Genomic DNA, 65,554 nt, shown 5'->3' on the forward strand with positions numbered 1-65,554 from the left:
ACAACAGCTTGTAAAAGCTCTGCAGGGGATTCTAATGCACATTCAGGTTTGGGAGCCACGGATTGAGTTGTTAAAGGTGTTTAGAAAGTTTTCTTGGAATGTTAATTCCTTAAGTCTCACATTTCACAAGGAACTGGACTCAGTAAACAGTTCATGTACTTCTAGATACTGACAAACTTTTGCATAATGTTTCTTCCTTGCGGTGGTTATTAGAATTCATCAGTTAAAAATATATGAAGGCAATAGAGTGTATTTGTTTATTGAGAAGATGTGTGATGGTCAAATCAGCGAGAAAGAAACAGGAAGGTTTTTTCAAAACCTTTGGGCTCACTGCTGTTTCCCCTTTTCTTAGTGCTAAGAGGTAAGAATGGACAGAGAAAAAGGCAGAAAGCAGGTAACAAATTACATCATAACACTTGCTCTACAAAAGGAGTAGTTTTCCTCTGTGTTTCTCTCACTCTAATACTACCTGTATGTAAGAGATGCATATAAATATTCACATCTGTTATGGATCCTCACATTCATACTGATATATACACACTTCCGTTATATATTACTGATTACATACTTTTTAATTCCTTCCTCTGGTGACTTAAAAACATTGCCAAGCAAACCTTTATGAAATTGGTACTATTTATTATTTGTCATCAGGACAAGTTTTCTCTTCCCCAAGATGATTTACAAAGTTCTTGTTATAGTCTCATATAGTATTCATTTTGAGATGGAACTTATTTGCTGTATTACTGGGTATAAATAAAATAATAGTCTTTATCGCCACAAAATAGCAGATATACTGAGCACTGTTTGCATTTCAGCTTCCCTTAGTCTCTGTAGACATTCCCCATACATAGCTGGCTAGTTTGGTGAAGGGAAAATAAGACAGTGTTAGCTTGAGAGGTTGAATGGTTAGTGGGTTGACACAGGACAGTAAAAAGTAAATATATTTAGCTTTTTGAATATTTCAGAAATGTAAATCACCTCTTCCTTCTTTAGAACGTTCTGGTAGAAATTGTTAACCTTCATGAGAAAACGATTTATTTGTGCTTATTTGTAAGGATCCGTAAATTTGCCATTCACATTGCCTACTCTGTGCCAGGTGTTAGGTAGACAGTGACAAGTAAAATAACAAGCATATTTTCTTTACTCAAGAAGCAAATAATGTGATATATCAGGTTGTAAATCACATTAGATGTGTATGTTTCACATATTTATTGTGAGACAAATTTCCTAAGAAGGTTGTCAACAGGATTTTCAGCTTTTTAAGTGGTATACTTTTTGCCACTGAGTGGACCTCTTGGTTCTTCAACGCCCATTTATTTTTGTCTCATGTTCTTTGTTCAATTTCTTTTTATATTATGTTCTTCTGTTCACCCTTTCTAACTAGATGCTCTTAGCTGGTTGGAAATAACTTGGGAAGCTCTGGGACACTTGGATGCATGAGCCTAGCTGCTGGAGGTAGGAAAAGTGTCTGAGATTATTGTGAACCAAAGGAATTTGGTTCAGAGTATGTACTTAGGTCAGATTCTTGGTTAAATATAGTTACACACACAGTATGCCATAAACATAAAATAACAGAAGTTGGATTTTTCTGAACCATAGATTTAACCATAAAATACCAGTTTGATTTTTCACTGGAAATATTTCATATGTATAAATTATAAGTTTTTACCTTAGCTGATATCTGGTAAAAAAAAGTAAAACATTGTATAAAACTATTAACAATTTTTTTTTTTTTTTTTTGAGTTGGAGTCTCCCTCTGTCACCCAGACTGGAGTGCAGTGGCCGCTCCCGGCCACTGCAGCCTCAAGCTGCTGGGCTCTGGCAGTCCTTTGCCTCAGCCTTCCAAGTAGCCGGAATTACAGGCATTGCGCTACCATGCCCGGCTGATTTTTTTGATTTATTGTAGAGATGAGGTCTCACTGCCCAGGTGTGTCTCGAACCCACGGGCTCAGGCAATCCACTCACCTCAGCCTCCCAAAGGTGCGGGATTACAGGCTGAGCCACCGAGCCTGGCAACTATTAACAATTTAAAAGTGAAAATGCCTATTAGCATCCTAGTACTTTTTGTAAGAATGCTAACTTAAGACATTAATAAGTTAATAACCTTTATGAATAATGTTTATTTTTTATTGGTTAGGTCTTTGGACCAACATAGTTGCATTCTGAACATTTAATGTATGTTAATCAATTTTCTTAAACAATTCTTTGAGAGAGGTATTGTTATTATCTCCCATCTTTACAGGTGAGGAGAACAAAAAACAGTTAAAATAAGTTACCCAAAGCTACACAGCTACTAAGCAGATTAACCAGGATTCTAACATAGGCAGACTGACTCTAAAGAGAACCTATATTTTTATCAACGCAACCATCAAAAATTCATTAAAATTTGAAAACATATTATCTTTTTTTCTTGAAGCATAACCATTTGAGTGCCTATTTTGTGCTCTAAAGAGGGATCGTTAATGAACAGACTACTAAGCCCAATCATAAAAGCCTAGTTTCCTACGTAAGCTCAAATCTCATAGCTCATAAGCTGCTGACCAGGGCAGTGTGGGCTGACAAGTACCTTACAGAACCATAATAATACTTTCAGTAGCTGCCACTTATTACTCGATATATTTACTATGTCATTGCTTACAATATGCTCAGCCCCACGCTTTACATATTTATGTATATTGTCCCACTTAAGAGAGACTAAAAACTTGTTAAAAGTCAAAACAAATAGAGCTAGAAATCAAACCAAGTCTTTCTACTATCTGTGCATCCCACTGAAGCTAACTGATACTTATTTATCTGGTGGCATGGAACTAGATTGGGTAGGCCTGGCCTATAGTTGTCCCAAGACCTAAATTGACTCAGGGTTAAAATATGAAAGGAAATATGAAGAGCAAATTATATACTAGATACTGTATTCCTGGAGTTAACTTGCCTCAAAGGCCATGCCCCATTCCCCTTTGTTGATATTAGTGTGGGACTTTAGGGTGCATGATGACTCAGCTCTCTGATTATGTCAAATGCCATAGTGAAGAAATTGAGGGGTTAGGTACTTTGGATGAGAAGGTGAACTTCTGATACACAGGTGTAAACTTATACTGAGGCAGAATTTTCAATGAATTTTATTGCTAAAGCCTTCTATTGTCTAAGGAAGGATGAAAAAAATCTGCTAATTTGTATGTTGAAGGCTCTTTCCCTTCTTAACAGCCTTTACCTTTAGTTCCTGTACCAAATTCTTAAAAAATTTTAACTGAAGAGACTTTTAAAAAACTTTACCACAACATATTGGTTTTCAAGTATGTTTGCAGGACAGTTAATAGTCAACAGAAATTTACTGTGATAACTGTGTACTTGGTACTGAGAGAGAAGTCTTAAGGAGCTCAATTCAGGAAATAGTGTATATAAAATAGCTCAATATTAGGCCATAAACAAGTGGAAATGTGCCCCCCTCCTACCCTTCTATTTTGAGTGGAAATATGCCCCTCCCACCCCCCCACCCTTCTATTTTGTATCAATAAAATGTTGAAGGACTTTCTGTGGTGTGATCAAGTGAAGTTTCACTGAGGGGGAGGAATTTGTGTTGAGTTTTGAGGACCAGGTAGCATAAGGTTGCTTGGCAAAGAGTGGGAGAGCATTTGTAGCAAGAGAGATATCTAAATGAAGTCCACTGACAGTAAGATCTTAAAGAATTTGACCACTCACTCTTCTAACACCAAGAGTAGAGAATATAAATGAGAGCATTATTTGAGAGGGAAAAAGAGAATGTTTGGCAGATTCTAGGGAATTCTGGTTAGTCATTAATTCAATTCAGTTCTCATCAAGTGTCAAAAAAAAAAGCCAGCTAAGCAACAATTTCAGAAGATTAAGACAATAGAAAGTGCTAAAGTTGTCACTGCTCCACTCACCAAATGGCAGTGAGGCTGTTCTTCTATAGATGGAAGCTATTCAGCAAAGGTCAGATTGTCACCCCACAGGAAAACACCTCCCTTCTCCCAACACACAGTGGTCCAATAAACATTGAACATTTAGCTGTTAGGAAAAAGTGTGACAATTTGCATATGAAAGAAGGTTTATAACAAGTAAATGAAGTGGATGAAACTGGAGAAGGTTATATGCCAGATTTGAAAGGGATTCTTATAAAATTTGCTTTTAGAGTTGTGCATTTTGTGTGCCCCACTGCATTTGCTCTATTAAATATCTATTAAAGCTAGAATTTTTAGATTCTAGAATTTTTAAATGGGGACAAGTGAAGGATGGAGTGGGTGGGCTTCGTAAAGAGTGGGGAGAAATTGTCCCTTCCTCTGAGAGAGAAACTAAGTATATGTGTAGTTCCTTGCAGTGCTCCTCAGAGATCTGAAATAGCTTTCCTGGCTCAGGAACAATTGCATTTTTATATTTAATTTGATTTTTTAATAAATGTATTTTTATGATTAATTTAAACAAACTTTTTTCAGGTTTACTGATTTATCAAATTTACTGTTTTTACTGATAGATGAAATTTACTATTAAGTGTTGAAATTTCAAAATAAATGTAGCTATAAATGTTTTACTAGTTGATTATTATTGGCTAAAACCTGAAACCATTACTGACATTTTAGTAAAAAATTATGTGGGAAGCCTTCAGACTGTATTATGAAGTTCAGCTTATTTGTTTTTTCTTTTGTCCCATGTGCTTTTGGTGTCAGCTCTAAGAAACCATATCCTGATCCGAGGCCTTGAAGATTTACTCTTACGTTTTACTTCAGGAGTTTTATAGTGTTAACTGTTACACTTAGATATATGATCTGAGTTAATTTTTGTATATGGTGTATGGTTGAGGTCCCAATGCATTCTTTGCACATGTGTTGTCTCAGTACCATTTGTCGAACAGACGATTCTTCACCCATTGAATGATTTTGGCACTGTTGTCAGTAAACAATTGGCCACAAAATGTAAGGGCTTATTTCTGGGCTCTCTGTTTTATTCCATTGATCTGTGCTTTCCTTATGCCAGTACCACACTGTCTTGATTACTGTAACTTTGTTAAGTGAGTTTGAAATTAGGAAGTGTGAATCCTCCATGCAGTGATTCTTAACCTTTTCTTTGGGTTACAGAAACTTTTTTGTATCTTATAAGAAACTACAGACCAAGGGATTTGTACATAAATATATATAACATTTTGTATAGCGTTTATTTTGTTGGATTGGAAATTTGTAGTCTTTTCAGTTAAAAAAGTATCTTTTAAACAATTAGCATATTCATATTTTGCTTTCTGGAAAAATGAAGTAAATTCAAATTGGACAAATAGTTAAAAAGTAAATTTCAGTTCTACTCAAAAGCAACTTGTAATTACTTATTTAGTTACATGAATTCAATATTCAAACGATAATATGTTGTTTTTTGACATCTCGTTAGTTTTGACTTTTTGAGTTTACAGTAAGAGCCCTACTCAGACTCTCAAAGACCTTATGGTAGTAAATGTATTAGAGTTCTCCCAAGTGAGAGTAGGCTTGTTTTGGGGGTAACCAGAACTTTCTGGTTTATTGCTTTTGATATCCTGTTGTAATTATTAGATTAATACATTTTAAGATTTTTTTGTTTGCTTAATTTTTACATAGTTGTAGATAGAATTTTACCCTTTGAAGTATTTTTATTGTGGAATAACAATCGGAAAAAGTGTCTTAACTACAAATCTACAGTTTAATGAATAATTATAAAATATTCACCCATGTAATAGCAATCACAGCCAGGCTCAATCTGGTGCTTTGGGAGGTTGAGATGAGTGGATTGCCTGAGCCCGCGGGTTCGAGACCCGCCTGGGCAACTTAGCGAGACCTCATCTCTACAATAAATCAAAAAATTAGCCGGGCATGGTAGCGCGCCTGTTGTTCCAGCTACTTGGAAGACTGAGGCGGAAAGATCACTGGGGCCCAGCAGGTCGAGGCTACAGTGGCTGGGTGACCGAGAGACACTCAAAAAAAAAAAAAAAAATTAGCAATCATCCAGGCTCCAAGGACATTCCTCCAGGTCACAACTCCCAAGGGGAAACCAGTCTCCTATTGTTATGATCCATCTATTTCTCGCTTCTCTTTATAGTTTTATTATCTCTAAACACTATAATTCAGCTTCCCCTGTTTTTGAATTTTATGCATAAGTAAAATATACTATATGTGTTTGTTTTTGGCTTTTAAAAAAAATTCATTGTTTAGAATTGGCGTGTTTGCATGTGGCTATAGTTCTTTTATTTTCATTGCCATATAGAATTCTTGAGGATGTACTGTAATTTATTCATTTTACTGTTTATAGACTTTCCAAATAATGAGTTCATAAGCATTTCTGAATAGGTAAGTATCCTGGTGTACATGTGCATGAGTTTCTTTAAGGTGTGTTTACCTACAAGAGAAATTACTTGGTCATAGAATATATGATTCTTCAGTTTTGATGCAAAATTGTTTTACAAAATGACTGTATAAAATTATACTTCAGTCAGCAGCATTTTAAAGTCCCTGTTCCTTTTGCTCCACATCTTCTCCAACGTTTGGTATCATCTAACTTTTTGGTTTTAGCTGGTCTGGTGAGTATGTTGCTATACTTTACTATGCTTTTAGTTTCTATTTCCTCCAGTTATTTGTGAGGTTGCACACCTTTTCATGTGTTTCATGTATGTGTCAGCCACTTGCATTTCCTTTTATGATATACCTATTCAAGTCTTTCGTTCATTTTTCTATTAGGTTCTCTTTTTTCTTATTGATTTGTGGAAGTCCATTATATTTTGGGTATGATTCCTTTAGTAATTATCTGTATTGTGATGCCTTCTGCTAGACTGAACTATCATTTCACTCTTTACAGTTTAATGAAGAAGTTATTTTAATATGGCTGAAGTTGCCAGTTTTTTCCCTTATGGATGGTACTTTTTATGTTTGATTAAGACAACCTTTTCTGCCACAAAGACATAGAAATATTTTTCATGTTACGTTATACAACCTTTGTACTATGTCCTTTTGTGTGTGTTTAAGTTTATGGTCTAGTTTGGAATACATTTTTATGTTGTGAGATAGGTGTCTAATTTCATTTTGTTTCCCTTACAGATATATAAAAAGTGTCCTGAACCTTGTATTGAAAAATCTATTCCTTTTGGGTGCTCTTCAGTGCCTTCTGTGTTGTACATAAGTGTCCACATATGTCCACATATACAGGGATCTGTTTTGGGGCACTGGCATCTGTTCCATATTGCCTTGATTCCTATAACTTGAAAATAAGTTTTGATAGCTGGTGGAGGTTGGTGGGGCGAGCAGTTTGTTGTTTGTTTTTTCTAAGAATACCTTGCATATTCTTGACCCTTTAGGTTTATGTATTGATTTTAGAATCAGCTTGTCACATCTCGATTGGGATTAAATTGAATCTCTATATAAATCACTTTGAGGACAATTACTATCTTTACATTATTGAACTTAAAATATGTGATCATGGTGTGTCCCTCCCTTTATTTATTTATTTAAGTCTTCTTTAAAGTTTCTCAATAATGTTTTATACTTTTTCTTAAAGACTTGCATAGTTTTTGTTAGATTTATTCCACTGTGGTCAACATTTTTATGCGGTTGTACATAGTGTTTTATTTTACTTTTTAGCTTTATATTGTTGGTAAATGAAATATGATTACATTTTATCTATTACTATCATATCTAGTAATCTTTTTATTGATTCTTAAAATTTATCTATAGATTATTTTGCATTTTCTGCATGTATAACTGTAGCATTTGCAAATGACAGCCTTGTCCTTCTTTCCCAATCCTTATACTTTCTTTCTTTTTTCTTTTTTTTTTTTAGAGTCAGGGTCTCACTGTTGCCTGTGGTGGAGTACAGTGCCACGATCACAGTTCACTGCAGCCTTGACCTCCAGGGTTCAGGCGATCCTTCCACCTCAGCCTTCCAAGTAGCACAGGTGTATGCCACTACATCTGGCTAATTTTTAAAAAATTATTTGTAGAGACAAAGTTTCGCTTTATTTCCTGGCGGTCTTGAATTCCTGGCCTTAAGCCATCCTCCTGCCTCAGTCTCTGAAAGTGCTGGAATTACAGCGTGAGCCACCACGCATAGCCCCAATCCCTATACCTTTTAATTCTTTTTCTTATTTTACTCTACCAAACTCAATCCTGAACACCACAGTGTTCACCAGGAGTCATACTGTCTGGCATTCTTGCCTTGTTCTTAATTCTTTTTCTTTTCTTTTCTTTTCTTTTTTTGACTTGGAGTCTCACTCGGTCACCCAGACCGGAGTGCAGTGGCCGATCCCGGCCACTGCAGCCTCACCTGCTGGGCTCCGGCGATCCTTTTGCCTCAGGCTTCCAAGGAGCTGGAACTACAGGCTCGCGCTACCACACCTGGCTAATTTTTTATTTATTGTAGAGATGAGGTCTCGCCAAGTTGCCCAGGCAGGTCTCGAACCCGCGGGCTCAGGCAATCCACTCACCTCAGCCTCCCAAAACGCTGGGATTACAGGCTGAACCACCGAGCCTGGCCTGTTCTTAATTCTTAATCTCAAAGTAACTGCTTTCATGTTATTTACATAGGATTTTTTTGAAGTACCATTTTCCAGATTATGGAAGTATCTTTTAAGTTTGCTAAGATGCTTTGTTTTTTTAATCCATAAGTAAATGTTAAATTGTATCAAATACTTGTCCAGTATCTTTTTAAATGGTCATAAGATATTTTTCTTTAAATTTATTAATGTGTAATGAGCTTCAATGATTAAGACTCTCAGCATTAAAAACCATCTTGTACTCCTGGTATAGACCCAACTTGATATTTACATGTTTACTCATAAGTGAGAGTTGACCTATAGTTATCCTTACCAAGTTTTGGCACCAAGGTTTTGCTGTCACAAATTAAAGAGCTAGTAAGTTCATTTTATCATGCTTTCTAGAGCAAATTTGATGTGAATATTAAATAATTACTTATTCCTTGAATATTTGATATAACTTACTTGTGAGTTCATCTGGGTTTGGAGTTTTCTCTAATTTTTTAAAAATTACTTGCTTGAGACAGAGGGAGAAAAAACAGACAAATAATACTAAGTGATATTTACAGGATATCCAAATAGTCTATTTCTTCATGACTTAGGTTTGTTCATATTTAAAATTTTAAATCCGTTAGCACAAAATTGTTCATAATATTCTCTTTTGCATTTAATGTCTGTGGAATCTATTGTTTTGCCTTTTTTTCATTCCTAATATTGGTTATTTATGTCTTTTCTGTTTTATCTTGATCTTGCTAGAGGTTTGCCTTTTTGTAAATCTTTTCAAAGAATCAAATAGAACAGTGCTCTGTTAAATGTTTGTTTTCTGTGTCATCAGTTTCTGTTCTTGCCTTTATTTCTCCTCCTGTCTGTTTTTAAGCTTTATTTTGCCATTCTTTTTGTAACTTCTTGAGATAGATGCTTAACTCATTTTAGCCCCCTTTTTCTAACACATTCATTTAAACCTTTTCTGTTCACAAGTTCTTTATCCCACACATTTGGTTATGTCGTATTTTCATTGTTGTTCACATTTTCACTTATCTTTCAACTCATATCTTACTGACATTCATTCCATAACAGGTGGTATTTACGTAACGATTAAGGGTTTTATGGTTTCTAATTGCATTATTGCTGATGTCTCCACTGCTGCTAAGAGTGAATCACTTCACATACATTTGGATATATTCTCCCCCACAATCATTTAGCAAGTTTGTGCAGAAGAAAAAATTTTATCCTTATATGTGTTTGTGCTCTACAAAATGTGGTGTTGTGCATTTCTCAGCTAAGTTCCAGTGATTGTATTATAGTTAGTAAAGGTTGTCAATTTATTTACATATTGACTTGTTTTCTTTGTCTTAGCTGTGTTGGAGTAGAAGAACATCATGCTGTTGACATTGACCTGTACCACTGTCCCAACTGTGCAGTTTTACATGGTTCCTCCTTGAGTAAGTACCAGATGCTTAAGTAGAAATTGATGTGTCAAACTTAACATGCATGTGATAATTCTTTAATGATACTTTCACTAGTTATATTATACTTACTAAGAACTATAGGGCAAGACTTTACTGAAGATATTTGGAATGTAGTTTTTGTCTGAGTTATTAAGTAAGTCAAAAGATAAAGGGGAAGAAAATGCTGTCAGTCTTTATTGCTAATGCAGAGCCCTCAGTCTCAAGTACATAGTTTTGTAGTTTTCAATTTGAGAAGTGTGGTAAAGTCAGAATTTTCTGATTCTGGAGACTGATTTCAACTGTTTTAATCTCTTCACAAAGATAAAGGTCTTTCGGTAGTATTTTGGGACAGTGTGCAGAATAAGACTTTAATGCACACAAATGCCTTATATTTTAAGGAGAATATTAGGTCATTGATAAGCTAAATGTAACTTGTGTTTTCTGAATTTGGTTGTTGTACTGAATATGAACTGGAGTCCTGCTCAGCCATCCTGTCTGCCTGAAATCCCTTCCTGAGGTGTGAGGACTTCGCCAGACCAAGTCTCTGACCATACTCTTCTTACTCAGAAAGAGGGACAAAGGCAGGGAAGGCTCAGGCATTGTCTGGAGTGTATCAGCATTACACAGAAAATGATGTTTATTTTCAGCCTTTTGAAGATGCTTCAGAACCTTTTACAGATTCTTCAGAAGAACTACTTGAAACATTAATTGTTACTATGCATATGTGAGAGAAAATATTTAAAAGACTTTGTATATAATGGTTTCTTTTAAAATTTTAGGCTACAAACTAGCATTTTGTATTCATAAAATAAAAGAGTAAACTGTAGATTTTGTCATTTTAAAACGGTAGGGAAGCTTTGCCTAAACATACCTTGATATACACTTGAGTTGGGTGTAGGTCATCTATATGACCCCTTTATTTTGAATGCAGATTTTTTCCATAGTACTTACAAAAAAATAGTCCAGAAATTTTGTTCTGATGTTATACACAAAAAAATTTTTGAAAAGAGACTAGTAACTGACTGCCACAATATTTCTGTTAGAAAAATTAAGAATTTTCCTAATTTCTTGCAAGAGACTTAGACATTTAAGCTATATGAATATGTTAACATATGTCTTTATAAAATACAGGTTATATATTTTGTTAGTAACCCAGTATAAAAGGTTAGCAAATTGGCAGAATTGTTATATGTGTAATTGACTAACTTATTGTCATAAACATTTTTAAAAGCACTTACTCTAGGTAGTACTGAAATATGTGGTATATAATTTGACATACTTATTGACAGAGTAATTTTCGGAGGAAGTAAATAATACAATGTTGTTATCGCAAGGAAAATATAACTAAAACTTGAATAGTTTTAGTTTAGAATTTAAGTATGTAGTTCCAAAATAAAATAATTTGAATTTAACTTCTATGAAACATTGAGTTACTATGAGACAGAATAATGTACTACTGCATGTGATACACTCTATTTTCTGTTTTTCCTATATGATCTAATTTTTTTTTAAATGTATATAGAAACTTACATAGGATATATATTTACATATATACAGAAATAATACTAAACTCCGAATAGAAGTAATGCTCACTAGATTGATTACACAATCCATAATGGATCACAACCTGCACTTTGAATAGTGATGCTTCAGAGAAAAACTTGCCTATCATATGGCCCTTCATCTGCTTCTCATCCTGGAAGAACATTGGCTATCTTCTGGGCAAAGGTCCAACTCTGAGTTAGAGAAAGTGCCCAAGGTCCAATAATCTGTTTTATCTTGATTTGTAAGGCTTACCTTCCCCACCCCTCAACCTCAAACCCCAACTTGGGTAATCCCTTTTGATCCTTTTCCCTTCTGCTATGAAGATTTTCTTGTTTGCTACCCAGGGTTTCCTGTTCCTTTCAGAGTTCCCCAGGAGTCTTATTAGATATCATTTAGACAGTATAATTCCTCCTTTTTTTTTTTTTTTAAAGTTGGAGTCTTACTCTGTTACCCAGGCTTGAGTACAGTGGTATACTCACAGCCACCCCAATGTCGACCTGCTGGGCTCTGGCGATCCTTCCGCCTCAACCTTCCAACTAGCAGGAACTATAGGCATGCGCTATCATACCTGGCTAATTTTTTTGGTTTATAGTAGAGAAGAGGTCTCGCCAAGTTGCCCGGGGTGGTCTCAAACCCGTGGGCTCAGGCAGTCCACTTGCCTTGGCCTCCTAAAGTGCTAGGATTACAGAGTGAGCTACCGAGCCTGTCCTGTAATTCCTTAATGTGGTAAATTTCAACTGTACCCCTTTAATGGGAATTAAGAGTTCTGTCTGAAGGAAGGCAACAAAAAACAGCCCAACACTTAAATCTATGTTCTCTGTCTTCTTCATTCACATGCAATCCAAACAAAATTTTCTCTCTCTTCTCTATAAACACTACTAACATATTCTTTCATTGGCCTCTTTGCTGTAAGAAATTCAGTCAGCTGTTACAGTGGCTGATTTAAGAATGTTGGTCCAACAGGACAATTATATCCTTCTGTTAACCTCCTACAGTCAGCAGCACACTTAAAAGGAAATGATGATGACTGGCAGCTTATTACATGCCAGGCACTATAGTAGGTAAGTAAGTACTTGACCCATGCTCTCCTTTTGATGTTTATAACAACTCTATGAGAGAAATGAGAAAAATTATCTAACTAGCTCTTTTATGTAGTTATTTGGCAGAGCTGCAGTTTGAATTCAGTGCTGTCAAATCCCAAAGTTGTTGTGCTTCACTGCTTAATCTGCTCCTCAAAAATGAAAATTAAAGCAATTGCAGTGTCATAGTTCACCTATCAGTTGGGCAGCTTTTGTTTTATTTTTCCCCATTGAGAGGCAAGAGAATGAATTTTTGTTTATTTTGTAGTGATGATGCTCATTGTCAACCCAGAGCCTTGAAATAGGCTGCTTATATAATACTGATAGGAATGTAAGTTACTAGTACAACTTTTCTTGAGGCAGTGTTGCAGTATGTAGCAAGAATCTTAAAAATGTTGATTTTTCTTCTAATTTCTAGGAATTTATCCTGAGGAATTAATGAGGGAAACATTAATATGTATATGATATTTATATATCTCAACTTTGAAGAAAGATTCAGAATGGATTAAGTACTTAGGAACCAAAAAATGATTATGCAGTGCATGTGTATCTTAACCCTTTGCACTCAGATGTCTCCTCTCAGGGGACATAAAGAAATTACTGGTGATTATACAGGATAAACTTATGCCAGTGCAAATTTTTCAAAAATGTATGTTTCCTTGAGGTTTTCTATTCAAATTGCATGAAAAAGCAAATAAAGAGATAGACTATATATACTGAGATATGATTGATGAGTTGAGAAGTGATTTTCAGGAATCACAGGTGCATCCTTCCACATTGTCTTCGAACAACAGACCAGACAATAAGTTACATATTACTAATGTGGGAGGAAGAAGACAAGACTGCATTGTCTATTCAAATAGAAAACCACCAGGTGGAAGACGTTGAACAAATTTCTTTTGCACAACATGTTATCAGTGAACCTGCAATGCATGCTGGTGACTTTTTACAAGTTACCACATGTTAGAAAAGTGTAAGATATAAATTTTGATTTTTTTGTCATAAATAAGTTCCTCTATGTCCAAAATTCCATTATAAGCCAAATATCATTGCAATAAAATAATTGGTTCCAACGCTGTATTATTTAATATGAAGTGATTTGTTTTTCACTATTTCATAAAAAGTACAGCCAAGTTGCTGGTAGGTGCTCTGAGAGATGTCTCCGAGTGCAAAGGGTTAAAATTCTGGACTGCCTTTAACTTGCTTTAGAATATTTATTTATTTATTTTGTCTTTATTGTTTTTGTTGTTGTTGAGAAAGTACGATTTATTAAGAGGACACAAGGGCAACCCCTTTGGGTCCCCTCCTGCTGTGGGAGCTTTTCTGTCCTCTCAATAAATCCTGCTTTAAAAAACAAAAAAAGAAGACAGAAAAGCTCCCACAATGGGAGGGGACCTGAAAGAGGTTGCCTGCTTCTTTTTCTTTTTTTTTTTTTGAGTTGGAGTCTCACTCTGTCGCCCAGACTGGAGTGCAGTGGCCGCTCCCGGCCACCACAGCCTCGACCTGCTGGGCTCCGGCGATCCTTCCGCCTCAGCCTTCCGAGTAGACGGAATTACAGGCATGCGCTACCACGCCCGGCTGATTTTTTGATTTATTGTAGAGATGAGGTCTCGCTGCTTAGGCGGGTCTCGAAATTGCGGGCTCAGGCAATCCACTCACCTCAGCCTCCCAAAGGCGCGGGATTACAGGCTGAGCCACCGAGCCCGGCTGCCTGCTTCTTTTTCTAATATTTTTTTTTATTTTAAAGATGTGGGGTACAATTCAGCGTTTGGTATACAGATGTTCATTATGCAGGTACCCTTGTTGATGAAGTGTGTCCCCCCACCCTTGGCAGTTTTCCTCAACTGCCAATCCTATCCCTCCCTCCCCTGGCAGTTTCCCACTACTGACAATCCCTTTCTTATAGTTTTATGTTCATTGTTCAAGGTCCACTTATGAGTGAAAACATATGGTACTCTGTTCTTTGTTTCTATGATTGATCAATGGGTATGATAGATTCTAAATCCACCCAAGTTGCTGCGAAGTCCATGTTTGTCCTTCTTTATGACTGCATAATATTCCATTATGTATATGTACCACATTTTAAAAATCCAGTCCAGTTTTGATGGGCAGCATGGTTGATTCCATGTTTTTTCTATTGTGAATAGTGCTGCAATAAATATGTATTTGCAGGTATCTTTTTTGTAGAATGATTTGAATTCCTCTGGGTATATTCCCAGTAGGGGGATTGCTGGGTCGTATGGAAGGTCGGTGTCTAGTTCTTTTAGAAATTGCCACACTGTTTTTCAAAGAGTTTGCACTAGTTTTCTAGAATATTTAATAAGGAGAAAATGCTCATAACATAGCAAGAAAGGTAATCAGAATAAACATTATGATGCCAGCTGAAAATAAAATGGAGTTATGTATCCACATACAGTAGAAAAAACTCTGAAATGGAATTTTCTAGGGAGGTTGCTTTGTGGTTCTAAATTTTTCTTTTCCTCTTTTTTTTTTTTTTTTTTTTTTTGAATTGGAGTCTTACTCTGTCACCAAGGCTGGAGTGCTGTGGCACATTCACAGCCAGCTCTCCAAGTAGCTAGGACTACAGGTGAGCACTATCATGCTCAACTAATTTTTTGACATAATTGTTGAGATGAGGTCTCGCCATGTTGCTCAGGCTGGTCTTGAACTCCTGGGCTCAGGTAATCCTCTTGCTTTGGCCTCCCAAAGTGCAGGGATTACAGACATGAGCCACCGCACCCAGCTGGTTTTCTTCCATGTTGAAGATTTGGCTGCTGTAAGTTACTTGAGAATCTTGTTTTACATTCTTAAATATGAATCAACCTAATTTTCAACTGTATTAATTATTTAGTGTGACTTTTTATCCATATGAGGACTTAACATTATTGAATTATTATGATCTTTATAAGGAGAAGGTTTAAGATAACTTGGAATCATGAAGTTTTTTCTCCAATAGCATTTTGTTATAAAAATGTTCATACATATTGGAAGAGTTGCAAGAATTTTACGGCAAGTACCTATAAACGTTTACCAGCTAGATTCTACAATTAATATTTAACATTACTTGCTTTACCATACATTTATCCATGTAACTATCCCAGTGTCTTCCCACTTTATATTTTGGATGTATTTCTAAGTAACTTGAAGGTATCAGTATATTTTTCGTAATTATGGAGGTTTTAGACTTGTGATTTTTTCAGCTTATAAAGAAAGATTTAAAATTGAGATCTTACATTGATACATAAAAGAGCTGTAAGTGGTGCCACTTTGGTGGAAAGAGGAATGAGGTCCAGAGATCCTCCCTTCGTTTGTTCTCCCTCATCGCCCCCTTGGCTAAGGGTTCCTCCACACAGTTAGAAAAATCACATCCAGCACTTTTACCCCCCCTTTACTTCCACCTTGAGGAATCTGGGTCCAGAGGTTTTACGTGACTTGTCAGGGCTACAGAGGAGCTTAATGACTGAACTAGGAATTAAATTCAAGTCTCCCAATTTTGATTGCTGTGACTACTGAAGATTGTAGCCTCCCAGAGCTGTACAATCCCAGGATCTTAGCTTTAAAATGAATGAAAAAGTTATTTTGTCATCCACCTGTCTTCCTTTAATTACGACTCAGTCACCTGGTCTTCTTTGTGTCAGTGTAACCATGCTTATTTTGGAAGTAAGTCTTCACATACAAGAGAATTACGCTGTTAGAATAGATTTCTGATGTAGGATAAAAGGCCCTATCCTGAGAGGATGATTTGGATGATTCGGATAATATTATGTCTGTTAAGTCACAATTCCAGCCGGGCCTCCAAAATGTGAGGTCAGACTTGCTAGGGTGAGGTTGTGTGATCTGGTGCCACGAGAAAGATGCAAAGAACTGCACAGAAGGTAGATTGGAAAATATAGTTTATATAGGAAGTAAATGAGAGAGAGAGAGGGAGGGAGGGAGGGAAGGAGGGAGGGAGGTAAGGTAAGAAAAATGTTATTGACTACATATTGTGTTCTTTCAATGACCTAATGTCCTGGTGAAAATCATAATTTTAAATAATTTGGAAATCTTAGTATGTGTAGATGTAGATATTATAAAGGCTTCATCTGCTGATTTGAATTCCTTGATTTAATTTTTAAATATTTTGAAATAAAAAGAGGAGGTTTTAAAAATCCACAGTTAATTGCCTGTAATTGCAGCGTTAGATTAAGCAAAATGTACTTTTGCAGCCTGGAAATGCATTTAAAAGAAGCTTGAGTGTTCTTATTGTATTTACAATTGTTATTTCTGATTATGTAGATTATTACCAGGCATCATTTTCTTTTTTCTTTTTTTTAATTTTTAAAAAATCCAGTGAAAAAGAGGAGGAACTGGCACAGGCATGACTACACAGAAATTGATGATGGTTCCAAACCAGTGCAAGCTGGAACTAGAACTTTTGTTAAAGAATTACGCTCTCGAGTCTTCCCAAGGTATGAAAACTTGTTTTGATCAAAGAGAATGTAAGAATGTTAGCTGATATAGTGACATTATCTAAAGTAATGTTTCCAAACTTTAGGCTGCAGCCCCATTATTGTCCTCAACCAGCTTTTCACTTTTTTTTTTAATTAATGAAATAGAATAGAAGAATATCAGTATATTCCAAGTAACAGGAGGAGTAAGCATAGTTTCATGGAACTTTTGTTATACCTATATGCACACGGGGTCACCATGTAAAAATAACTTCTTTACTGTGGGTCACAGTTCACAAAGTTTGAAATACATGATCCAAGGCAGTTGTTCCCAGACTTGGCTCCTTATAATATGCAGCTACTGCTTCTCACCTCACCTTCTCCTGTTTTCTAACTCTGGTTTTTTTCTCACGTTGCCGTTTCATCCACCTCTGCTCTTGGTCTACCAGGAGCACACACAACCATTGCTTAGCCTCTGGTGGCAGTGGAACTGGGCTTTTTATTTTTTTAAAAAATAATGGAATATATTTGAGATGTCTGTGACTCAAAGAAAGTCAAAAGCATTATAAAGCATTTAATCATGCTAATTTCGATCATTTCCTACTCACTGCCTGACATCTATTTAAAGTGATAATGCTTAATAGGCTTTTACACAAGATCATAGCCAGGCTGTTCAAGACAGGAAGCACAATTTAAATTTAAATCACAGTATCACATGCAGCCTATTGCAGAATTATTTCAGATACTAAAACGCTAAAACGTTTGCGATTTCTCGTCAAGTTTTAGGATTCCTCTCTGTTTTATAGGATTCCTCTACTGTTGGCTTCCTTGAATCTGCTGAGATAAAGAAAACATATATGAAACATAGTGTTTCCACAGTACTTTTATTAGGTTAAAAGGCCCTATTCTCAAATGTTCTCCTTTATCGGTTTCAAAGTTGTAGTAGAAATATTTGCTTTTCCTTTTTATTGGATAATGCTTGATTGGTTTGGAACCTAGGCCCAGAGTTTTCAGCCTGGGTCTACTAGTGGACCTCATTGAAGTTTGTGAGCTTCCTAAAATTCTTTATACCATTTAGTGTCAATGTGTGTGTGTTCATTTTTCAGAGAGAAGAGCCATAGCTTTCCTTTAAAAAAAAAAAAATTTTTTTGACCCAAAAAGTAGTGTTAAAAACACTGGCCTAGTAATTCATGTGACCTTTCTGCCAAAATGAAGAGAAATGAAGAACTTATAGAGATGATCACAAACGTCCAAACTATAATTACCGTTAATTAAGGGTTTTTGGTTTTATTTTGTTTAACCTCATAAACCTTTACACCACTTAAAACCATAATAGAGTAATAATAATTAATAAATTACACATACATACATTACACATACATACATGATGTGATTAACACAGAAGTATATAAAATAAAGTGAATATGTTATAATTCTGTCTTCTATTTTAAGGCTTAGTGTAAGTTTTTTGAGACCCTTTTCCACATGAATAACATTTAAAACTTTTATGTATACAGATGCATGGATGCGTATAATTTTCTAAAAATAAAATGGGGTTATGTTATACAAAATGTTGTGCAACTTGTCTTTTTTACTATTATATGTTGTACATATCCTTCCGTGTGTATGTATACATTTATCTGACTCCACTGTTGTATCATATGCAAGTGTTTAGATCCCACAGTTTGCTTAATTATCCTCACAACATATGTTTAGTTTGTCTCCAGTTTTTTCCTCTACCAAAGCACTTGGTAGTAAAATACCAAACATTTGTTATCAGGGAGTCCAAGTGACTTAAAATTCTCCTTTAGATTAGAGTTTAAGGAATTATTTAGCCCTCAGAGGTTGGAGGAAGGAGGGACAATTATGGATACTTATGGGATTTACTAAAAGGTAGTATAGAACTCAGGTTCAGTAGATGAGTCAGAAAAGACTACCTAGGAAAAATCTGTCTCAATTTTCTTAGGCAAACTGTCTTTGCCTTGTTGCCTTGCCTTGTTGAGAGCCCAGTAATCCAGAGAATGAGCATCTCCTTTTTTACCTGTCTGCTCCTTGCCTCCTAGGCTGCAGGTAACATCAAACAGTTAAGATTTGATTGCATAAATGGAAACTTGTGTTTTGACCTTAAAGGCAAGTGTTGCACTTAAATTTGAATGTACAGCAGCTGTATCCTAAGAGTAATTGGGAGATAAAATCTAAAATGCCCCAGGGAAAGTGATTTGGAGGAAAATGACAAAGGGACAAACAACACTTAGGTGTAATGTCTTTAATTGTTTATCATCAGAGAGGGCAGCTTTAGGTCCACCCCATTTTGGTTGCTTAAAGTTACTACCTGGTATTAAAATTTACTAAATGCTGATTATAATAGATGATTTAAGTTAGATAGATGTCAGTGTTTTGACACCTAAGTGGTTGGGGACCAGGGATGCAGTCATCCTTCAGTATAGAACAACAATTAATTGTTCTGTGTCCCATTAAACTTTGAAATGTCTAATAAATATTTGTGTAGAATTTCATAGTTAGATAAAATCTACCCTGATTTTAATGATCTGAACACTAGTTTTTATTCTAACATACACCCTCCCTTTTGCTCTCCCAGTTTTCTATACAGCTTATATTGAATGTCTTCTGACCTTTTCACTTCTCTTAAATCTGATCATTCATTATACCTAGTTTTAAGCATTTTGTTATTTTTATTACATCTCCTGGTGTAGAATGCATGAATATTTACATGTTGAAATACAGGTGGGGAATTCCTCATTTGAAATGCTTTGGACCAGAAGTCTTTCAGATTTTTTTGGGATTTTGGAATATTTACATTATTTTTTACTAGTTGAGCAACCCTAACTGAAAATCTTCAGTGCTCTGGTGGGCATTTCCTTTGAGCATTGTGTTGATGCTCAAAATGTTTTGGATTTTGGGGCATTGTGGATTTGGGAATTTTGGATTAGCACTATTCAACTTGTACATATTTTGCTATAGACTATTTTTTTTTTCTTTTTTCAGTTAGAGCAGTTTATACATTTTTCCAATTATATGTACTGAGTAAAGTAGATAATATTTGCTACAAATTTTATTTTAGCAATAGGGGTTTTACAAAAACATTAAAAGGAGAATTAGATATGTTAGGCAAAGAGCCACTGATATAGATAACTGTGTAGTATATGAATTAACCCATTACCACAGTATTTTTTAAACTGAACTTGTCAACAAAAATGACATTTTACTTTTATGTTTTTCCTTAGTGCCGATGAAGTCATTGTGAAGATGCATGGCAGCCAGCTGACACAGAGATATTTGGAGAAACATGGATTTGATGTTCCCATTATGGTCCCTAAATTAGATGATCTGGGACTCAGGCTCCCTCCACCTGCTTTTTCTGTGATGGATGTGGAACACTATGTAGGTACGAACTTGATTCCTTTCAGTACCTGGGAAAACACGGTAAAAGTAAAAAATGTAGCCGGGCGTAGTAGCACACGCCTGTAGTTCCAGCTACTCGGAAGGCTGAGGCGGAAGGATCACCAGAGCCCAGTAGGACGAGGCTGCGGTGGCCAGGAATGGCCACTGCACTCCAGTCTGGGTGACAGAGTGAAACTTCAACTCAAAAAAAAAAAAAGCAAAAATGATAGTCCTAATAATATTAAAAGTTAAGTGAAGGAATGTTAGTTTAGTTTAGTTTCTTGGTCAGAAAAAGTGGAACTCAATGTTACTTGTATTGAAAACTACTTTTTCTCAGCAGATTTACAACTCTCAGAAAAACAGAATGACACATTTTTACCTGGCATTTACTCAGCCTCATCCTGCTGCTTTCTTTGGTGTCATTAAATTTTCTTATACTTGCTTAGAGAAAACTATCACTGAGGGACAGCTAAAGATACCAAGAAGAAAGACACTGCAAACTTGAGTTGGTTGAAGGAGTCTGTAGAATATCGGTGCAAAATCCCTGAACCCAGCACACTGATGGCAGTTAGTCCTCTGGAATCTGCTTTTTGACCTCCTCCTGCTTAGTGAAGGGCTGTATGATGAGGAGATCATTCTCAATTCTGTTTTATATAGTAATGACTTGGCAAATATTGCCACTTACAGACAGATGTTTGGACTTTATTTGTGATTTAAGAAAAGCATAAGAAAAAGGGGAAAAGCCCTTTATTGCCATATTGTTGATATCTTCAGTCATTTCATTCTCATCAAGCTGATATATATGGATGTTATTCCTTGTCAGCAATAGATAGATTATTGGAGGATTAGCTTGCAATCCTCCCTGACTCAAAATTGTGTATTCACTACAATATATTATCTATTCAACATGGAATATTTGAGAACTTGCCCCTTTATTGAGCCATTGCTTGACAGTTCTCACTGATAATTGTTTCACTGAGGAAATTCAATTAAATATCATGACTTTATGTTCAGTTAAATTTGAATATTTGGTAAATTAGGAGCTGAGACTGAGGTGTGATCTAAAGATATAGATAACAACTAAAATAAAGAGCTAGTATAATATAAACACAGGAAAAAAATGTTCACACTTCTTGACAGCTTAACTTTTTAGTACTAGAGAGTACTTTAGTTGAATACTAGTAACAGAACTATGTTACCTTCTAAAGATAAATAAATCTACAAGGCAGTACTTTCTTAACCTACATGAAGTTACATTAAAGTAAGAAAATGGCATTTTTTTCTATATCAGATCAGTTAAGTATTGCCATATATATATATATATATATATTTTTTTTTTTTTTTTTTTTTTGAGTTGGAGTCTCACTCTGTCGCCCAGACTGGCACAGAGTGGCACGCTCCCGGCCACTGCAGCCTCGACCTACTGGGCTCCAACGATCCTTCCTCCTCAGCCTTCCAAGTAGCTGGAACTACAGGCATGTGCTACCACACCTGGCTGGTTTTTGAATTATTGTAGAGACGAGGTCTTGCCAAGTTGCCCGGGCAGGCAGTCCGCTTGCCTTGGCCTCCCAAAGTGTTGGGATTACAGGCTGAGCCACCGGGCCCAGCCAATATTGCCATAGTTTGAATGTCACCTTATCCCCATAGTGCATTGTAAAACTGGTTATGTTTCCAAGGGTGGCAGTGCAGTGGTCTGTAAGCATCAACTTATGGTTTTATAGGAAATTATAAATTAATCACAGTTCAGAACTCAGTCATTCAGAATCTGAATGTGAACTGATTTTTGCTTCCTAACCACTAATTTTTTTTTTTGAAGGAGAATATTAAAAGAGAAGATGCTATCAGGAGATAAGAAATTGTCCTGGTCAACTTGCTCAAAAATTCTCTAGTAACTGATCTGTTTTTCAAAATTCACAGACTTAGAATATTAGGTGTTACAGAAGTGAAAAGGAAAAGTAAAGCTCCTCATTTTATGTTCAAGAAAATTGAAATCCATAAAGTGCCGCACAATTTCCACATGTCGGTATAATGTATTTTTTTCATTATGAGCTGCACACAAGATAACATTGGTATATAGAAAGTTCTGTAGCTGGGCTCGGTGGCTCAGCCTGTAATCCCGTGCTTTGGGAGGCTGAGGTGAGTGGATTGCCTGAGCCCGCGGGTTCAAGACCCACCTGGGCAGCTTGGCGAGACCTCATCTCTACAATAAATCAAAAATTAGCCGGACTTGGTAGCACGTGCCTGTAGTTCCAGCTACTTGGAAGGCTGAGGCGCAAGGATCTCCAGAACCCAGCAGGTCGAGGCTGTGGTGGCCGGGAGCGTGCTACTGCACTCCAGTCTGGGTGACAGAGTGAGACTCCAACTCAAAAAAAATAAAAAAAAAGTTCTGTAAGCCATGTGCACTTTTATACTCAGTATTAATTATGCCTCTCTCTCATTACTTTATTTTTTCTCTGAAAAGCTATTCTTCTTTTTTCAAAAGGTCCAGTTGAACTTTTAAAAGTCAGAATGTAGGAAGAATCTTTGTTTAGGCTAGAGCTTTATAATTGGCTTAATTATTATACCAAGTAAATATGATATTTGAAGTATTTTTGTTTGGGGCATCTATTGGTAACTTAAGCCCAATAATAAGACTATAATTTTTCTCTGCAGGTGGTGACAAAGTGATAGATGTCATTGATGTGGCGAGGCAGGCAGACAGCAAAATGACACTTCACAATTATGTTAAATACTTCATGAATCCTAACAGACCAAAAGTGTTAAATGTGATCAGCCTTGAATTTTCAGATACAAAGTGAGTAGTTCTGGACATTTTGGTTTAGCATTCTGAGTGCTAGCTAAATGTAGTTTAATGGTATTCTATTTTAGTAAGAAACATAATTGTAACTTCTGCAGTTGTCCAGTGGTAGCAGTGTTGTCGATTTTGCATTGGCACACTCAGAGAATATTTAGAAATAAGATGTATTTTAAACTTTAAGTATTGTTGTTAACCTTGACTTCCAGTTAATTACTTGGCTTGGGTAGAGATGGAAGGACTACTTTTAAGAAGTTTTAATTTGCATGATGTGGGTATGTGTGTATGTCTGCTTTTTTAAAGGATGTCTGAATTGGTGGAGGTCCCTGATATAGCCAAAAAACTTTCCTGGGTGGAAAATTATTGGCCAGATGACTCAGTCTTTCCCAAGCCATTCGTTCAGAAATACTGCTTAATGGGAGTCCAGGACAGCTATACAGATTTCCACATTGACTTTGGTGGAACTTCGGTCTGGTACCATGTCCTCTGGGTAAGATTTGGGTATTTCTTTGTTTTCTTATTGGCAAAAACATATAGCCATATTTTTTCAGTGCTGTATTCATGTGCTGTAAGTGACATTTGTAAAGTTCCTATTTTTTGTCTGGACTATATTTGATGCTGTGTCCTCAGGTTTCTGTTCATTTTCTTCATGAAGAAGCAAAGAGTTAGTTTATTAGTTCCTATTTTTAAGTAGGAACAATCACTTTGCCTTTAAACATTATGACTTTTTAAAATCCCAAGTAAGGCAAGAGCCATGACCTTTAAATTTATATTTACATTCTCTTTTTTGCCCCCGTCTTTTAAGCTGGCTTCTTTTAGTCTTTTCTCTCTTTGTTTCCTCCATTAATCCCTGAATCAAATACCTAAGAAAGAGCAAAATTACAGTAATAATTGCTTCTGGCCTTATGGTTGTGCTAGGAGAGCTAGTCAGATAAGTAAGAAATGCCCATAAAAATACCATTACTTTGGCCAGGCGTGATGGCTCACTCCTATAATTCCAGCAATTTGAGGGAATTGCTTGAGCCCAGGAGTTCCAGACTAGCTTAGGCAACATAGTAAGACCTTGACACTACAAAAAAAAGAAAAATCAAAAAATCAGTTCGGTGTAGTGGTGTGTGCCTGTAGTCCCAGCTACTCAGGAGGCTGAGGCAGAAGGATCACCTGAGCCCAGAAGGTCGAGGCTGCAGTGAGCCATAATGGTGCCACTTCAGACTAGGTGACAGAGTGAGACCCCCAACTAAAAAAAACAAAAACAAAAACAAAGCCAATACTTTGCAATTTATATTCACCTTGCTTTATCTAGAATTACACTAGTTCAGTATGGTAGCCACTAGCCACGTGTGGCTAAATTTAAATAATTAAAATGGAATTAATTAAAAACATCTTTTTGAGAGAGTCTCACTCTGTCATCTAGACTAAAGTGGAGTGATACAGTCATAGTTCACTGCAATCATGAACTCCTGGGCTCAAGTGATCCTGTTGCTTCAGCCTCCCAAGTAGCTGGGACAACAGGTCTTTGCCACCACACCCAGCTAATTTTTGTTGTTATTTTCATTTGTAGAGATAGGGTCTTGCTATGTTGCCCAGGCTGGTCTTGAACTCCTGACCTTAAGCAATTCTCCTGCATTGGCTCCTGAAATGCTGGGATTGTAGGTATAAGCTGATACACCTGCCTCAAAATAAGTTTAATTAAAAATGCAGTTTCTCCTCTGCACCAGTCACACTTGAAGTGCTCACTGGCCACATGTGGCTAGTGACTGCTGTATTAGATAGCACAGGTGTAAAAACTTCCATCATCACAGAAAGTTCTGTTGGAGAGCACTGATGTAGAACCAAAGCTTCATCAGTGTCAAATGCTTGTGCCTCAGCAATTGTCCAGACTATATTTGATGCTATGTCCTTAGGCTTCTGTTCATTTTCTTCATGAAGAAGCAAAGAGTTTATTAAAGGAAGTTAATTAGTTGGGAAGGAGGAGCTTTAGCTCCTGTGAAACTGTTTCAGTACCTAGATCCAGGTATGTGAAATATTTTTGGAACCTAAAAAACTTGATAATTATCTAATTTATGTTATATAATTGTATTGGGAAATTGCATCCATGCTGGCCACCCCAAGAATGACTTTTACTTTTTCAAAAACAGTATGATTACTTCCTTCTAGGGTGAGAAGATTTTTTATTTGATAAAGCCAACAGATGAAAATTTGGCACTCTATGAGTCTTGGAGTTCATCTGTGACCCAGAGTGAGGTGTTCTTTGGCGATAAGGTGGATAAATGCTACAAGTGTGTGGTAAAGCAGGGACATACCTTATTTGTTCCTACAGGTAAGGTTCTCGTCCTCCCCCAGCACTCCTCCATCCCTATGGTTGATACTCAGTTACATGGAACCAACTATTAATTAGAGTCTCTGGCTTTAACATGTAGTACATATGTAGTTACCCAAGAAATAATTCTGATCTTGGACTTTCTACTTTTTATCCTGTGGCTGGGGAGGGGAGGGGAGGGGGGACAAATAGTTATAGTTAGGACTTCTGTTGGCATTGCCTTTCTGTCATTGGCTTCATTTTTACTTTTATTGGGATAAAATAACAGTATTCACCCTTTGAAGATTTACAGCTCAGTGGTTTTTAGTAGATTAACAAGGCTGTGCAAGCATCACCGCTATTCTAATTCCAGAATATTTTCATCATCTCAAAAAGAAACCCCATACCCTTTAGCAGTCACTCCCCATTGTTCCTCCCCTGAGCTCCTGACAACCACTGATATACTTTCTGTATTTATGGATTTCCCTTTTCTGGACACTATGTGGGATCATAGACTATGTGGCCTTTTGTGTATAACTTTTTTCACTTAGCATAATATTTTCTAGGTGTCACTGCTTTATCTTTTTATGGCCCGATAATATTCCATTGTAGGATATACAGGTTTAACATCTCTAATCCGAAAATTTGAAATCTGAAATGCTCCAAAATCTGAAACTGTTTGAGTGCCAACATGGTGCTCAAGGGAAATGTTTGGAGCATTTCGGATTTTGGATTTTCAGACTAGAGATGCTCAACTCGTAAGTGTATAACGCAAATATTTCAAAATTCTAAAAAAAAATTGAAATCTGAATATTTCTGGTTCCAAGTGTTTCATATAAAGGATATACAACTTTATCAAATTTAATTGACCTTTTCCTCAACTGATGGACATTTGGGTTGTTTCTACTTTTTTGGTTATTATGAATAAGGCTGCTTTGAACATTTGTATAAAGGTTTTTAGGTAGAGGTATGTTTTCATTTATCTTGAGTAAATACCTAGTAGTGGCATTGCTGCATTATATGGTTTAACTATGTTTAGCTTTGAGGAACTGCCAAACTGTTCTCCAAAGGGCTTCACCATTTTACATTCCCACCAACAACGTATTCAGGTTCCAGTTTCTCTCCATCTCCACCAGCACTGTAATTGTTTTCTAGCAGCTGCGAAGTAGTATTTCATTATGGATTTGATTCCATTACCTTAATGAATAATGATGTTGAACATTTTTCTTGTGCTTATTAGCCATTTTTATATCTTCTTTGTAGAAATGTCTTTTCAAACTCTTTGCCTATTTTTAAATTCAGTTATTTGTCTTTTTGTTGTTTTGTTTTTTGAGTTGGAGTTTCACTCTGTTGCCCAGGCTAGAGTGCAGTGGCATGCTGGGTAGCTGGGACCACAAGTGTGCACCCACACACCTTGCTAATTTTTTGTTGTTGTTATTTATTGTAGACATGAGGTCTCACCAGGTTGCCCAGATTGGTCTTGAACCCCTGGACTCAGGCAGTCCTCTCACCTCTGCCTCCCAAGATAGAATTACAGGCATGATCTACTATGCCCAGTCTTTTTTTTTTTTTTTAACTTTTTTTTAAAAGTTATAGTCTCCGTCTGTTGCCTAGACTTGAATGCAGAGGCATGATCACAACCACTGCAGCCTTGACCTCCTGGACTCAGGCAATCTTTTCTACCTCATCCTTCCAAGTAGCTGGGCCCACAGGCATGCACCATCATGTCCCAGCTATTTATTTATTTATTTATTATAGAGATGAGGTCTTGTTAAGTTGCCCAGGCTGGTCTTGAACCTCTAGGCTCAGCAATCCCCTTGCCTCTGCCTCCCAAAGTGCTGGGATTACAGGCATGAGCCACCACACCCGCTATTTGTCTTTCTTTTATTGTTGAGTTCGTAAGCATTGTTTTTGTTATATTATGTTATGTGAGTTGTGGGGTACATGTGAGATTTACTACTTAAGTAAATTGCATACTGATGAGATTTGGGCCTCTAGCAGACCCTTTCTTCCCCTGATAGTGGACCTGGTGCCTAATGTGTGGTTGTGTACCCCTTACCCCTCCTTCCTCCTTCAGCAGCATCTACTGTCTGTTGTTCCCACCTTTGTTCTCATGTGACCAGTGATCAGGGGGACCCTGTAAGCATTCTTTACACACTCTGTAAATTAGACCCATATTGTATATATGATTTTCTCTCACTCTGTGAGTCTTTTTACTTTCTTGATAATGTTCTTTAATGCACAAAAGTTCTTAATTTGATGATGTTCCTTTTAGTTTTAACTCTGGTCAGCTCTTTATTGTTATTAAAGGCTAAGCCTACTGTAAGAATCTGGGTGGCTGTCCTGGGACATTTAGGAGGCAAAGAGTATGTTTTGAGAGACCTTAGAAAGGGATTGAGTATCAATCTTAGCTGTAGCCTCAAGTGTAGGTATCAGGTCTGTCATTTTAAGTTGTGAATGAATGTAGAGTGTAGACTTCACACCAGTGGTTTTGAGATTATGTTCTGGTATGGGCAACCTTAATGGTTGCAGAGTTCTATTCCACAGGCCTTGCCTCGCCTATGGTATATAATAGTTATGTGTTGAATAAATGAATGAATAAATACCTAATGCTTCCAGAATCTTTGCCTGGATAAATATCAGTATTTTCACTGTGAATGGACTAAGCTCCTCCTTTAAATCTTCTTTGTAGTTCTCCCTTTTATAGTAAATATCTTGTTCCTACTTCAGAATCTTAAATTGAAATTCATAGATAACATAATTCTTTAAAACTATAAAAAATAAAATTTTTTAAAAAGTTTATTTAGTTACCTAACTGGAATATAAAGAAGAAATAAAAAAGGTAATTTGTAGTGAAATGCTGTTTCCATACATGCCCTTTTTAGGCATGGCAGCATTAGAGGACAGTTGAAATGGTCAGCTGCATAAACCAGCAAACCAGTACAGGTGTGCGTTAGTGGCAACATGGAGTCTATCAGTAGCATTGGTGTAGGTTAGTGGTTCTCAAACTTCATGGAGACTCAAAGTCAGCTGGAAGGCTTGTTACAACACAGGTTATGTCATTCCTAAGGTTCTGATTACCTCCATCTGGAGTGGGCCTGATAATGTACATTTCTAGTAAGTTCTTGACTGATCCAGTTGCTGCTGGTCTGGGGACCACACTTTGGAGAATCACTCTGTAAGCAGTGTGATTTTTTTCCTAATAGTAGTGATTTTTTTCCTAATTTTTTTCCTAGTAGTTGACAGCTGATAAACTTCCAAACAAACTGAAGTACAATTTTCTTCATTTTGCAAAGTAGTTGTACTCCTGGAGTTTGTGCCAAAAACCAATGCAAAAATACTTAGGATACAGAATGGAGTTCTAGTTTCTAGGTCAGATAGTTACTGGATAGGCTTCATACCTCTATGAATGCCCAGCAGAACTCGACAGTTCTGAGTGATGCAAGGAAGTTTCATACTGTGTGGAACTGTGTTACACTCCTGGCTCCCACTTAGAGCATGCCAGGAGTGCACCCAGATCACGGTGACAATTAGAAAAGCCCCCAAACTTTTCAAAACATGCTGTACTGGCAGTGCAGCCACTATTGAGAGAGAATCACTGATGTGTAGGATTTGCAGCTGGCACAGATAGACTTCTAATATGTGGTTTCAGGGTCAAGCTCAAGGCTTTGTGCCTTTGAGCACACAAATGCCTTACTTGAAAGTAAGTCCTTTGAGAGGTATTACAGCACAGTGAGGGGTCACAAGATAAAAAATACAAAGAAAATGGGATTTTAAAAGCTAGTTTTCATATAAACGTATGTGTATATTTATTTATATAAAATTCTTATGTTAAGTCTATCATCATTTCTTTTAAAAACTAGGCATCATCTCTTAGGAATGATTCTCACTTTGAAACTATTTTTATGGGAAAACAAAACATCATTTTGATTGTGCCAACACTTACATTTGTTAAACCATAACCCTTCATAATTGAATGTGGGCCATCTACCCTACCCTTCTTACAGAGCCAAGTCTCAGGTTGAGTCCCCTGGAATCCTCTGCTTGGTCCTTTCAGGACATCCATTTCAAGGTGACACCAGGGAGGTGGTGTGCTCAGCCAAACCCCTGTTCTTTAGTGGAAAATGTGTTTTCCTAATTCAGCCAGATTCGCCTTGTTTCACAGTGAGATCTTTAGTATTTAGTTGGGTTGTATTTTTAAACTAAAAAACAGAAACAGCAACAACCACAAAAATCCTCCACCTTATTTCTCAACCTCAGCATGGAGCCTGGCATATACTAGGCATTTAATAAATATTCAATTAAATGGCTCTCTAGGTTGTAACAGCCATCTGCTTTTCTAGCACTGGAGTATGAAGTCAACTGAGGTTGCTGTTTTGAGTGACTTCACAAGTAGAGATCATATTGTACAGTTGAAATATTGAAAATCACTGATTCATATGCTTTTAACCATTTCAGGGTGGATTCATGCTGTGCTCACTTCTCAGGACTGTATGGCTTTTGGGGGGAACTTCCTGCACAACCTTAACATTGGCATGCAGCTCAGGTTTGTGTCACCAGCATTTGAAAGATCTTCTATCCTTTCTTAGATAGGACATTCTTTTTTTTAAGTTAAAAAAAATTCAGAACATATTTTGAGAATCCATGGAGATAACAGGAATTTTTAACAGAAGTAGCATTTTAAAATTTTGTCAGGAGGATGCTTTGATGCATTTCAAGTATGTCTCCAAATTTGAAAACTTAATAAAAATTTATGCGTTCTCCTTTGACTATTTTTGTAATGAGGGAAATGAGTGAAACCCAGTCAGTGTGACATATGGTGCTAGGAAAAATCAACCCTAAGTCAGGATTGCTGTCACAACACCTGCTTTAATTTTGCTACAAATAAAGGATTAATTTTTCCATTCTGTATGAGAATTTGATCTTTGCATAACTCTGTTGTCTGGTAGTCTAATGAGGGTAGAACGCTACTAGGCAACATTGCTTATGGTTAAAATGATTTCTGATAAACTGCATCAGGACTGGGAGAACTAGAAATACCTGGTAGAAAGCCAGCCATATTTTTGGGCTTCCCTGAAAGTGGTGACTCTTGAAACTTGGCATGCCCGTGGAGATCCCTGGAAGCTACGCATATGTGTGTGGAGTTTTTACAAGAGATAGTGGTTCTTACAGGGCTTGGGACTTCAAGCTCCCACACCTACCAAGTATGGAACTCATCTCTTTGTCCTTGTGCTGTCCCTGAGGGAGAGATGGCTCCTGCTATAAGGGACTCCTACAGAAGACTAACACTGAGGCAAGCTGTGGTTCCTGTCTTGTCTTCTTGATTAGTGTCATGTGTGGTCTTAAGCTTGAATGCCTAGTTGAACCTAAAGAAAATTTTCTGGATGGGTGTGGCAGTGTTGTCCAACACATGGAGCTGTTTTCTAAACACTTGTTTTATTTGTTATAGTGGAACTCTTGTAGAAATCCTTTTGTTGAAATGAGGATTCAAATCCCAAAGTGTGATCTTTATGAAGCCCATTGTAATTCTTAAGTACACTTTCAAATTGGTTAAAATCATCCTGGATAAGCTTACAATTCAGTCATGCCCAAATGTGGTGTTGCAAATATACAGTAGTTGATTGATGTTTTATATCATGAGGTCATGATTATTTTATCTTCAAGTTCGTTACCTTCATTTACCTTTGAAATGCTAATACTAATGTTAAATATTTCTTCAAATTTTATTTATTTAGGTGTTATGAGATGGAGAAAAGGCTAAAAACACCAGATCTTTTCAAATTCCCTTTCTTTGAAGCCATATGTTGGTTCGTAGCCAAAAACTTGTTGGAAACTCTGAAAGGTAATTGAGTTTTGATAATCACGATTTTTATGAACTCAAAGAAGACATTTGTGTATATGTGTGTGTGTTTACTTTTAGCATGATGAAATTTGTCATACAAATAGTCAGTTATATAGATCACATACACACTGCATACATACACACACTCTTGTGCTTTTTAAAGAATAAGGCTGTTATTACTCAGGTAATCACTACCCCAGTTAAGCAAAAACAGCCTTTCCAGTACCTTAGAAATGCCCTGTCACCCTTCCCATTGCATCCTTCTCTTTTCCTTCTGATAACTACTATCCTGACTTTTGTGATAATTTTTCTTCAGTTTTATCACCTGTCCTATAAACTAAAATAGTTAATTTTTCTCCATTTGTAAACGTCATATAAATAGGTTCTCTTTTGTTCTTACTTTTATTCAGCATTGTTTGTGAGATTCATCCATGTTTTTGTGTGTAGTTACAGTTCTTTTGTATTGCTGTAGTATTCTGCTGTTGGGACTATATTATGATTTATATATCTATTCTGTAGTTGGACATTCTGGAGTTGTTTTCAGTTTTTGGCAATTATGGAAAATATTGCTAAGAAGAGCTTGTCAGTGTCACTAGTGCAGGAATTATTCCAGAGAATAGACCAATTGCTAGGTCATAGATAGAATTTAGTAGCTGTTGCCACATTGTTTGCAGTTCTCATTTCCATGGCAGGAAATGCTCCCGATGCTCCACACTCTGGCCAACACTTGGTGTTGATAGGTTTTGATTTTTGCAAATTGAACGGGTATGAAGTAGTATTCCTTATGCTTTCAATGTGCATTTCCCTGATTATTATCATAATTGAGCATTTAAAAAAATATATTTTGGGGCCTTTTAGATTTCCTCTTTACTGAGGTGCCTGTTCAGATCTTTTGCCAATATTTTAATTTAGTTGTTTCTTTTTTTTTGAGTTGGAGTCTCACTCTATCACCCAGACTGGAGTGCAGTGGCCACTTCTGGCCACCGCAACCTCGACCTGCTGGGCTCCAGTGATCCTTCCGCCTCAGCCTTCCGAGTAGCCAGAACTACAGGCATGCGCTACCATGCCCGGCTGATTTTTTTGATTTTATTGTAGAGATGAGGTCTCACCAAGTTGCCCAGGCGGGTCTCGAACCTGTGGGCTCAGGCAGTCCACTCAGCCTCTCAAAGGCGCAGGATTATGGGCTGACCCACCGAGCCCGGCTGGTTGTTCTTTTTATACTGATTTATAGGAGTTCTTTATATTTTCTAGTCCTTTCAGTAATATATGTTGCAGATAACTCACCTCTGATTTATCTTTTGTTTTCTTTGTGGTGTTTATTGAAGGACAAAATTTCTTAAAAGGATAGTTTTTTTTTTGAACTTTTATGGTTAGTGCTTTTTGTGCCTTATTTAAGAAGTTCTTTCTTATCCCAAGGCCTTGTACATTTTCTTTGTTTTCTAAAACCTTTTACAGTTTTGTGTTTTGCACTTAGGCCTTTAACTAATTTGCAATTGACATTTTTTTTGTAGGTGATGGAAGCAGGGGTATATTTTCAGTTGTTTGCTTATAAATATCCACTTTTCCAGCATACTTTAACTAGTCTATTCTTTTTCTGTTCTTGTAAACACCACTCCTGTCCTATATATATCACATGCTGGTCCTGAGATAGACATGTGCATGTCTATGTGTATGTGTATGTGTGGCCCTGAGATAGAAATATACACATTCACTCTTCTGTTCCAGAGGGCTGGTAGTCTCTCTCCACCAAGCACACTATCCTTTTAGTATTACAATAAGACTCAATATCTGGTAGACCCTCCAGCTTTATTTTTCAAGCATGTATTGACTTTTCTTTGCTCTTTCATGTCCATATGAATTTTTGAGTTAGCTTATCACAAACTGAAATTCCCCCTCACACCCTCATGTATAGTCCTAGCTATTTGAGAGTCTGACACAAGGAGGATCTCTTGAGCTCAGGAGTCGGAAACTCTGGTGAGCTGTGATCATGCCGCTTCATTCCAACTTGGGCAACAGAGTGAGACCGTGGCTAAGAAAAAAAACAAAACAAAACTAGGTATCAATTTGGTAAAATTCTGTGTCATTAAATATAAAAGTCTTCTAAAAATAATCATAGAACATTTCTAATTAGTTATATCTTTAATGTTTTTTGGCAAAAACCTTGTGCATATATCTCTTACTAGATTTATTCCAAGATACTTCTTTTTTGTGCTATTATAAATGAAATATATATCATGATTATGTGTATATAATTTTATATATGTGGTTGAACCATATGAAATTGCTGTTTTTGCTTTAAAAAAATGGTCACATATTGGCAATTTCATATGGCTCAACCTCCTAATCATGGTGTGCTGGAATACAGAAACAGTTCATTTTAATACTGATTTGTGTCTAGCAGCCATGTTAGCAACTCTTACTTATCTAAGGATTTTTTTTTTTTGATTCTCTAATATACAATCATATACATTGTCTGTATGTAATGGCAATTTTGCTCCTTTTCTAATATTTTTTATTTTTTGTTTATTTTGATTGCTTTACGTGTTGGCTAGAACCTCCTGGGCAATGGTAGCTAGAAGTGGTGAAGATGGGCACCTTTATCTATGTCCCCAGTCTCACAAGGAAAGCTTTCAGCCTTTTACCGTTACATATTATGTTTGCTGTAGTGGTTTTTTTTTTTTTTAAACCTTTATCAGGTTTAAGGAGTCCCTGTAAATTCTGAGTTAACTAAAAGGTTGAGTTTTTTTCTTTCTTTTTAAAAATGATCAGTGGTAGTTGAATTTTATTAACTTTTTCCTGCATGTATTAAATAGTTCTATGATTTTTATCCTTTAATCTTTAATTTAGTGGTTATATTAATTAACTAATATTAATCCAAACATGGGGCTTGATATACCTTATAATTTTTACAAACTAGTAGGCTAGTAATTGTTTATAGTCTATATGTATATATTTTATATGTTCAGTATACCAGGGGTGCCAAAAAAAATGTATGCACATTTTAAGAGATGTTATCTATGTATTACTTTGAGTTTGCCATAATCAGAAGTGTCTGGACCCTAATAGTAACCACTTTGAGCACCTCTTATAATTGCAGAAGTCAAACGTGACTTGTGTTCATCTTTTAATTTTAATACAGTTTTTTCCTTTTTAAAAATGTGTGTACATTTTTGGCACCCTCTGTATATATTACATATAAATGTGTACATATGTGTGTATTTTTCTCATTTTGGCACATGAGTGAAACTGGCCCATTTTTTATTTTCTCATACTATTCTTGTGAGATTTTGGTATGCAAGTTTTGCCATTCTCAGACAAAAAGTTGGGATTGTTTCTTCTTTGTCTGATCCCTTGAGAAGTTCATATGATTTGTTTCTTGAATGATTGATACAGCTCACTGATGAAGCTGTTTGAATCTTTAGTTGTTTTTGTAGGAAGATTTTTGACTGCTGAGTCAATATCTTTGGTGATTAAAGGATAGTTAAAGGTTTTAGTTCATTACTGAGTTTATTTTGATACATTACCATTTATAAATTGACTAGGAATTTCATCTGAAATTTTACACTTGTTAGCATAAAAGTTGTTCATATTATCTTCTTAACTACTTAATATCTGTGGCATTTGTAATGATGTCTCATTTCTCATTCTTTTTTTTTTTTTAAGTTGGCGTTTAATGGTGGAGTGGACAAGGAAGAGCCAGACTCTTTTTTTTTTTTTTTTGAGTTGGAGTCTCACTGTGTCGCCCAGACTGGAGTGCAGTGGCACACTCCCAGCCAACGCAGCCTTGACTCGCTGGACTCCGGTGATCCTTCCGAGTAACCGGAATTATAGGCGCACACTACCACGCCTGGCTAATTTTTTTGCTTTATTGTAGAGATGAGGTCTCGCCAAGTTTCCTGGGCGGGTCTCGAACCCACAGGCTCAGGCAATCCACTCACTTCGGCCTCCCAAAGCCCTGGGATTACAGGCTGAGCCACCGAGCCCAGCCTTCTCATTCTTGATAATGAATATTGGTGCCTATTTTCTCTTTTTTACCAATTTTGTTACCTTTATAAAGAACCAATTTAAGGCTTAATAACCCTCTCTGTTTTCTGTTTTAATTTTTGCTTATTATTTTTTATTTTGTCATTTTGTGTTTTTACACCTTTTAGTGGGTCGTCAGCTCACTTATTTGCATCCCTTTCTAATGTAAGCATATCATGCTATACATTTCCTTGTATATAAGACACACATTTTTGTATAGTGTTTTCATTATTATTAACCAACATGCGTTCAGATTTCCATTTTTTTCCTTTGGTTTAAGTGTTAGTCTCTTTCTTCTAAACAAATGGGCTTTCTCTAATTATCTTTTTGTTACTGATTTCTATGTTACTGACTTCTAGCTTAAATGTGTTGTGAACATATATATATATATATATATGTATATGATTTAGATTCTTGGACATTTGATGAGACTTGTTTATGGCCCTGGGATATGGATGATTTTTGTAAATGTTATGAGTGTATGTTTTAAAATAGTGTGTATTCTGTAATTGTTGAGTACAATATTCTATTTTTGGTCACTAAATCAAGTTTTATATTGTTCAGATTGAATATATGTCTACTGACTTTTTAAATTAACTTACTCTGTTGTTTATCAAGAGAAGTGTCTTAAAATCTTCCACTATGATTGTGAAGTTGTTCATTTCTCCTTGTAGGTCTGTCTAGCTATTGCTTTCCATATTTTCAGGCTGTGTTATTGAATACAGATTTTAAATGGTTATTCATATGTTTCTTGTGAATTGAATCCTTTGTCATTATGAAATGACCCTTAATGACAGTCTATTAATATAGCTACACTTTTTTTTTGAAACTTGGAATCATTTGCCCATCTTTTTATTTTAAACCTTTTTTTAAAAAAATGTATGTGTGTACTTCTAGTTAGTTAATTTATTTGAGTCAGGGATCTTACACTGTCGCCCAGGCTGGAGTGAAGTGGTAGTATAATCATGGTTTACCACAGCCTCAACCTTCTAGGCTCAGGTGACCCTTTCACCTCATCCTCCTGAGTACCTGGGACTATAGGAATGTGCTTGGAATGGACTATGTCCAGCTAATGTTTTTACTTTTTTTATAGGTGAGTTTTTGCTGTGTTGCCTAGGCTAGTGTCTAACTCCTGGGCTGAAGCAGTCCTCCTGCTTTGACCTCACAAAATGCTAGGATTACAGGCATGAGCCACCGTACCCAGTCTAGCTTATCTATTTATTTTTGAGACAGGATCTCATACTGTCTCCCAGGCTAAAGTGCAGTGGCACAATCTTGGCTTACCCCAGCCTCCTCCTGGGCTCTAAGGATCCTTCCACCTCAGCCTCCCAAGTAGATGGGACTATAGGCATGCACCACCATGCCCAGCTAATTTTTGTATTTTTGATAGTTACTCAAATCTAAAGTAAATTCCTTTATCTTTAGAACACTTTAACTCCTTTTTCCACCTGACTTCCATTTTTACAGAACTGAGAGAAGATGGTTTCCAGCCTCAAACTTACCTAGTACAGGGAGTGAAAGCACTGCATACTGCTTTAAAATTATGGATGAAAAAAGAAGTAAGTCATTTTTTTTTTTTAATGTGACAAGATCAGGAAAACAGAGTCCTTATGCAATCTGGCAACACTTGTGAGTGCTAGTCATAGAGGGAATAGAAAATCATGCTTCAAGTACAGCCTGTATTTTATTATACAGTGCACACAAATGTACTGGTTTCTGTTTATATTTATGAGAATAAAGTACTTAGATATTTCTTTAATCTGGAAAAGAAAGTAACTCAAGTATGTTTAAAGTATTAACTAAGAAATGAACATGTAGATATAGAATAATAACAAATAACATCGAGCTCTTATAGTATGCTAAGCACTCTGCTTAATATTTATTCACACACTCTTATTTCATCCTCAGGCAACTATATGAGGTCTGGGTGCTATTGGTGCCCCATTCTACATATGGGAAAGCTGAGGTTCGGAGTTAAATAATTTACTCAAGAGAACTGGTGGAGCTAATACCTAAAGTTTAGATCTCTAGGATTGCAAAGGTTATGCTCTTTACCACTCTGCTAGGGTTTATGTAAAAATGAAGGAAAGAAGAGGTCAAGTTTCAAGCATGAGCTTTCCATTTTCATTAAGATGTGGTCCATTTGTTTGCCTTGGAATACCACCACCTCCAAGAGGCTGTCTCACATCTCCTTTGGGAATTAGTGTTTCTTTCCCTTACATTTCCATAGCATGTTTCTTGTGCCAATTGGCTTAAAACGAACATATCTAAAGATATAAAGTGATGTGTCCATGTCTGCTTTACTAGGTTTATGAGCTCTTGAAGAACAGGGACTGTCTTTCTCATCTTTATTTTAACTCATGGAACTTGGCACATAATACTTTAATAAATAATAAATATGTGAGCTGATGAAAGTACATGTCCATATTAATTTCTTGAATGTCCCTTTGAAATAAAAATCCTGCTCTTAAAAGATATTGGGAGACAGTAATTAACCTATTAAGGCTGCTGTCTCAATAATTTTATACTTTCTTTTACTTTATTATCATTGCTACATATCTATTAGAGTAAGGCATTAGAGAAAAGCATTCAGGAAAATAAAAAGCATGTCTTCCACTATCAAAGACTTTATCATCCAGATCAGGGATCCCCAACCAGACAAGTACCAGTCTGTGGCTGTTAGGAGCCAGGCTGCACAGCAGGAGGTGAGTGGCAGACCAGAGAGCAGAGCTCTGTCTTCTGTCAGAACAGTGGTGGCATTAGATTCTCATGGGAGCATAAAACCTATTGTGAACTGCACATGCGAGGGATTTAGATTGTGCGTTCTTTTTGAAAATCTTATGCCTGATGATACCCGCCGCCCCCCTCAACCCAGTCCCTGGAAAAATTGTCCTGATGCCAAAAAGGTGGGGGCCACTGCAATGACAAGAAAAGGCATAAGCAAATTTAAAACTATATTACAAAATAAAAATAAAGCCTTTGTTGCAAAAACTCTATAATTTGTTTCTTGCTAAAGACTTTAGACAGGTGATTATCAAATTTGTGAGTTTATCAGAATTGTCTTTAGAGCTTTTTTATAAAAACAAAACTCCTGGAGCCTCCTTTAAAGATTCTGATTTAATAGATCTAGGGTAAAATCTGAACCTCTGTTTTTAACAAACTTCATAGTTGATTTTGATGCATAGTAAAATTTTTTATCAATTATGAATACTGTTAATACATTACACTTGCAGTGCATTTTTAAAAGCATGATGTTTACATTTACTGTTAAATTTGCTCTGAGAGGCAGCTCAGCATAGTGGTTAATTAAGAGCATGGATTCTAGAGTCATGTTTGGAATCAAATCTTAGCTTTGCTCCTGCTAAACTAGCTTCTGACTTTGGGCAAATTATCTAATTTCTGTGTCTTAGTTTCCTCAATTATAAAATGGGAATAAAAGCATTTATGCCATAGTGTTGTTGGAAGTATTAAATGAGTTAGCACTTGTAGAGTATTTAACAGTATCAGAGCACAGAGTTAACACTTAATATTATTGTTGTTATTAATTTGTTTTAACAAATGATACGAAAACCAAGTAGAAGTTATAAAGGAAAAGTAGGAACTAAAGTGTCGAGTGTGTTTAAAAAACCAAAATGTTCTTAGATATAGAGATTAGAATTTGGAAATAAACATAATAAATAATGACAGTGATTTGCAGCTCATTAATTCCCCTTTCCTATTCATGGGACCTTTTTGCTATTTTGCTTTTCACTATTAAAAAAAGTGTTACAAAAATTTATTCAAGTTAGACTTTCTAGAGAAACTAGAATTAATGTTAGTGCCTGTGCTCCCCTTAAAAATCTTTATGCATTATAACCTGGGCCAGGTAGCCCATACCTGTAGTCCAGTACTTTGGGAGGCTGAGGTGAAAGGACTGCTTGAGTCCAGGAGTTCCAGACCAGCATGGGCAACATAGGGAAACCTTGTCTCTACAAAAAAAAAAAAAAAAATTAGCCAGTCATGGTGGCTCATACTTGTAGTTCCAGCTACTTCGGAGGCTGAGGTGGAAGAATCGTCTGAGCCCAAGAGGTTGAAACTGGTGAAATGTGATTGTGCCACTGTACATCAGCCTGGACAACAGAGTGAGACCCTGACTAAAAAAACAAAAACAAAAACAAAAAAACTTTATGTATTATGAATTAAATGGTAGACATAATTATTTACTAATTAGTGGTAGTTAGAATTACGGTAGACTTTGAGGCGTAGAGTACAAGGTTATTACATCTAAAGCAGAATTCACTGTGAGACAAGTCTATCTTTAAATTAACCTGAGAGGTTTTTTGTTTCAAGTCAAGGTCTCACTGTCACCTGCAGTGCAGTGGCACAATCACAGCTTACTACAGCCTTGACTTCCTGGGCTTAGGTGATCCTTCTGCCTCAACTTCCCAAGTAGCTGGGATTACAGGTGTATGCCACCATCCTCAGCTAAGTTTTACAATTTTTTTGTAGAGATGATGTCTTGCTATGTTGCCTAGATTAGTTTCTAACTCTTGGGCTCAAACAGTCCTCCCACCTCAGCCTCTCAAAGTACTGAGATTACAGGCATGAGCCACTGTGCCTGGCCTAAGAGGAATTTATATATTTGATGAGACTCTCCTTAGAAGGTATTATACCAACTACATGAATTCTAAGAGCTTACTAATAGTATTTGACTATGTCTAAAAGTCTAAAGAACCAAAAATTGATTTAGTAAATTAGTTTTTACGATGTTAAAGTGTAACTAACTTTGGTTTTCTTGTCTTTGTTAATCCAAATACAGCTTGTATCTGAACATGCCTTTGAGATTCCAGACAATGTTAGACCTGGACATCTTATTAAAGAACTTTCTAAAGTAATTCGAGCAATAGAGGTAAGAGTAGAAACTATCGTCTGCTTGGTTATTATTTAGTTTGAGATGCAAATGGATCTACTCCGTACTACAAACATTTGAAAACCCTAATATACTTAGAAGAAATAGAATGAGCTGAGTATTAGATGAATTCTCAGGTTTTCAGGCTTCTAAAATACTAGAGAGAGATTTAGAATATTGTATTGTAATGAAGTAATAAGGAAGCAGTTACCGGATTCGTTCAGGTTACTTTAAAAATAAATGCAGAATAAACAATACAACTTTCAGATCCAGTTAATTTCACCTACCCAGAGATGAATACATGTTAAGTAATTAGAGCAAGAAAAAAAATGTAAGATGGGTAAGTAAAGCTAGGGAAGCTGGGCTGGAGAGAGGGATGATGTTAGAGGGCGGGGCAAGGAGATCATGATTGAAAGCATTAGAGCAGCTTGGCTAGGTTGATGCCTTTGATAAAAGCTCATAAAATCTGTGAGTAAGTGTTTTAATGATTAATTAAGAGCTATTCTAGGTGTTTAAGGAAAGATGTTTCAATTAAAGTAATTTTTCAGGAAGGTAGTTCTGTTAGTGTTTGACTTGAATTGAGAGGAGATTAAGTGGGAGAATGGAAGCCAACTGACAGTTTAACAATTTACAATAGGGCTGTGTTTCGGGAATGGGAAGCAGCATACATCTAAGAAGTATTAAAAGGCTTAGTTTTAGTGTCCATGAATAGACTAGTTCATGTAATTCTTGTGTGTGTGTGTGTGTGTGTGTGTGTGTGTGTCAGTGTGTGTCAGAGTCTCACTCTGTTGCCCAGGCTGTAGTGCAGGCATGATCACGGTTGCCACAGCCTCGCCCTGCTGGGCTCAGGCAATCCTTCCACCTCAGCCTCCCAAGTTTCTGGGACTACAGGTGTGTGCCACCACACCCACCTAATTTTTTTGTTTATTGTAGAGACCAAGTCTCACCAAGTTGCCCAGGCTGGTCTTGAACTCCTGGGCTCAGGCAATTCTCTTGCCTCGGCCTCCCAAAGTGCTGGGATTATAGGCATGAGCCACTGCGCCTGACCCAGTTATCTGTTTTTATTTTTATTTTTTAATTTTTTTTTTTTTTGAATTGGAGTCTCACTCTGTCGCCCAGACTGGAGTGCAGTGGCATGCTCCCAGCCACCGCAGCCTCGACCTGCTGGGCTCCGGCGGTCCTTCTGCCTCAGCCTTCCAAGTAACTGGAACTACAGGTGCATGCTACCACGCCCAGCTAATTTTTTGATTTATTGTAGAGATGAGGTCTCGCCAAGTTGCTCAGGGGGAGTCTCAAACCCGCAGGCTCAGGCAATCCCCTCACCTCAGCCTCCCAAAGCGCAGGATTACAGGCTGAGCCACTGAGCCCGGCTAGTTTTCTGTTTTTGAAGAGTGATAGTAATCAATATAAATGGATTTAGTATTAAAAGTCATATATCCAATCTTAAATATATAGGTAAGTGTATACATATATATATCTCATGCATGCTAACAACCAAAACTAACAAAACTAAGAATAAACTCAGTAAGAAAGGTATGAGTCTATATGAGAAAAATTATAACTCTTTCCTATGGGAAGTAAAACAATAATTAAATAAATGAGAGTGTCATTTCTGAAAATATATGAACTCAAAATTAAAATTACAAATTTAAAGTAATAAAATATACCTGGAAGAATAATTGGACTGGCCCAGAGAGCAGCCAGTCCAAGATGGAACTGTTACTTGTTACTTAAAATTCGAGGTTCACTGGGTGTCTTGTACTTTATCTGGCAATGCTGTCCTGGAGGGATGTCGTCAAAGAAAAATATAAATTGATAAATTACTCAATGTGTTTGAACATTTGCATACTTCTAGTGGAGAATTTGAGGATCACTTAGTGATAAATACGTAGACAACAAAGCAGATGGGAAGCGAGGCAATTATAACTCAAGGAAAAGCCTAAGGATATAAAAGAAAGGAATGTAATAGAATGTTATGTGATGCTGAATTATTGATCATTTTTACTGAGTCCAATTTAAATATTGAATTTTGAAGGAAAGGGAAGTATGTATGTGTTTAGAGGAGGTATGCAAGCTGAAACCAGTATAAACATGTTGTTTAGAAATTTGGAGGCAGATAACTGGGGGAAAATGCACAGAAGAATTGCAAGTCCTGGGTATATACCCAAAATAATTGAAAGCAGGGACTCAAACAGTTATTTGTACCCACATGTTTAGAGTAGCATTATCCATAAGAGCCAAAGATGGGCCAGGCAGCCCAAGTGTCTATCAGTGGATGAATGGATAAGCAAAATGTGGAACGTATATGCAATTGGCTATTATTCAGACTTACAAAAGAAGGAAATTCTAATATATACGCCAACATGGATGAACCTTGAAGTTATTTTGCTGAATGAAATAAGTCAGTCACCAAAGGACAAATGTTACATAATTCTACTTGTACGAAGTTCCCAGAGTTGTAAGATTCGTAGAAGAGCAAGTAGAATGGTAGTTGCTAGGGGCTGGTGGGAGGGAAGAATGGGAAGTTATTGTTTAGTGGGTATAGCTTCAGTTTGTGCAGATGAGGTAGTTCTGGAGATGGAGGAACAACAGTATGAATGTCCTTAATACCACTGAACTGTACACATAAAGATGGTTAAAATGGCAAATTTTGTTATGTGTGTGCTACCACAGGAAAAAAAAAAGTTGCAAATGGTTGCCTCTGGGTATAGGGAATCAGGGATGAGGACGCTACTTTTCATAATAAGCTTATGGAGTATTTAATTTTTAAAATTACACAAATGTGTGATGGTTTAAAAGGAATTACTGATTTATGCAATTACGTATGTGGAAATAATGTTAATTGTGGGAAAGAATTGGAAGCAACCTAAATTGCTACCAGTGGGACTGTAAATTATGTTATCTCTGTACAGTGGAATATAACACAACCTTGAATATGATGTTGAAAATCAGGGAAATATGTTCACAGTGTGATATGTTGAAGAGAGAAGGAAATAGAGGTCTCAGCAAAGTTGTTTGAGGCTTATGGTTTGGTCTTATTTTGTTTATATGACTAAACTGAGTGGTTTTTGTTTTCTAAAATATTTTTATGTATGACTGTTTAATCAGGTATGTATATAACAGTCTTGTCATAAAAATACTCTAATGTTCATTCTTAAAGGAGGAAAATGGCAAACCAGTTAAATCTCAGGGAATTCCTACTGTGTGTCCAGTTTCACGATCCTCAAATGAAGCAACTTCCCCATACTGTTCCCGACGAAGGATGAGGAAACTTCGAGATCATAATGTCCGGACTCCTTCTAACCTAGATATCCTAGAGCTCCACACAAGGGAGGTCCTCAGAAGATTGGAGATGTGCCCATGGGAAGAGGCAAGTATTATGATTCATGGTAACGAAAAGAAACTTGGTTGTTCCTTAGAGGGTAATAGAAAGAGAACAGTCTGATTATTCTCGTTATCTAATCTTTGTTGTAGAATTGTAGGTGTCAGCCAATAGTTGACCTGTGACAAGGAGCGGTGCTTAATCATTCTGTTTCTCAGTGTAGAATAGGCCTCATTCATTTGCTGACGTGTTTTAAGTATTTACCAAGTACCATGTGCCCTTCTAGGCTCTGGAGAAGATGCCAGAGTTAGCAAAACAAGTCCTTGCCATCATGAAGCTTCCATTCTAGTTCAAGTTGGAAGGATGGGGAGACAGAGACATATACTAAGATAATATAATTTCAGATAAGTGTGATGAAGAAACCTAAAACAATAGAGCAGTAGAATGAAGAGGGAATGGGATAGCTGGCTACTTTAGCTAAGGTGACCAGAGAGCCTCTCAAATTTGAACTGACAGATAACATGAAGAAGTCAAATGGACACAAGGGACTTGAAGAATAGCATTGCATAGAGAGAAGAGAATACAGAAAGCCTGGGCTTGAGCCAATAGTATCAGCTTGGGTGACTGTTAAACTGGAAGACTGTTAGACAAAACTTTGTAAAGTTGGAAGATTGCTAGTCCTCTGTCCTACTGGACAAAGAGGAGAGTGGGAAGTAATGAGATCAATGTAGCACTTTCGCAAAACATGGTAATGAGTTTGTGGTGAAATCTGTGTCATTCACAACTTAACATTTTAAGTAGAGGATAGGCAGTAATTGAAAATGAATAAAATAGAAGAGCCAGACATGGTGGGCAAGCCTGCAGTCTTAGCTACTCGGGAAGCTGAGGCAGGAGGATCACTTGAGCCCATCTTCCCTTGCCAGTTTGACGCCAACCTGAGTAACATAGACCCCGGCTCTAAAACAAACAAACAAACAAACAAATAAATAAAATGAGATAGGAGTATCTCAGAATTAAAAAAAATATATGTTTTTGAGTTGGAGTCCCATTCTATCACCCAGACTGGAGTGCAGTAGCACAATCATGGCCCCAGCAGCCTTGACCTGCTGGACTCTGGCAATCCTTCTGCTTCCGCCTTCCAAGTAGTTGGAACCACAGGCATGTACCACCATGCCCAGCTAATTTTTGGATTTATTGTAGCGGCGAGGTCTCACCAAATTGCCCAAGCTGGTCTCAAACTCCTGGACTCAGGCAGTCCTCTTACCTCTGCCTCCCAAAGTGCTAGAATTATAGGCGGGAATTAAATTCACGACACCTAGTGCGAATTAAAATATTTTTTAAAGTTATATAGAAATTATAACTTTCTTAAATATTTTAAATTTTATATAATTACATTGCTTTAAGATTATATTGTTCTTGGCCAGACTCGGTGGCTCAGCCTGTAATCCCAGCACTTTGGGAGGCCAAGGCGAGTGAACTGCTTGAGCCCGCAGGTTTGAGACCCGCCCGGGCAACTTGGCGAGACCTCGTCTCTACAATAAATCAAAAACTAGCTGAGCATGGTAGCGTGCGCCTATAGTTCCAGCTACTTGGAAGGCTGAGGCGGAAGGATCGCTGGAGCCCAGCAGGTTGAGGCTGCAGTGGCCGGGAGTGTGCTGCTGCACTCCAGTCTGGGTGACAGAGTGAGACTCCAACTCAAAAAAAAAAAAAAATATTATATTGCTCTAAACCTTCTTAACTCACATTCACTGGAGAAGGTTTAGCTTATTATGAAAGGTTTTATTTATTAATAAAAGCAAAATTACCATGAAAAGGGAATCTTTTTTATACATTAAGAATTAGCTATACCTTTGCCCCTAGTGATAGCCACGTGGAGACTAGGTATTAAATGAAGGGTAGGTATTAAGTGAAGGGTAGGGTGAATAACAAGGCCCAGTAACTAGCATTTCAGCAGGAAGAGGCAAGGGAAGAGAGATGAAATACCTGAAGGCAGTGCTGCTCTGCTTTTCAGCTTTCTGCAAGAATGAAATTCCTTTGAATTTGCCCTATGCACATTTTACATTCCACTTTATTGGAGGTATTTTCTTGTTAATGGCCCTCCAGAAAGATGAACCATAGTCTTGCTTTGGTTCTGGGAACTCTGGAGTGCCGTACTGCTGCATACCACTAAGCCCAGGTGGCTGCCTGTCACTCCCAGAGGGAGGTGGTGTAGTATACTGTATTCCTGCAGTCAAGCAGGGCTGTCTGAGGGTAGAGGTTAAGTAAGTTCTGCTTTTATACTTTCAGGACATCTTGAGCTCTAAACTGAATGGAAAATTTAACAAACATCTCCAACCATCTTCCACGGTACCTGAATGGAGAGCAAAGGATAATGATCTACGATTACTGTTGACAAATGGAAGAATCATTAAGTATGTAAATTAGATCAAAGTATCAAGTAGATTAATTTTAAGTGGATTCCCTTTGTTCATTTAATTAATTAATTTCCTAGTCTATAGTATTGTATAATTGACTGAAATACAGGGATAACTTCAATTCTCTATAAATTAAAGAGGAGAAGAATACTGTTTGGCAACATAGACTTGTACTGTTTTCTGACTTGATTATTTTTCCTTCATAATACAGAGATGAAAGACAGCCCTTCGCAGATCAGAGTCTTTATACAGCAGATAGTGAAAATGAAGAGGATAAAAGGAGGACAAAAAAGGCAAAAATGAAGATAGAACAGAGTTCAGGAATAGAGGGGGTGGAAAACGAAGAATCTCAAAAACCACTTAACAGTATGTTTGTTTTAATGGTCATTTAAAAATATCTGTTCATTACTCATGTGATATATGAAAAGTAACTTGCTAATTTTAAAGTTCTAGTAGTAGGATTGAAAATTATTCTATTCTTAATGCTGTTGTAAAAAAAAAAAATCTGAAGTATGTCTGAGGAGTTCACCCACCAGGGAAGTACTGAATGAGAATGCCACGTGAGGAGGGAGTGTCAGTCAGGGATGATGGGGCTGTGTGTGAGAGTTCCTGCTAGTCAGTTCTTAAAGTGACATGAACACTCATATATATTATGGGCCTCTATTCCCCAAAAATAGTTTCACATTTAATGCAACTTTATGGATGCTTTTAGCTAACATATATACGAGTTTCAGAGTTAAGGAGATACAGATAATTGACTGATTTGAAGCTGTTAGTAATCCATGTATTATGGTTTTATTTGATTGCCTGTTGACAAGAAAGCCTCTATCTGGTTATTAATTGGTTATCATCAAAGTAGTAATGCCTCTTTCTCCTTGAGATCTTTCTTCTTTAAACAAAGTCTTAATTTCTCAACATTTTTCAGGACCCCTCCATATATCCTTCTATTTTAAACAGTAGATATAATACATATCTTGGCACTTGACAGATAAGTGTTTCCAGTAACTAACATTATCTCATCCATGTCGAATTCCTCAGTTCCTACGAATCCAGGTACATTTGGCACTGCTGGGGTTGGTGACCTGCCCCTGGGCACATGCAAAGAGAAAGGCACTAATCAGTAGGAGTCCACCAGACAGCTACTTTGGGGCAGGGCCATCGTGGCAGAGAAATCCCGGTCTATAAGCTTGTTGACTATATTAAATCTAGATGGATGCTTTTTGGGTTTAGGAACGTTATATGTGTGTGTGTGTGTGTATTTTTTTTCTCTAGTGAATGTTGTGTGTGTGTGTGTGTGTGTGTGTGTGTGTGTGTGTGTGTGTGTGTATTTTTCTCCTAGTGATAGAACTAATGCAAAAGGAGAAGTGAAAAGCATCTTGTAGCTAATTTTAGTTTGGGAATTTTTGGGGGAGGAGGGAAAAGAAATATAAAATAGTCACCCCACCCAAATAAGGAATATTAATCATGTTTAATGAATACCACACTTAAGTTTAAGAACATCCTTCAGTCTGTATCTTGGTCAGTTAGGCAGAAAGACCCTGAGGGGAGAAAGAAATGGAGAAAATAAAAGTGAAAAAGGATAGAGCAGGAGAGATTGAGATATCACAAAGCTCAGTGGACTTTAGAGATCACCTTGTTACCTTGTTCATTAAATTCTAATGACTTATTCTTTACTCTCATCCTTTTTTTCTCAGGGTTTTTTACATGTGTGAAATCAGAACTCAGTAATAGATCATCAGGATATTCTGATATTTCTGAGTCAGAAGATTCTGGACCAGAGTGCAGTACACTGGTATGCCCAAAACCCTTTGACTTGTATATTATTGATGGAAAGATGAATATCCCTGTATGTTCACCTGAAAGGAAGGCAAATGCCAGCTTTTCCCAAAGCTTGTCTCGCTGACTACATAGCACAGGATCACCCTGTGGTGGTCATTGTCCACACGCACTGTCAAGTGACTATTCACATTTGAGAAACATAGCTTTTGTCTGATTTTAGAAAGGGGGGAGGGAGAGATTTCTCTGCTTATACTATTCTTCTGTTTTTCATATTTCTCATAGGTTGTATTTAATTTTACCTGAAAGAGTGCCTGTACTGTGTGCTTGTTATTGAAGCGTAGTATGTTCCTTTAGTTAATAGAGATTTTCACTTCTCCTTGTGAAAATACAGAAATAATTCGTGATAATTAAGATTCTGACTTTCCCTAGATGTATAAAGTATTTTGGACTAGTTTGTGCAGACTTGGTCAATTTTTTATGCAGCTCTGTTTCCATTCATTCATCTCAGAAAATTAATTTTACCACTGAAGAGTCTGAAAGTTCAGGTGATGAAAAGAAACAAGAAATAACATCAAACTTTACAGAGGAATCTAATGTGATGAGGAACTTCTTTCAAAAAAGCCAAAAGCCATCTAGAAGTGAAATTCCAATTAAAAGGTAAACTTGCTGATGATCATTGTGTTACTGCATTGTGATATAAATGCTATGAAAACATTAAAAAAATTTTTTTTTAATTTTAGATTCAGAGGGTACTCATCCATATTTGTTACAGAAAACTTTTTTTTAGCTTTAAATGTTACCAAAAATGTCATCAGAAAAATTATACTCTAGTTTTTTTGGATCGTCTGCTCTTTAGGGAATGTCCTACCTCGACGAGCACAGAGGAAGAAGCCATTCAGGGCATGCTGTCCATGGCAGGGTTGCACTATTCCACATGTTTACAAAGGCAGATGCAAAGCACAGACTGCAATAGGGAAAAAAGCTCTCTTCAGGATCCCAGCAGCTGCCACAGCAGTAACCATGAGGGTAAGTACTTGTATCACTATGATAAACCAGTAGAATATGGTAAAAAATGTCAGTTATCAGTCTTTAAAAAGTAACATATGGCGCTCAACTTAATAGCCAGTAATCTTAGTTTAGGTTATAGATTATGAATAAGGATTGTTCATTACACATCTTTAGTTGGGAATGATGTTAAGAATTTTGACCAAAAAATACATAATGCTGACAAGTCATGTAAAATGGAAGCAGAAGAACTCAAAATATAAATTACCTGACATCAACAGTTGTGTTTAGTGGCATCATTCTCCCATTATTGTTGCAAGACAGTTAATCTTAGTTCCCTTTCATCAACAGTTAGGTTGATCAGAGTGGAAGGAATGTTTTGTTGCCTTAAATTATCTATTAAACTTGAACAATCAACTATTTTTCTTTTATGAGCAGTAGAACAAGTTTTGAATGGTTTTTCTTTTCTTCTGATTGAGACTATTCTTTCTCCTACTTGAGAAGGAAGTATTAGGAAAAGAGAACAGACTTAATGGCAATATCAGGCATGCCACATATTGTTTTCTTCTCTGTGCCTTCAGGGAACATTTTTGTTTCCCCAAAAGTCTGAGGAGGATTGGGGAGAAGACAGTACTGCATTCAAATTGGATGCCTGTGTCATACTTGTGGTTCCATACCATATAATTGCCAACTGTGTACTAGGGCTTGGCATCCATTTCAGTTAATTATTATTATTATTTTTTGAGTTGGAGTCTCACTCTGTCGCCCAGGCTGGAGTGCAGTGGCACGCTCATGGCCACCCCAGCATCAACCTGCTGGGTTCTGGCGATCCTTCTGCCTCAGCCTTCCAAGTAGCCAGAACTGCAGCCACACGCTACCATACCTGGCTAATTTTTTTATTCTTATTTATTGTAGAGATGAGGTCTTGCCAAGTTGCCTGGGCTGGTCTCGAACTCACAGGCTCAGGCAGTCCATTCACCTCGGCCTCCCAAAGTGGTGGGATTACAGGCTAAGCCACCGAACCCAACCTCAATTAATTCTTAAAACAACACTTATGGTATAGGTAAAGTCACTCCCATTTTACAGGTAAAGGAAATAAGATTTAGTGAAATGAATTTAACTTGCCCACACTTTACATAGCTTTTACTCAATGGTGTTGAAATTTGAACTTAGGATCACCAGATCTCAAAATCTTTGCTTATTGTATAAGAGGAAACTATTGTTTGGAGAGGATAAATAACTCCAAAAGTTGTATTGGTAATGGAAGAACTCAAATTCATATCTGGATATGTCTGTCTTTCCACTGTGTCATTTATGTCTTCCTGTGATCTCTTTGGTCTCTTGACAAGAAAGCTTTTATGGAAATACTACAAAATTTAGGCAAACACTTGCCTTTATTCTATATGAGAAAATATACCAATTTTAGTGAGAGTATACTACATTTGGTTTCACATATACAGTAGTGCCATAGAATTTGATTCTAGATCTCCAGCATCTGGCTCAAAACCTTGTATATAAAGTCTTTGAGGCTGGTCTAAGTGCAGTGGTGTTTACAACTAATTGATCACAGTCACTTACAGATTTCATTGTTACTTCTCCATTGCTTCACTTGACTAGCCTTAAAAAAAAAATGAATGATTAAATAAACACAGTCTTTGAGAAAATTGGAAGAATTAGTTGTGAGCTGATGATTATTTTGTATTTGTTTTTGAGAGGGAAACGAATATAGTGAAGGTGAAGGTATATGAATAAATAACTAAAAGAGTTAATGTATTTTAAAATAAAATGTCAGCATAACTTTATTTCCATTTTAAGCATTAGGCTAATTTTGCTATTTCAGATAAAGTTTGTACAAAGATAATTTAATTAAAACTTATCTTTAGGATACCATGTCAAGACAGAAGATCAAGACTTGAGGACTTCTGCCTGGATTAAGCAATTTGATACTTCCAGATTCAATCCTCAGGTATATTCAAAGTTTAAAACATTAAAATGAGATTTAAAATTGTCATTAGCTCTGTTTTTTTAAACTGTAACAACTGTTTATTAACTGTTAGGTATATGAAGCCAAAAAATTACAGTTAGATGTATATTTAAACAAGTGTCCATTTTTAGGGATTCTGATATGTAAGACTCATCAGTAGATGTGATTTAGAAGAGACTAATTTATTGAAGGAAGTAGTTAACCACTGGCTGGTCAGAATGAAACATGAAAGGAAAAGAATACCACGAAGATCTTTTTAATCTTGATATTTCTTGAACATGTTTAGAGACTAAATTTTTTTTGAGAATTTGATGAAAGTTACAGATTTTCTTCCCAGAAAAATTTTCATGATAAATACTAACTACTTTTGCTTACATTTTCTCACAGTTTGTGCTGTTACCCTAGACCATCCATTGACTGCAGGTTAAGAGCCTCTCCTTTAAGAGAAGAAACTAGATGTTTTAGAATCCCAGCATATTAATACTTACCCCAAACAACATGAACCCAAAATAGCATGTTTTAAAAATCAAAACTTTGGGAGGCTGAGGCAGGAAGATCTCTGAGGCCAGGAGTTCAAGACCAGCCTAGGCAATATACAAAGACCTCCAATTCTACAAAAATTTTTAAAAATTAAAAACAACCACCAAAAAACTTTACTGACAGTGCCAAACAAGGAAAATGATACAACCTGTTGAGGCAAACCTCAGAAATAGCAGCCAAAGAAAGAATCAAAATTCTTATGTAGGCCAGGCATGGTAGCTCAGCCTGTAATCCTAGCTAGCATAGGCCGAGGTGGAGGATCACTTGAGCAAGTCTAGGAGTTTGACCACCCTGAGCAACATAGCAAGACCTCATCTCTATAAACAATAAAAAAATTAACCGAGCATGGATTGCCTAAGCCTAGGAATTCAAGGGTGTCATGAACTGTGATTGTGCCACTGCCCTCCAGCCTTGGCAACAGAGTGAGACCCAGGCTCAAAAAAAACCCCAAAAAACTCTCATGCAACAGAGTAGGGTCCTAAACCTCCCAACCCCAAGCATACTTAAGAAAGAAAGTGAATCAGCAAAAGCAGAACTATTGTCCCTACATCTCTCTAGTATGAAGAAACATATGGGCAAGGGGAGAGAAGGGCATGAGCAGGCAGTGGAGAAATGAAGGGGAAATCTCTTGTGAATAAAGCTGTTTGCATAGCATTGAGATACCTCAGCAGAAGTGGGAAGGGCACCTAGGCCTTGCTATCTTCCAGAGCCCTGGGCTCGTTGGAGCTGTAGACTAAAACCCCTGGAGGAGGAAGTGTCTGTGAATATAGACAGAAGAGACAGTAAGATTATGCTCCTTAGCACAGAACATGATTAGTCTGAGTATTAGTTTTTATTTTCTTTATTTGGCATATCTGCATTTTTACTTAGAATAGTAACTATTTTATTAAACTTAATTGTATTACCATATTACATATTAAATATGCCAAATGTTTATTGCTAAATATTTAGAAAAAGAGCCAAATTGCTTTTTTAAAGCATTGTGAATACATGTTCTCTGAATAGAAGGATGTGCTCCAGAGTCAAAGATTAGGTCAGAAATCCCTTCTCTGGCACAATTCACTTGTTCAGTGTATGATTTTACAGTGCCTTGTGGTAGATAGTCACAATGATCACATATTAGCATTATAGGATTCAGCACTAAAAAATAAGCTATTATTTAAATCTGGGTATTATTTTTATAATTGTCTTTGAAAATAAATGAAGAAGTAGAGGACAGATGATTAGCGAGACTCACAGAAATTAAATTTCCATTGCCTATACTTTAGGTGGGTGTTATAATAGCATGCCAAATCATACCAGTTGTTTCTTCATGCTCAAGATTATTTGTAAGACGAATTTAAAGCAAGTCTGTGTTTAATACTGTTTTTGAAACATACTTGATCATGACAAAGTCAGAGGTATTTTACATCTCTCACATACATGTGTATAAAACTAGTTTCATGAAACATCACACTGTAGTATACCCTTCTCATGTCTAGTCTACTCCTTTCTCTTTTTAATGCTACTCATGATCCTCGCAGCTGATTTCAAGACTTACCAATCAGTAGCATTTTTTTCCCCCTGAAAGTTTATTCAACAGTCTTAGAGACTGAGAGCAATTATAGTTAAAGAAAAAAATCAAGCTTGGGGCTCTAGATCTAAGGACTTTCTACCAAACAAACAGAGTGGAGATGAACTTTATGGAAGTTAGGGTCTAAAAAAGAAAATTATAACATGAGAGCAGTGGCATGCTCAGAAAGCCGTCAGTCTATTCCACCTGTCTCAGGTTCCCACCATGGCACAGGCTCACTAAGTGGAATGGCAGGCAGGTGCCTCTGCTTGTTTAAATGGTCTTCTCTCTCATTTCTTCTTAACTTAAAGTTATAACATAACTTCAAGACCTGAATCCTTCATAGCTGTTAGGTTTATGGCCTAAAATGACCATCATGAAGAAGTAGTTATCTGTGGCCAATGAACATTAAGAAAACCAAAATTCAGTAGTTGATTTCTTCTTTCTCTTGACTTTGCTAATGCCTGCATAGTGTAGATATCTCATTTACCTTAAACCCTAAAAATTCAGCCTCGTTTCCTTCCTCCTCCTTCAGGATTTAAGTAGAAGCCAGAAATGCATCAAAAAGGAAGGTTCATCAGAAATCAGTCAGAAGGTACAAAGTAGGAATTATGTGGACAACAGTGGTTCAAGCCTTCAGAATGGAAAGTATATGCAGAATTCCGGCTTGATTTCAGGGGCTTGCCAGATAAGTAATGGCAGTCTAAGCCCAGAAAGGCCAGTTGGTGAGACTTCCTTCTCAGTACCCCTTCATCCCACTAAGAGACCGGCATCAAATCCACCACCTATCAGCAACCAAGCAACAAAAGGTAACCTTTACACACTTGCAGATGAAATATATTTCAGTGTGTAATGGTAATGGTAATCCTGGCAGTTTAGATGTAGTCTCTGTACTCAGTTGCTCACCATGGTGATGGTAGTATACACAGGCTACTATGGGGATAAAGAAGAAGGATACCTAAGTCAGCCCTAAGGATCAGGAGTAGCTTTCTGAGGATCAGGCAGGACCTTAAAAAAAAAAGGGTTTAGGCAGGCTGAGTTGGAGAAGTGACAGAATAGACAGAATGGATGGCACAAAAGGGAGGCGCAAGATATGGGGTGTTTGTGAGATTGCAGTCCGTTTTGTTGCCAGAGTAGTTCGATGCAGGATAGGAAGAGTTCAGGCTGCAGAGCTAGGCAGGGGTCAGACGGTGGGAGGGCCCTGTAAGTCTTGTGAAGGAGGTTGGCCATTACTGCTGGCGTGATCACGTGGAAGGGTTTTGAACAGTGCAAGGCCAGAAGTGTGTCTTTGTCCATACAGAACACCTAGAGGACTTGTTTACCAGAAAGCTCTCACTGTAGCCTTCCAGGTGAGTCACTTATGCTTTTCATTATTATTTACACTATTGTTGGTGTTTTACAGGTAAACGTCCAAAAAAAGGAATGGCGACAGCCAAACAGCGTCTTGGGAAGATCCTCAAATTGAACCGAAATGGCCATGCACGTTTCTTTGTGTGACAGAGCCGCTGTCGCAGCGCTTTTCCCATTGGAGACCAGTCTTGGGGCTGCAGGAGCCTGGAGCTTCCACCATCCCCCTGCCTGGAGTAGTTTGTGTGTACAGTAAGAACACTGCCTGAGGACAGAATGAACCTGATGCTGCATTTTCACTGTGCCACACCCACTCAGCAATAACCATTTGGACCTGGTGGGGGAGAGGAAGAAGGAGGGTAGATCCTTAAAAAGAGACCTTGAACTGGAAAGGGTCTCTTGTCAGGGCTTGAATTTCATTTTGTTGTTGGTAGTGTCTTGATTTATTTTCAATGGTAGAGTAAAGAATTATCAATAATTTATTTAACAGATTTTTTTAAAGTTAACAGCTTTTAAATTCTTTCTTTTTTAAAGCTATTTATTTGGAAGATTTCTGGAGAAATATCTCACTAATTTAGATTTAAGAATGTGAAGGTTTTTAAATTATTTTTGATAGTGTGTGTGTTACATGTGGGGAAGAGCCACGGTAACGGTAACTAGTCTGGACTCTTAAATTTGATATTCAGGTTAAAGTCTTAAACAGGGATTTGATGCATTAATTATTTTAAATTAAGATGTATATGAAAATCATTTTATTTTATATATTTCATGTGTTTTTTATAAGCTATTAGCTTCGCTTTTGCTAACATCCAAGGTGCATACTGTTATCCAGGTTGATTACCTTATATCCCACCTTCTCTCTGCACTCCCCTTCATTTTGTGACGACCCAACAAGACTCTTCTCTTTGCAGGGAAACACTTTCATAGCCAATGTGTAAGAACTCCATAAAAGATCCCTCATTTCTCATTTCGTTTAACATTGTAATTTTCTTCGAAATATAAAAAAAAAGGCTTCTTGCATTTTTATTTCTGCTGATAATATCTGGGTCCCAAAGAGAACAGCTTTAATATCTTTTTCCTACTTGTGGGAAAAGTATTATAAGTTTGGTTAAGTTGTCATGTTTGTAGTTTTTCCAAATACATTTGTAACTACAGAGGGCCTTCTTCATGCTGCTGGTATTGGAGAACAGGACCAACACCTGCTGCAGAGGTTATATCTTACCACGCTTTTGTTCTCTATACCTAATTTGTTGGAAAATATAATTTGACTTAGGATATTCAAATCTGCATAATAAGCCGTTAATACAATAGGATTATACTATGTTCAGTTGTACAGAAGCAAGCATGTTGGAGTAGATATTTTGTGTGTGTTTATTTTTTTTTTTAACCTTTTAAAGAATTATTTAAGATATGGATTTGGAGTACAATGGGTGCTTTTTACAGTTTCTTCCATCTATCCTAACTTGACCATAACATATTGAGGTTAAATATCTGGATGAACTTTAAGGTAGTTATTTATCTCCTTTATGTACAATTTTTACTAAATGCCAGTTTTTGGTTACTTGTAATAGCTTCTATTTTCCATTTTTCCCCCCCATGGCATAAAAATAAGTGATTTCTAGGGGTAGTGTGGAAATGTTCCCAAGTCTGACAAAAGAACATTTTACAAATTCCTACAAAGAAAATAAGGGCAAATAGGATAAACTTTATTTTTACAGAGAAAAAATATGACCATATTATGGATTTGTCTTTTTTTACTCTGTAAGCTAGAATTTCCCTTCTGTATTAAGTAAGTATCACTCAAATTGCTAAGGGGGGAAAAAAATCTATGCCATCATTTTTTAAAGTTCAAATGTGTGTTTTTCAAGAGAAACATTTCTTACTCTGTCTCCTTTCTAAAATTTCATGGGATAAATATGAAATAGCTTATGAATTCGCCTTTTTGGTCCAGAGTGACTGGACAAAAGTCTGAATCATATCTAGATGTCAAGAAGAAGAATTTTTATGGAAATTTTCAGTGTAAATGAAACCCTGCCTACTTTGCCAAAACTAGTGGAGAGATGGGTAGAGTCAGTCATTGGTTATTCTAATCTCACAATGTCAAAAATCTGGGTTTGACTGATTCTCCCACCTTCCTACACAATATATTAATGTGATGTCTTGGTTTTCTGTAGACCCTGTTTTGATGTTAAAATACACATTTTTGTTTTGGTAAGAAATAAGAGCTATAATTTATTTTTCCAGTTACATCACATCTGGCTTTTTTTCTTTATATTTTTTACAACTCTAACTATTTTTAATTACCTTTTTCCCTTAGCCATAAAAATTAAAACAAAGATTGTTTTTATGACTTACAGTTGTGGCCAGTATCCACTCTCTGTGTCCTTAGGCCCATAAGTACTAATTTTAAGTGGCCAGTATGTAGAATTTTTAAGTGAAGGTGCTGTGGGTTTATTTTTTGGCAGTTTAAGCCCATGAATTGGCTAAGTTAGAAAACTTTCAGCAAGGTAATATAACCACTATAACAGAATACATGTATCTTTTTTTGAATCGGTGAAAATTCAGCCACCGATACAGTGACTTTCCCAGTCACACCTCTTAAACTATTACTGGCTGTGATGCATTCCTTTATTTCATGGAAATGTCCGAACTTTGAGGTAACTGCTGCCAGTTTCTGGGCTTGACAGTAATAGACAACCTTGTGTCCTACTCTCAGTCTCATTTATAAACAGTACTATCATAAAACACCACAATTTAGACAGAAAGACAGCAGTGATAGCATTTATCTAGTTGTCAGCAAATATAAATGTATAAAATTGAGATTGATGATTTAATGTATGCAACTTTAATAGCAGTAGATGATAATTTTCCTGTGTTGTTTCAAGTAAGTGACTCTTACTTGGGATCCACTGTAGTGTAATTCACAGTGTCACATAATATCATGCCCTTCAATATTGGTGAATGATGTAAACAGTATAAAGCTGGCAGTTTATAGTAGTCCGGTATCCTAGAAATACACTGAGCTTCATATCAGTTCGTTTTTAAAGCATACAGCATTGAGATTCAGACTGAGATCATAAACTCAGAGTGGAAACAAGTCCATCTTTATCACTAATTAGATTCTTAGTGGCTTAAATACTGTTCTATTTTTCATTGCAATTATTGCCTTTTCAAAGTACTCTACTGTAGTTATTCATATGAGATCAACAGGTGTTTATCACACATCTGCTGTGTGTCCAGCACTACTTAGTGCTGTGGTCTCTGCCTTTGAAGGTATCTTCTCCTGGAAATTAGCAGTGTTATTTTCACTTATAGGCAAACTTTAGCAACGGAGAGCTCATTCAAAAAATAGCATAACTTTATTAGTTTTAACTGAATATGCCACTGTAGAAGTGAAAGTAAAAAAACAACTGAGTTCTTTTTCAAAATTTAAGAAATATCTCAAAAGTTAGTCACTTAACATGGTGACACAAGTTGTGGTGGCGTAGCATGGAAGGAGGCAGAAGACCTGGGTTTTTGTCAAAGTTCTGCCATGTAGGTGTCACCTGTGTGGCCTTGAATAAGTCACTTATTCTGTCTGAATCTTTTATTTGTAGGTTTGGATTTAAATGCTTATTATGATAATCAGTTAAGGAAAACATATAGAGAAGCATTCCATAATCTAGTAACACTTAATACTTACAAAGAATTTATCATTATTTAAGTTACAATTTATAATTAATACATCTTTATATCCATTTTTAAATGAAAACTGCTGTTGTTCACAAAGGTTATTTTTAACTAAATCTATGCCCGGGGCATGCTCCTTAAAAATATGAAGAATCTCTAACAAGGTGCTGAATTGAAATCAGATTCTGTGCTTGAAGTAAAAGAAAAAGAAGTGAGATGGTTTATGGGTAAGAGAATGAGAATGTTTATCCTCATGTACATGAAGATGATTTAAAGTAATTGAAAGATGGCTTCGGGTTTTTCTCAAAGAGGAATTAGGAAAGTACTGCCCCATAGATGCAGCATGCCCTTCAGGTACTAGGTAAAGGTGAAGTAAGTCATGGAGTTAAAAATGCTTAGCAACTCCCCAGGGGACTAGGTAACAAGTAAGGTGGCTAGGAAGATCGGAATCCACACAGCCAGCTCTGGCTGGACACTGGCAGCTTGCCATATAGAAAAACCACTGTAGTCGTGTAGTAGGGGAGACTATGTGGGATGTCTTCCATAGATGAGGCTTTTCTCAAAAGATGCTCTTTGTGGCAGTAAGACTATAGAGTTGATGACATAACTGTATGACCCAGGATGCTGCTGCTAGAAGTTACTACCAGAAACTCATTTTTCTCGTTAAATATTAAGTTAATTGCTTCCCACATAAAGGGAAGCTGGAGCTCACCAGTCCTTTCCTGATGTCCCAGACTTTCATCAAAAGCAATCTTGAGAAGATTGAGCGTCAGACCTTTAGCCGAGAGTGTCACTGGTAGATAAAGGAGACAAATGAAACCCAGCGAGGCCAGTGATTTGCCTGGAGACACACAGTAGATCTGGAACCTCTGATACCTTGCCTCCTAAAACACCCCTGCTCTATGATGTGGTGCAGCCTGGTGGGTGAATGATGCTGGTGTGCTTACTTGAAGCCAGGTGGAAAGAAAGAGAAAGGATTAATTTACTCACTATATCGCTGTTGAATGCAATATAATCTTAATATTGTAGCCTTACTAGAAATCTTTCCCTTATTTTAATTGTTTTTCAGTGAACGTCATGCCATGAGTCAAATATTTGGTATCTCTTACATAAATTTTTAAAATGAAGATCAGTAGGAAGCAACTGCTTATTTCCAAAGCAATTAGCTTCCTGTGATTGACTGTGATTTTAGTCTTTTATAGTATTTTTCTTCTTCTTTAATGAAGAGGAAAAAGTCCTCATTTGCAATACTCTTAGATTCTCCCTTGCAACCTCAGGGCCCCTTCTAGTGTCCTAAGGTTTGTCTTAACAAGTATAACATTACTTTTTGTTTGTTTGTTTGGTTAACATCTTTTTGAAACTGTATTGAGTGATTCTTCCAACAAGTTTATCTGCTCTGCACTATTCACTAATAAACCCTGGCTACCACGTAGCCCTTGACCTCCAAGTAGTTTACCTATGCAAGACCTGTGACATTCTGAATTTACTTTTCTTTATTTCAGAAAGCAGTCATAAATAGGACATAATTACAAAGGTAAAATTTGTCTCTAACCAGTTTTATTTTGGCCATTTCCTTTTCAAGTCAGCTGTTTTCCCCTAAGATTTTTTACCAAAACAGTGATCATAAGTGCTGTAATATATAATATTCTGCAGGAATAAAATAACCCAGACATACTCTTATATTTCTTTGGTGTATTTAGGTTGGTAAAAATTACCAGCATTAAATGTAATATATAATAAGGAGTTGATTCCTTGCCTAGAATCATTTCTTCCCTCTGAGATTCATAAGTAACCTTTTTATTTTTACAAAGCTGCATATAACTTCCACATTATCGTCAGGGACCTGAGGTGTAACTTGCTAAGTGAACCCCAAGGTTATTTTATCTTGCAAAAGAAACCTAAACCAAACTAAGGGCCTTACAGTTTATGGTTAGACTGAATCAAAAGTATAACCTCAGTTTTTCCAAAAACAGCTTCTGACTGCAAAAGCAAGTCATGCAGTTGTTAGGTATGAAATAGCACTGATCGGGGAAGTGCGTGCGCATCTTCGCAGACTGCATTTCCTTCAGAAAAGACTTTTCTACTTTTAATAGAAATTAAGCCATAACAGTTTCATGCTGTGGAAAGAGGGTGAAAAGGTTCATTTTAAGAGATTATATAATATGAACTTTCACATTTACTGTGAAATGTCTAACTTTGCCAGTGCTTCAGCAAGTTTTTTTGCGGGGGGATGATGGGGGGTAGTATTGGTTTTAGGGGTTTTAAATCTGTGAAATTTGAAAAGAGGACAGTTGTTGGCTATGGTATTTACTAGTTCTGTAGTAATGTTTTGCTAGCCTGACTTTCCTTACTGATCTCTATGTCCACGGTCCAAGATGACTGTTGTTCTTGTCTGGGGTGTCTGCAAGTAGTGTCTTGTCTGTTTGTCTAGGCAGTCAGTGTGTGTGCACACGTGTGTCCTTTCTGTATGGAAGCCCACTGTGTGACCATGGAGTGGGGTGTGGCTGGGAAGTGGGGTGCTGAAGCTTGAAGAGCATTTTTTTTCCAATTCATAACAGTATTTCCCATCTTTTGCCTGCAGGCAGGGAAAGTGTACAGTATTTATTTTGTTTCTATTTTACTTTAAATTTGTAAGTCTTTAAGTAGCTTATATTATTATAGGGGAGGACAAGTGACTTGTTTAAAGTTGTATTTGCTATTCTTTCCAATTTCTGTATTTTAAAATATTGAAATTAAAATTGTATTACTTCTGTTTTGATTTTTTTAGCAGTGTATTTTTTGCTCATTTTGTTTGAAAGTATAAATGTTGAAAATTGTATAAAATGTGTCTTTGAAAGAAAAAGAATCCAAATTCTATATCCAGTTCTGACTTTCTTTTCCCTTTTCTGCTTATTGACTTGTGGGAAATTATTTGAGAATGTGAAAAACTTTTAAGCGTATGCTCCTCACCACTTCTTAAGACATCAGTGTGAAAAGACGTCTTCTTGTTTTATCAGCTGTATTCACTGAAAGAAAGGGAAGAAAAAATTAGCAAAAAAAGGCAGTTATGGGTTAGAAATGGATACAGTGCTCAGCGACGGACACTGCTGAGCACTCACTGCCCCCCTCGGGTCCCCCACAGACACTCACTCACCACCTGGGTACGCCAGGCTAGTGCCACAAAAGCAGGCAGCACCAAATCCTTGGGAGCTCGTGTGAGATGGCAAAGGCAAGGGGGCGAGCAGCCACAACGGCCTGGCTGGCTGCCAAAGGAAGGGGTGTGAGTGCAAGTTCCGTGAAGTAGACAAACTCAGTTGGGGACCCAGGGTCTGAGGGACAGGTCGGGGACGAGGGGGGTGCGAGGAGCCCCAAAGGCAGCACTTCTAGGGCAGGAGGGAAGCCCAGGAACGCGGTGTGAGCAGAGAGTCCACAGTAGAGGGAAGACTGTGCACAGTCATGGAGTCACAATATTTTATAAATAAGTTCTGGGTTTTCTGGCTCCCCTCTTGTAAATCCTTAAGTCTCAACTCCAACTGGGAGGGGTCATGAATGAGCAGGAGGAGAAGCAGATGGACTTGGGGCATCACCCCAGCTCTACTGAAAGAGACTCCTTGCTGCCTCCAGGCTGACGTCAGATTTGGGACCAGAGGACCAAAGGCTGCACTCTTCCTCCCCCAGTGTCTCCAGAATAGGGATGCCAGAGCATGTCCGCTCAGACACACCTCACACCGCTGCAGCTGCAGCCGCCCCGAAACAGCTTGCACCTCTTCCCTCTGCCTTCTTGCAGCTGATGGAAATCTCAGTTTGAGTAAAGTTTCCCCTTCTGTAGAAATCCATATACTGTTTATAAATCGGTGGACGTTTGTCCTTCCTAAAGCTCATGTGTTACAGTGAAGCAACAGCTGGACCTACTTTTCTGAGACTTTCAGCCCGATTCTTGTGTTTTCACCAAGCATGAGAAGGTATGAAATACATCACTGTGGGATGCTGACGATAAACACCAATTGTTTTAGAATAAGAATCAAATGCTGTGCTCCAGACAGGGTTTGAAACAAGCCCTCATTAGCTTGATTTTATTCCATGAGTACTTACTATGTACAAGGAGTAATTTTATTTCAATAGCCCAGTGAGGTAGGCTATTGTGAGAAATAAATTAAACTGTCCTGATCCTCCAGATGAAACCGATGCTCAAAGGGTAACATTTCCAGATTCACAGTAATAAAAACAGACTTTAATCAAGAGTCTGTCTGACTCTAAAGGCTGTTTCCTCTATTTTATTTATATACTTTTTTCTTTTGCGTGTCTCACTCTGTTGCCTAGGCTAGAATGCAGAGGGACAATCATGGCTCACTGCAGCCCTGGCCATCTGGGCTCTGGCGATTCTTCTGCCTCAGCCCTTTTTTTTTTTTTTTTTGAGTTGGAATCTCACCTCTGTCACCCAGACTGGAGTGCAGTGGCTGCTATCGGCCACTGCAGCCTTGACCTGCTAGGCTTCAGTGATCCTTCCACCTCATCCTTCTGAGTAGCCAGAATTACAGGCACACGCTACCACGCCCGGCTGATTTTTTAATTTATTGTAGAGATGAGGTCTCGCCAAGTTGCCCAGGCGGGTCTCGAACCCATGGGCTCAGGCAATCCACTCACCTCAGCCTCCCAAGGCGCAGGATTATAGGCTGAGGCACCGAGCCCGGGGAAAGTGTATTTTCTTATGGAAGTTTTGTGTCACTCAACTATCTTTTGAGTCTGTACTTTCCCAGGAGCTGGGCACACTGAAAAAACACTGGTCATTTTCTGCAGTTGAGCTCACCTTCCAGTGAAGAATGTAGGCTGTAAACAAGTGACATTAGAAGCGCTGCTAGAGCCGGACTCAGTGGCTCAGCCTATAATCCTGCGCTTTGGGAGGCTGAGGTGAGTGAATTGCCTGAGCCCGCGGGTTCGAGACCCGCCTGGGCAACTTGGCAAGACCTCATCTCTACAATAAATCAAAAAATTAGCCGGGCATGGTAGCACGCACCTGTAGTTCCAGCTACTTGGAAGGCTGAGGCAGAAGGATCGCCGGAGCCCAGCAGGTCGAGGCTGTGGTGGCCCGGAGCAGCCATTGCACTCCAGTCTAGGTGACAGAGTGAGACTCCAACTCAAAAAAAAAAAAGTGCTGCTAGAACACATGAATCAAATATGGATTTCCAAAGCCTCAGAGCTGGCATGTGAGGAGGAGCCACACCCAGTGCACCCCGTCCTCTGGACCTGGCCATAGTCCCATCGGGGCAGCACGGGAGCCTCATAGCAGCCTCGTGCAGCCAGGCTGCTCCCTCCTCTCCTGCTGCCATCTTCTGCCCCCCAGCTCTGTGGGTGGGTTGGCCCAGACAAGGAAGGAGAGAGATAAGTCCTGCTCTGCTCGCCATCTCTGACACGAAGGTATTGCCTTCCAGAGGCCTACAGAAGCACTCACTGTCCACATTCTCTTTATCCAGCTCTAGGCTGTCAGGCTTTTCCCACCTTCTGTTCCCAAAATACTTTTTTTTTTTTGAGTTGGTGTTTCACTCTGTAGCCCAGACTGCCTCCCGGCCACTGCAGCCTCGACCTGCTGGACTCCGGCAATCCTCCCGCCTCAACCTTCCAAGTAGATGGAACTACAGGCTCATGCTACCACGCCCGGCTAATTTTTGATTTACTGTAGAGATGAGGTCTCGCCAAGTTACCCAGGCGGGTCTCGAACCCGTGGGCTCAGGCAATCCACTTACCTCAAGCCTCCCAAAGCACAGGATTACAGGCTGAGCCACCAAGCCCGGCCCCCAAAATACTTTTATACTTTAAAAAATGCCAGCTGGGTGTAGTGGCTCACACTTGTAAATCCCAGCACTTTGGAAGGCCAGGATGAGAGGATCGCTTGAGGCCAGGAGACCAAGAACAGCCTAACAACACAGCAAGACCCTGTCTCCAAAAAAAAATTAGCTGGGTGTGGTGACATGTACCTGCTGTCCCAGCTGTTCAGGAGGCTGAGGCGAGAGGATTGCCTGAGCTCAAGGGGTCAAGACTATAGTGAGCCATGAGCATGTCACTGTACTCCAGCCAGGACAACAGAGTGAGACTCCATCTCAAATAAGTAAATAAATAAAAATGCGAATTCTGAAATTTTGTAAATTCTTATTTATTCTATGCCAGAGTTGGAAAAAGAAAAAAAAAAAAATCAAGGCTTAACAAGTGAAAATTGATACATGTAAATTGCCTGAGTTTTGGGGGTTTTTAAAGGCAAATATAATCTGGGACAAAAGATTTTGCAGTAAGAAACATTATTTGGTCCTCTCCTCTGCTCTAACTCTACAGGCTGCCCTACTGCCTGCCCTTCCTGGGTGCCCCAGAGAGTCCTGCAACTGTACATCGGTCACATGCCAAGGTCTCCAGTGTGTTTTTCTACCCAGGCCCTGATCTTTGCAAGTTTTGCTTGTACCCTTTTGGACCAGGCCAGCCTCATCTCAGCATCCTTTCCACATCCCATGGGGCACTAGGCCAGCTTCTGCTTGGGGGAGGTGAGGGTGGCTGGCCATTGTTCATCTATGTCACGAGTCAGAGGCTAGGAACTGTGCTCTTACACTGTTACCTCCAGCCTCTTCCATCTTCTCATGTGCAAGTTACCATCTAATTCCTCTTCCCTCACACTCTATTGTACGCTGATGGTGAGGAGAGTGCAAGCAGGACTTGTGTTTGTGACCATTGCCTTTGATCTTCATTCTAACCTGTTAAACCCCATAGTGTCCAAGGGCAAAGAGCACAGGCTGTAGCCAGTTCGATAGGATAAATCCTATCTCTGCCATTTACTGACTGGTCTTTGGCACGTTATCTAAATGTGCTGAGCTTCTGTCTTCTCTTGTGTGCCATACTTACTGTCCTCGCTAGGTTGCTGAAGGATAAAACAAATGAAAACTTATGCAGAGCACTCAGGACAGCACCTCACACAAGGGGACCCTGACTGTTAGATGCCAGAAGAGTCTCCTGTGACTGCGGTATCCTGCAGAGTGACATCCAAGTGTGACTGGTTGTAGCTAATGTACTTGTCCCAGTTACTGCCACAGTGTGAACAAGGTTAGACTAAAGGCAAGAGGCAGGGCATAGCAAGAGGGAAAAGAGGCCGGCTGCTGAAGGGGACAGAATACTATTGGAAGCCAGAGCCCAAGCACACGCCCTGGAATGTACAGAGATCCTGGGACATGGATCCTGGGTCCAAAAGGGTACTTAAGTTCCTGGAATAGTACACACCAGGTTGTTAACAGTAGCTGGTTACCTCTGCAGAAATGGGAGTAGATAAGGGAGAGAGCATTGAAGTTGGTAACTTTCACAAACTTTAGTTTTTTGTGTGTGATTAAAAAAGATAAACGTGTCCTACCTTGGAGTATGTGTTGGCTTCCCCAAGACACACTAATCACACCAACATACCTGTGCACAGCCCAGGATCCAGCTCTCCCGCTCTCAGGGTGCTGCACTGTCAGCCTGGCGGGATGGGCTGTGGCAGGGCTGATGAATGGAACAAGGTAAATCCCAGAAATCCTTGCTTACAGTGGGATGGAATATGAAGGGTGAAAGAGATAACAGGGTAAGATAAATGCAGAACAATGGGAAAAGCAGCTTTTACAATTTTAGAATTTTGTTTGTCAACTATTTTTTTTTTTAGTTGGAGTCTCACTTTGTTGCCCAGGCTGGAATGCAGTGGCATGCTCACAGCCACTGCAG

General features: G+C 37.6%; 1 protein-coding gene across 2 annotated transcripts; it reads left to right on the plus strand.

The window, feature by feature from the left end:
* The first annotated feature begins 9,851 nt into the window (after nt 1–9,851).
* On the plus strand, nt 9,852–60,712 carry KDM7A (lysine demethylase 7A). Of its 2 annotated transcripts, none has more exons than XM_021712401.1 (19): nt 9,852–9,933; nt 16,894–17,011; nt 20,236–20,396; nt 23,045–23,186; nt 23,490–23,676; nt 25,344–25,506; nt 29,944–30,031; nt 31,221–31,327; nt 36,818–36,909; nt 40,149–40,238; nt 43,399–43,608; nt 45,847–45,971; nt 46,186–46,340; nt 47,669–47,766; nt 48,262–48,410; nt 48,610–48,818; nt 50,642–50,724; nt 53,370–53,643; nt 54,237–60,712. In XM_021712401.1, coding segments are annotated over exons 1-19 (2,547 nt in total). In that variant the 5' UTR covers nt 9,852–9,932; the 3' UTR covers nt 54,332–60,712. The 2 variants fall into 2 exon arrangements, with proteins under 2 accessions (XP_021568076.1, XP_021568077.1); XM_021712402.1 differs by having other exon boundaries at nt 48,610–48,779; nt 54,237–55,613.
* Nucleotides 60,713–65,554: the final 4,842 nt, after the last annotated feature.

The sequence above is a fragment of the Carlito syrichta genome, unplaced genomic scaffold (genome assembly GCF_000164805.1).
Source record: "Carlito syrichta isolate Samal-C Ts95f unplaced genomic scaffold, Tarsius_syrichta-2.0.1 Scaffold303235, whole genome shotgun sequence".
NCBI classification, from domain to species: domain Eukaryota; kingdom Metazoa; phylum Chordata; class Mammalia; order Primates; family Tarsiidae; genus Carlito; species Carlito syrichta.

What these genes read in the sequence shown, in the direction of transcription:
- KDM7A (XM_021712401.1), top strand. An exon ending in TACCTTATTTGTTCCTACAG is followed by an intron (nt 25,507 to 29,943) that starts GTAAGGTTCTCG and finishes TAACCATTTCAG; the next exon opens with GGTGGATTCATGCTGTGCTC. An exon ending in ATCTCAAAAACCACTTAACA is followed by an intron (nt 46,341 to 47,668) that starts GTATGTTTGTTT and finishes TTTTTTTCTCAG; the next exon opens with GGTTTTTTACATGTGTGAAA.